This window comes from Lichenostomus cassidix, chromosome 2 (assembly GCF_008360975.1).
Source record: "Lichenostomus cassidix isolate B80296 chromosome 2, HeHo_3.0, whole genome shotgun sequence".
Lineage (NCBI taxonomy): Eukaryota > Metazoa > Chordata > Aves > Passeriformes > Meliphagidae > Lichenostomus > Lichenostomus cassidix.
In genome coordinates this window covers 140,549,397-140,613,794 of record NC_139482.1, presented here as the reverse complement: position 1 = coordinate 140,613,794, position 64,398 = coordinate 140,549,397, and the positions used below count along the sequence as shown (strand labels likewise).

The window sequence follows — 64,398 nt, the reverse complement described above, 5'->3', positions numbered from 1 at the left end:
GCAGAAATTACCAGAGAAAATTTCAAACCACATTGTCCTTTTTTTTGGGAGAGATAAAATAGAAAGCAGCTAAGTTGGCCCAATAAATGCAAGTTGTATATGCTGCTTTTCTCTGACATTCCTTACCCTCTTTTGGAATATTTCTCTTCTTTCATACATCCCTCCTGACACATTTTAATGCAGTTCACTAGCTGAAACAGTTCAGCCCTCTCACCTTACCCAATTTATTAACACAATCATTTTTTTTATCACAAAGGATGTACTGATCTTTATCTTTTTTAAGCAGAACACAAATACTGGAGAACAAAGGGCAAAATCTTCCATCATGTTTAGTGTGAAAAGGTGCAGGACTCATTTGAAGAAATGTTGTGAACCATATATTATAACTGTGGGAGGAATTACAGTAAACACTTATATTTGGCTCTTCAAAGTCAAAAGAAGAACTAAGAGCTTGTCTAAGCATAACAAAGAGCTTGACCAAGATAAGACTTCACTTAATAATTATATTAAGCAGATCCCATCTTCTGGAAAATTAACCTTTTGAAAGTTGTTCCAGTTGTTATTATTTTCACTGCTAAAATAAAACTCTAATTCTGCCTTGTTTTGGCTTCAAGATTTGCCATACATCAATATACATTGAAGGCTGTGACTGTCCTGTATAATTTTATTGTGTGTTGAAAATGTTGTTTTATAAACCAAGTGCCTTAGAGATTATGTTTGTGTTAAACTCACAAACTTCCAGTTAATAAAATGAATAAATTGATTTTTGTAGTCTCTTATTAACAAGCATTTTTCAAAACCTTTAATAATTCTCCCAACATTTTTTTTTAACTATGTGCAATTTATTTTACACTAAGGACACTGTAGCTGGATACAATATTCTGAAACCATTTACCCTGAAAGACATAATATGTGTAACTTCATTTCTTGTATTTGATAACCCCATGTTTACAATTCTAAAAAACTTGCTATCCCTTTCAGGCATAGTGTTCCAGAGGGAGCTTATTTCAGTGATTGTCTACCATGATCTTCAGGTTTGTTCAAACCTCAAAATGTGCCTTCTGCTTCCTGAATGCTAAAAGCATGAAATAATTTACATGAGCAAGATGAGGAGCAGAAAAGGCTTTGACACTGTGTAAGCACTGCACAGCAGTACCTGAAACATCCCTGTGTTATCAACACTGTTTTCAGCACAAATCCCAAACACAGCCCCATACCAGCTACTGTAAAGAACTTTAACTCTGTCCCCAACAAAGCCAGTAGAGTCTAAGCCAAAAATTGTCTTGAAATAATTTACAAATGTTTATCAATATTATAATGCATATACAAGATTGTAGAAAGCTCTACAAGGAGGGAAACGGTGACGGTCAGAAAGATCCTCTGGTTGCACTTGATCTCCTACAAGTTCTTAAGCTGAGAGTGCAACTTTTTACACAGGCAGATCATGATAGGAAAAGGAGCAACGATTTTAAACTTTTAAAAGAGGAGAGATTTAGATTAGACGTCAGGAAGAAGTTCTTTACTCAGAGGGTGGTGGGGCACTGGAACAGGTTGCCCAGTGATATCATGGATGCCCCATCCCTGGAAGTGTTCAGTGCCAGATTGGATGGAGCTTTGAGCAACCTGGTCTGGTGAATGACATTCCTGCCCGTGGCAGAAGAGCTGGAATGAGATGTCTTTCAGGTCCCTTCAACCCAAGATATTCTGTGATTCTATGATTCTATTATTATTCTAAGATTACTATAAATTCTTCTTTTATTCCTAAATGGTAAGATCTTACTCATTTTTTGCACTGTGGCAATAAATAACGGTAATTTAACCTCCTAATCTTGTCTTACATTCATATTTTAGATTGCTGATGGAATTTTAAATTTTAGTGAGTGGACAATATATTTCAGGGCTCCTTTTTTGAGTAAGCATTTGTGTTTCATACTCTGTGGATTCCTCCACCTGCCAGCACACAAAGGATTGTAGGATCAGTCCCTAGCCAGGCTAGCAGGACCAGAAGAGCCACTTCCTTTCCAGAAATGTGAGACAAAATAAAAGTAGCTTGTCCTCTCTAGGGCTATGTATCTCCAAGTTTCCTAGAAATTTTGACCTGCATAGGTCAAAATATAATACCTTATATAAAAATTTAGTGCTTAACTGGTAAAAGACAAACTGTGCGTAGTTACAATTTATGTTATCAATTATCAACTTTGGTCTCAGCTAACAATACTCACCTTTACAGTGAGTATTCACTGAAAGGCAGAGAAATCATCCTTAACAGAAAGTTCCTTCATTAATATTCTATTACTCAACCACATAAGAGCAAAATTATTAAATGTGCAGCCATTATTTATATAGGATAAGGGCTGCAAAGTATTTCCTGCCAATATCCATGAAAAGACTTTTCTCTCAGCTCTGCAGTCCCTAGAAGGCCTTGCAAAAGTTCTCTTAAAATGATTGGCATTTTTCTGCTGATTTCTACATAAACTTCCTTCCAGCTTTTAAGGCTGAACATTACCTAATTTTCTGTGTAGTATTTTTAACAATTTCCTGCTAGTTCTGTCAGTGTATAAGCCATCTCTATCAGTTTGGTCACTCATAATCTAAATCATATTAGGAGAAAATTAGTCTATCAGCAAAAGACCTTAGAAAATACAGGGAAACTTCTGCATTTTTCAGAACACTGTGAGAAATATGTATTTCAGCTGGTTCTCAAGCTCTGCTGGAGTGTCAGGGACTAATGAAAGTTACTTTACACCACCTGCTGAACAGAGTTAAATAGACAGTCTGATTAATTAAAGTGTCAGTCAGCCAATGGTTTCAATTTCCCTTTTTCACAGAATAAAAGTTCCAACCAAAAATTATGGAAAAAGCCTATTAGGTTATTTAGGTAATTTCCTGTCCTTGCAGAATAGTCTCTCCATTGACATTTTTATTCCAATTTGCTCAATGCAGTTTAAAGGCTTGGAAAGATGTAAGTCACAGCTAATGGCCACAGAAGAATTTATTGTCTGCTAAACCCTGATCTCTATCTTGACACACAAGTAATGACTTTTATTCTTATAACATAATTGTATATTGTCTACTTAAATAATGTCTTTACACCTCTCTATACAGTGGATATTCCTATACAGCAAATACCTAAAGGTTACACTTCCTGCTCATTGTCCTTCAGTGCCTGAAAAGACCTGCACTGTTATGAGTCATGTCAAAACACCCAAAAAACAATCCAGACACAACCACCTTTTGTAATATCTGTACAGTGTGGCTGGCACAGGCTGTGCTGGCGGCAAAGAGAGAAAATCTCCCTTTTTGCCAGATACCAGTGTTCCTCCTTTGCTCTGTCTCTGTAGTCTGGTGCAATCCAGCTGTGTGAATGTAAAATCAAATATAATATATAACACAAACAGAAATATGTCAAATTGAAGTATCAAAGGTTTGGCCTCCGGAAAGTTTGGGTACTTTTTTTTTATGTGGCATTTTTTTCATGTGTTCGTAGCCTCATCACATGTCCTGCCCTTCCATGTGGAAGCATGCATTTTTATTGCAAAAGTGATCCAATTACCAAAATTTTAACAGCGTTTTGTAATAGATTTATGAATGTCGTCGTTGCAGTTCTCTGGGGTTGAAAACTATTACTGCTTTCCACATTTCCCCCAAAGAGTAGCAGAAGATTCCACTTTTTCAATAAAACAACTGGGAATATAAGCACAGTTCTGAACAACATCAAAGGCTTAGTGGCTCTGGATCAGGAGTATGCAGAAAGACAACACTGAAAAAAAAAATCTCTCAGAGACAGGCTCTATTAGATGCATGAAAAAAAAGCATTTAAATGCAAATAGTAGCCTATACTCACCTATCTCTGCTATTTCACTAACAGGGTGAGAATTAAAATATATATCCGGGCCTTTATGACTTACTTTCTGCATTTCTGCACTCACTTTCTGCACCATCTCTACCATACAAGTACTATATGTAATATATACATATATATAATTTTAATTGTAATTCAAATAATTTTTAATGCATAGTCTAGGTAAGGCACCTCTGTTTATCATGAGATCTTTGTCTTTATATCATATGTTAACTCTGCAACAGAGGAACTGGAAAGAAAATGCCACTTTTTCATGCCAAGTCAAAACTTTGTTTGCCTTCCTCCAAGAAGGCAGCTGATCTCCCTGGTTGAAAAAAACACCTGAAAAAACATCAGTATTTCTGCTACCTTTGGTGTTACAGAGCTAGAGTAGGAAATTTTAAGTGCCTTCTGAAGTCACTTACCTTAGCATTAAACGAGGTAGGCATATAATACGTGAGTCCTTTACGGTTATTTAGGTTCCTTGCAGTCTAATTACAGTATCTAATACAATTTGAATACAGTGTTTTGACAAAATACGGAACAATTGTGGATTAACCCACATGGATGGTATTTGTAGTAGCGAAGCTAAGTGAGGTTTAAAACCAAGCCTGATTTTAAAGCATCCTCTGTTCCCTCAAGACATAAATTCTGCCCTGAATGTGCTTGGTCGGTTTGTTTGTTTTCCTTTCTTAAATAAGTGTTCCGGGTGTGTCAAGAATAACTGCCAATTAATTAAAAAGAACGCAAACGCTATATGCAGACAAAGTGTACTAAACCTGAAACTGGATGATGCAACCTCACAACACTCCGAGGCAAGGGCCTGGAAAACGGGAAAGACAAGCAAAACCTCCTTTCTGTTGCCCTGCTAAGCTGCTGGAGCACCGTGGGCTCTCAGGCACCGTGACAGCGGGTGTACCGTGACGGCTTTGGGACAAAGCGCTGCCGACACCCGAGACGCCGATCCCGCCGGGCGCTGCCGCCCCGCTGCCCTCAGCGCTGCCGGGCTGGCGCCTGCGCGGTGCCGCCCCTCGAGCCCCCGCGCCCCGCCCTGCGGCCGAGCTCCCCGAGCGGAGCGGAGCGGAGCCGGGCTGGGGCGGGGCGGCGCCGCTGCTGGCGGGAGCTCGGCGGGGCGGTGCCTGGCGCGGACCGCCCGGCCCCACCGGCGGAGCAGCCGCGGGAGCGCGGCCCGGGCGACTCGGCCGCGGGCGGTTCTGGCGGCCCGAGCGCCGCGCCCTTCCTCGGCTCCATGTCGGCGTGGCTCGGCCGGGCGGCTCTGCTGCTGGGGCGGCCGGGGGGCCCCGCCGGCGTCCCCTCGTCCTGCCTGGGCTCGCTGCGGGGCCCGCGGTGCTGCTGCCGCCGCCGCCTGGGCAGCCTGCGGGGCGGCGCCGAGGGGCTGCTCCTCCCGCGGGGGTCGCGGGCGCTCGGCACCCACCCCAAGAAGGAGCCGATGGAGGCGCTGAACACGGCGCAGGGGGCCCGCGACTTCATCTACAGCCTGCACTCCACCGAGCGGAGCTGCCTGCTGCGGGAGCTGCACCGCTTCGAGTCCATCGCCATCGCCCAAGGTGAGCCGCGAGCCGCCCCGAGCCCGGCTGGGGTGGAGGGCCGGGCAGGAGCGGGGCTGAGCCTCCCAACTTTGGGGTCGTGGCGCCCTCGCCCTCGCGACTGCTCTGGGCGAGTGGGAAACTCCAGCCGGACGAGGCATCAGGAGGCGCTCGCCCCTGTGCTCGCGATCGGGGGTAAATGAGACACACGACCTGAAATTTAGTTTCCAGAAGCATCCGCAGCTCCTTCAGAACTTAAATCGACCCAGTGTACCAAACCCTCGGTGGGTCTGTCATCTCACCGGGCGTTTCGGAGAGCCACGGGTGGCCATTTTTCGGAATGGGGATGGGAAAGTGTGTGTCATAAAATCCTGCTGACACTAGGGCAGCAGTAAATTGATTTCAGACTTCTTAAGAGACGCTGGGCTGCTGCTGCTCTGGAGCTCATTCATGAGTTTCACTTCTTGCACGGAGAGCTGCCGGCGCTGCTGCTTGGAAGTGTCGGTTCTCATTGGGGAAGGTGTGTGTGTGCTGGGGAGATCTACAGATGCATTCTGAATGTAGTGCTGTGCGACGCCAATTAAAGTAATTCACAGTGATTTTATTCGTCCGATCCAACTGTTCTTGCCAACTTGACACTGTTCCTTAAACAAATCAAAACCTGACGAAGCCAAATCCTCTCAATTACAACCGCCTTACTTCTGGTTCTGATCCTCCGCTGTAATTTACAATCCCTATTGCAGCGAAGATGATAGCGGGTACTTAAGAGATCAGTGTGCATTTGATCTAGGCCTCTTTGTGACTTTGATAGTAGCGTGCCCTTGGAAAGGGCATTTCTGTGCCTTGTGGCTCCTCTGTAGATGTCTGGAAAAAATTTTGGGAGGGCAGAGAACAGGTCTGGGGGTCAGCTGTAGACGTGCTGCTTTTGTGTCGAGACAGAGCCCTTTCAGGTATCTATTTGGTTTTGTTTGTAGCACACTTGCATAGAAACACCAGTGTTTCTGCTCAGAGTGAGAGTAGTTCACATAAATTGCTCTTTTCGATTCTGTTTTGCGGAGAGTGAATCAGTTGTATTTGTTTTACAACGTAAAGGGTTGCATGCTTTAAGCTCTAAGTTGACACTAACTTTTGAATGCTAACAACTAATACTCTTCCCAAATAAATCCTTCCCAGCTTCTGAAGGGTTCTTGCCATGAGGTTTTTGTGAGTTCCTGTCTCATCAGTTGCTGCTCAAGTTAAACAAAACGGTGCTATGTACCTGGAGGATCGTGTGGTACATATCAAAATAAGACTTTAAAATTTCAGTATAGTGCCTCAACATTTATAGAGATAAATCAACAGATGGTCCTGTTTAATATCTTGTTGCTGTTAGTTATATTATAAAAGTCTATTGTGTAAAATACAGTGACTTTCTGATGATTCAGGACTTAGAAGCAAAGTAACAAAAACATTTGTTTTAATTTAGACACTTTACTGCGTGGGAGATTATTAGTTAGTTTTAAATTTATTCCACTAGTGGAAATTGCAATTTACTTGTGCCTGAAACTGTAATAATTAATCTTTATGGAAAGATTGTTTCAGCAAAATCTCAGCTGTGGACTTAATAGTCGCACAGGTGAGGGCTGCATAAAGTGTTGTAGTGCCATCAGACCTCATCCTTGGAGTCAGATCCTTGATTTGCCCATCTAGTAGCTTAATAAGACTTTTTTTGTAGATAACCTTTTCCTTCAGGCAGCTCTATTCATGGAATATTTTTACCAGACTGCAGCACGATAACACCTTTCAGCTTTTACCTATAAGAAATTATTTCTTTTCAAGTGTTGTGAAAAAAGAAAAATCATAACCAAAAAGGGTTTCTAATAAGTTTGTTAAACAGAAATTGGAGAAAAACCCTATCTTGACTCTATTGCCCATAGCTGTTTTCTGTAGAGGATTGAAAGATTTCAGATTTTGCGTGAAGAAAGGCAGTGAACAAAGAGCCAGGCTATCGAGGGATGTGGGAATATGTATCATCACTGTAAACAGTGTGGCGTGCCAGAAGAAGACAAAGTGGATAGAAGGGCTTCACTGGAAAGAAAATTAAAGACTTTTCTGAGCTAGATGTTCATATTCTGTACTTAAAATGCCTTATTATGTTTAGAAAATATTTTGTATGGTTGCTCTTTCCTGCTGTTGAAATGCTGATTGTGTAAGAATGACCTGAATAGGTACGCAAGTTGTTGTGAGTGAGTAGCAGATGAGGGGAGAGATATTTGTGCCTTGCTTTCTAAGTACTTAATCAGATCGACTAGTGTCACTTCTGATTTTTACAACTCAAGTATTCAGTCAAGACAAAGCTGTTCTAGAGATGTTGGGTTTCTTATCTATCTTCTCATTCATTGGCAGCATGCTGTACCTCCCAGAAACTGATTCTTTAGCTGAGGTTGCTAGTTGTGCTTTTGTGGTGATTTCTAGTGAAAGTGATCCAAATGCAGCCTTCAAATTTTCTTCTTTACCAAGTAAATTCCCGTGTTCTGTTTGATCTGAAAAATCAGTCTCTCCTCAATCACGCAATGCTTATGCAGTTTTGCCATCGTGCTTAAGCTTGTTTTGTGCCTGTGATCTTTTCATAATTCTTTATGGAAAGGGAGGTGTTAGTCCATACCCTTCTTAACACAGTCCTTATTGGGTTAAGTTTTGACCTTCTTCCTTCACTACCTCTTCTGTGCCCTAACAGACCCCTTATCAGCTAGGGGAGACTGTCAGCAATATGGGGAGACCTGGGCACATCAACAACCAAATGGGGCAAGTTCCTCAGCCCATTCCCAGGCCTACCAGCAGAAGGATGCAGTTCCACCAACTAATTGCCCTAGCGCGAAATATGACAGGACACACTATCTGTGGCCTCCGCTAATGGCAGAGGCTGCGGGGAAACCCATCCTTTGCTGCGGCTGCTACGCTCAAGGACGGTCCTCAGGTAGGTGAGTTGTAGCTGTTGCCTGTAAGTTAGGTGAGTCTCTGAAGCATTTTTGAAAATTAAAACATCTGTTTGTGCTGTAGTCACAAAAACTGTAGGTGGGGAATGGTTTGTGAATATGTTCCTGCCATCACCTTGTTACCTGTCTTACCTGGAGGTTTATAGAGCCTCCAGATGCTGGGCACTAGCAGTCGGTTAAGCAGTGTAGGTTATGAATAAACACTGACTGAAATTCTGCTGTTTGTTTAAGTGCTTCAGTAGACAGAGCTGTATCTGTGAGCATGTGATGGCTGAGAGCTAAAAACCTGAGTTTAAATTTGTAGATGTGTTTTGCATAGTAGAAGCTGGGGGAAGACTGTGAAATTGAATCTTGATAGAATAGTTCTCAGAAAATGTTTTGAAAACTGTCCTAATTTAGACTGCAATCTCTGTCTTACTATCTTAAAATTTAGTCAAAACATCGCTGAGCTGTTCTTTTTCAAGACAGCTGCAAATCCTTCTCATCTGGATTTAGTTTTCCTTCAGCTTTGAAGTCTTTAAGTATTTTTTTTCCCTGTTTTGAACCCTGGAAAGGTAAATATGGTCTTGTATTTTCAAAGCAGGAAGAGCTTTGAAACAGTTTTAGCTTGTGTTTTTTGTAAGCATGTCAGCCACACCCAACAACACTAGATGGAGATGATATGTGTGGACTTGAGTGCAAGTATGTGTATATTTCTATTTTCATAGTCACAGGAACACTGAAGCAACAAGTAAGCCCATTCATTTTAAATACAATAGTCCTGCCTTCTGTTCATAGAAGTGGTGCCCCATAATCAAGGCTTAGTTTTGTTGGCTTCAGATAGTCAGGTCTTCCTGTCTGTTGTTTCTTTCTTGTATGGTGGAGGTGAAAGTGTAAAATCTTTCAGGCAATATGGAGAATGATTTAATGCTTCTGACCTTCTACAGCAATATTCCATTGACAAAAGTGGTGTTAGGAAGAAGATGGAACTTCTTTCTTAAGTAGCTTATATTTGGGGCTTCCAACCTTTAGTTTGCAGTGTATGATATGAGATGATTAATGAAAGATGCACCTTTCAGCAGTGCAGCAAGCCTGGTTATGAGGAGGAAAAATATTAAAGGGTTTGATTTGTTTAGGTAAGAAATACTAAACTTGGCAAGTTTGCAGTGTCTTTATTGCTTCATAGGGTACTGTTGGTCTTTTAAGTTCTGCTTTACAATATTCTTGAGCCCAGATCTAACCATTTTTCATTAATATTACTAACACAGTGATTATCTAGGGCCTCTATGAAATCTCAGGTCTTGATAATGAGGGAATATTTTCCCATCTTTTGTCACAAAGATGCGAAAATGATTCCTGTTTTCCCGTCTTTGTGTTCATATACATAAAATACAGGTACCATATGTATGTGTGTATGTAAGACATAAAATAGATGTTTGTAGCTTATAATGTATGTACATTCAACACAATTACTTGAAAGCACCCAGTTGCATTTTATATTTTTAGTGGAAGACTTGTGATGTGATCTCTAAATAAAAGATCTTGAAGTGGAATTTCTTCTTCCTCTGCCTGTTGGGGTTGTGTATTACCTGGAAGACATGCCAAAAAACATAGCAATGAGTCTTGACAGCTGGTTTTGTAATTTAATTTGCAGGTTTTGGAGAATGTAGGCTCTAGCTAGATTCTCTCTGAAGGCACTGGGACGTCATGCCATACATAATAATCTGAGATACATAAATAATCTGACCAAAACGGCACATTCTGATAGAAGACTTTCATAACTTCAAGTTACTGCATCCTGTCCTTGTTAACAACAAAAATGAAATAGTGTGCAGATAAAGAGCTCCACCTCCATGCCTGCAGTTGGGCTGACAGCTGATGCAGAATCTCTGCAAGGTTTTAGCCATTGTTGAGTGAAATCTTAATTTGGTGTCAGAAGAAACCTTGCTGGCTTATGTTTTGGTGTTAAATTTATGAGCTCCCCAGTTCACTGGAATATCTTAGGGAGGGTTTTAGCCTATGTGCCTCTACTTCCACAGCTTTACAAAGAAGAGGTAATTCAAAAGACTGCAATGTCATCAAAGACAACTGGATTTCACTGAGGTTTTTAGACACTCTAAACAATCTCTTGTGAAAAAGATTCCCTCTGTTGCACGAGTCAGATGCTTCTTGCTAACATGAACAAACTGGTTCATCTGCCATGGTGGTTTAGAACCACCCAGATTTTAGTACCTCTTTTTGTTAGAACTGAATCTGTGTTAAAACAACAAAGCATAATTCCGTCCTTCTGAAAGTACTTGTCTTGTTTGAAGAGTGATTTCACAGTGCAAGTGTGAGGTTTGTGGTGAGGACTGCCCTCAGCCCACTGAGGAACTGTTCTTGCTGTTGTGTTCACCATGGTACCTGGTGGGGACAGTTCTCTCTTCCTCTCTCCTTTACAGACCCAGCATATGCAGGTGAATGCCACACTCTGGAGCCATGTCATCTACTTCTCTCTCCCGTGCTGTGACCTAGGTCAATAAAATTTTTTAACTCTAGTGTTTGATTGCTATTCTAGGAAAAGGTCTTCTGGCAGACTGCTGGCAAGCATCTTATTCACAAGTTTGAAGTGCTCTGTCAAGCTGGTAAAATGACGAACTCTTGCCAGCTTGCCTGTGTGAGTCCTTGTGTGTTCTTAGACCATTGCAGCCTATACCAGCACTGTTGCTAACCTCACTGCTGAGTCAAAAATAGTAGATGGTGAAAGGAGTATTGTGTTTCAGATGGAAAAATGTGCTACTTTTTGCTTTTGAAACCTTTTGTTTTAATATTCCCCCACCTCCTGCCCTGAGTCTTGGAGCCCTCTCATGAAGGTAAGAGTGCAGAAGAAAAAGTGCTACTTAGCCTCTACTGATCATTTTCATTAATATCTGAACCTCGTGAATCTCAGAATCATAGAATATCGTGAGTTTAAAGGGGCCCACAAGAGGGAATGTTAAGGGCTTTAAACTGGAGGAGGTAGGTTTAGATTAGCTATTAGGAAGAAATTCTTTACTGTGAGGATGGTGAAGCACTGCCATCAGTTGCCCAGAGGAGTGTGAATGCCCCTTTCCTACAAGTCCAGGTTGGATGGGACTTTAAACAACCAGGTCTAGTGGAAGGTATTCTGTGGGGTTGGAACCAGATAATCATTAAGATCCCTTCAAACCCAAACTATTAGGTAATTTAGAGGCTGAGGTTTAATGTCATAAACATTAAAATTAGTACATGGTCACTCCTGGTAAAATTATTCTGAAACTGCTCTCTGAAAGTGTCCCATGTAATTGTCTACCTTTGAACCACCTGCAGCAAGGCACTGTTTTCTGAAGTGTGTGTTGTTTTTGCCATTGTGGTTTGGTTTGCTTCTATTTTACTTGCTCATGTAACTGAAAGGAGGTTCTAGTCTGCTTAAATGCTGAAACTTTATCTTATGTTTTTGCAGAGAAACCCTGCAAACATTCAAGTGCAATTGGTGTAAAACCCACAGAAATCCAGTCTTAATATTTATGAAGGGTCTTTTCTTGCTGGAGGATGCTCCAGTATTGATTGGAAGATTTTAAATAATGACTGATTGCTGTTCTGCTTTTGAAAACTCATTGTAGCATTGAGGTATCCTAAACCACTGGTACCACTTGGGAAGCCAGCGGAGGAGGTAGAGTCACCAGAGACGACCAGTGATTTTGGTACAGTAAAAAAGCCTGAAGAGGAAAGTGTGATTGCTGAGATGTGCATTGCATAAGGCCAGCAGGCTGCTGGTTTGACAGACTTCCTGCATGCTTGTTTTGATGCATTTGGCATGTATTGCTGCAAGAAATAAAAGTATGCAGTTTTTGTTCATGTTAATATAAAGCCTTCAGGTTCAAGAGTTGCAGTGATCCACATCTTCAGGTACTTACTCTTAATTTGACCAGAGTGTTTCAAGTGTAGGTCTTGTGGAAACTGGTGCACTATACCGTAGTTTCTAGTTAATACTTGACCAGAGATTTCAGACTATGATCAACTTCATTTTTTTTGAAGCAGCTCAGTTATAGCTTATTCTTTTTCCTCAGAAGGTGATGTGCATCGAATTACATTGTCCAAATATAATGCAGAAATAATACTATTGTTAAAAAAAATTTAGTTAGCTGTCTGCCATTTCCAGCAAAAGATGAAAGATTGGTCCAATTAAAATTTGTTTTATCTTTTGCATGTGTTAAACATGTGATGAGTACAAAATAGGTGTCACACATAAATATCTTTTAAACCACAAATCAGAAAAGATATTAGGTCATTGTTCTTCAACTGTGTCTTTGTAAAATAATACATTTTATATCTAAAAGGAAAATCTGTCTCCCAATAACTGTCTTGTCCAGTTGCTTTTGATTTAGGTCTTTTTAGGGAAGATCACTAGAAATGCAAGTTTTACTTAGAGTGCAGCTTAAACCTTTGAGAAAGAGAGAGAGATTCAAAACATTTAGATGTCCTTGCAAGAGGCATGAATGAAATAGATCATGTTTATTCCATGAACACAGAGGTACTATTCCAGTGTGTAACCTCGATTAAAAGAAAAGGAAGTCTTCCAGTTTCTGTAAGAAAGAAATTATTTAAAGCTGACTCATTCAACTGAAAACTCTTAGCTTTATTCAGCCTTATTTGGATTGATTAAATAATAAATATGAAACTACAGAGGCATCTGGTGTCTCCAGAAGAAAATGCTTTTTAAAAACAAGAAGTAAATGGAAAAATTATATAAGTGTATCATGCAAGCAGAGTACTTAAAGAAGCTGTCTTGGGTCCCTGTGCTGTTGTTTGGGTTTTTTTTACAAAAACTGCTCATTTTGGGGAAAGCTGGACATGAATATGTGAGCTGCCTTGTGTCCCCCTCCTACTTTATCCTTAAACTAGCACAGTGATATTTCAAATACCTGAAAGCATGCCTTCTTGTTTCTGTTTTGTTGCTGTGTGTGAGAGCTTTGTTTAACATTGAATGAGCCCCTTGGAATTTTTGGGATGTGACTAACCCGTGTGTGAAACATGCTTCCTCTGAGATCTGGGGAGCGTTTTAAGGCAAAGCCCACAAAATACTTTTTTTCAACCCACTAGAGTAAATGTTTTATTCAAAACTATGGGATGTTAAAACTATAGCTGTTTTTTTCCAGTGTTCATTTACTTTGGATTCTTAGATATTTCTATGTTAATTTTTAATAAAATATCCACCCTAGCAGCCATGATACATAGTGATACTTGCTACTTGCTATACTTTTTTCCTGCGTCAGTTGCCAGTTTCATTTTGTATGTGATGGGCTCATTGTGTTCATTCATTTTTGGGTATCTTTTGAATTTTTATTAAATTTTATTTAGACGTACATACTTTTAGCAAAAATCAACAGGTCATTTTTTAAAACTCACCTTATTTTCTCTAGATAAGAAAAAGGGCAAATAGGGACATACTTAAGATTATGTATTTTGAGATGGTTCATATTCTGTATCAACTCTCCTATTGGCTTAAAGCAGTCATAAGAAGCAGGTGGTTTGTTTTATTCTCTCCTACTGCTTGTATCTAGGGATAAAACCTTTCCTCAGTGCTCTTAAATACTTCATGGCTTTTAGGCATTTCCAGAATTAAAACATGTCTTACTGTTTGGCAGTGATCCTGGTGAAAGGCTCCTGTATGACCTGGGGGAAGGACACAGCTTTGAGAAATCTTTCTGATTTCAGGAAGAATTGAAAAGTTTGAGACAAAAAGGCTTCTACAGTGAGACCAACTTCAACTGAGAGGAGCCAGATACAGTGTCTGCAGTGGCCCAGTCTTAGGTTCCCAAAGCTCACTTCTTGCAGATAGCTTGGGACCTGTTGTCTGGGCACCAGCATTTCTTTCAAAACATTCTGGGAAGCCTTGAGGTGGGGTTAGGAGGAGACATAGGTCCTAGTCCCTGATGTGTGATTCTTGTCCATGCCATGGACTGAGGTCTGTGCTTTGGGTTGTATTGTTGTATGTAAAGTTGTATTGCCACAAAACTCAGGTCCAAATGCTTACCAGGAACTAACAAGTGATTGCTGCACTTTGACCTGCTACATTTTTCTTTTAGGCATTATCAGTTTCTGGTTATTGTACTGTTAGAGTAACTTTTTTTCCATGCCTTTTAATTATTTGCACTTGATAGCATTTGACTTTGTGCAGTGATCTATCCCTTACTGCTGGTCAGTTTGCTGTAACTTACCTTACACTAAGAGTGTGAATCGTTGATCTCCATGAGGATATTATCCCTTCTTTCATAACAATCTGAATTGGTAAAAATTGTGTTTTATTTGCTTTATTTAATTTTGTGGAACACCGGAGAAAACTGTGCATGGAACAAACCAATTTCTTTAGCTAGCTGCTCTTTCAAAAACGGTCAGTTTGTATTTTCAGATTAAAGATAACCTTTTGATCCAGTTGTTTCTTTGCTTCAGTTCTGGCAACAGGCTGATTTTCACAGAGTGCAAGTAAAGCTGTGATATTACAAATGTAAAATTAACTGCTTCACTGAAGATTAAGAGATGTAAGAATTTCCAGCTAGATTGCCTAATAAAGATTTTTGCCATAAAGAAGAGATGGGAGAACAGCTTGAAATTCACCGCTCTTTCCCCAATTTTATTACCTATTTATGTTATTTTATTGAGAAAGTAAATAAAGTGAGTAGGTAGCTGCAAAAGTGACAGTGCTGTTATAAATAATTAGTTTGGTGACCTTTTCCTCTTGCAAATACCAGACTACTTCTGATTCAGTGTCCCTCTCCCTGAACAGAAGAAATGTACCAAAGGTGCATTTGAGTTCTGGTAAATCACAAATGGCCCAGGTTGCAAATGACTGTTCTCAGTGGGAATTTTATGTGACCTGTTTTTTACTCATTTATTGGATATGGTTTATGAAAACAAACAAAAAAGGTCTTGGGATTTGTAAAGTTTTCACTGTTGGATTACATCCCAGGATTGGATGCTCAGTCAGAACCTATCATATCTACCTTGTTTACATGCTTACATCAGTTCTTGCAGTTGCACACGAATATGGCTGAGTTTTACTATGATTTATGTCTGACCCTGTGTTAAAAGCGCAGTTAGAAAAAAAAAAGCTCACTTCAATTACTTTTTCCCAGCCACAGAGGAAAACCTTTTCCCTGGGTTTCCCAAAGTGGGTGAGAGCAGGCCTGGATGAGCTGTGGGTGAGGTGATGTGTAGGAGATGTGACTTGGCCATATAGGTGGATTTACTTCTGGCTTCATCTGTGTTGTTGTGAAGAGTGTTCTGTTGTTCCCCTGTCCCAAAAACCACTGGATATTAAAATCTCAATTCTGCCTCCCATATTCTGCTGTTCTCTGGGCTTGGCTGTGTAGCTGACTAAGAACAAGTGCCAGAATAAAGGAGGAGTCCCAAATACATGACCAGGAGGGAATTTAGGAGCAGGAGGAAAAGTATCTAGTCACCTCTTGTGGCAACAGCGTGACTTTAGATCCCTTCAAGGTGCAGTTTTGTATTTGACCTAAGGGTCTGTCTTTCTGTTTTCCCACAGGAAGTGCCAGGAGGGTTTTTGTGCCTCAGGCAGGAGTCTGTTCTGGGATCTCTGTCACTAACAGCACGCAGTGACTTGCACTAGTGAGCAATGCTGGTTTGATCTCTCAGGTTATCTTTGTAGTTTTGTCAACTACTTGCAGTTACATTTTTTACTTCAACATTTGACTTGTGACTAGGAAGGGAGCTGTCTATCCTTTCCCTTCCTTTGGCTCTCTATTCAGGATTATTCATTGTGGTCTGAGTGGCTGCCCCACCTCCCACCATACAGTACTTTGTTTCAGCACTGTAAAAGGCAACCTCAGCCTGAGTCCGTCCCCTTCCCTGCTGCTGGAAAAGGGGGTATGTAAACATTGCACAGATTTTGGAGAAACAGAGGGAGGAGAGAATGAGGGAGGAAAGGATGCTGGAGGCACAGTGTGATCAGCCTCCGTCGCGCAGCATGAAAAACTCTAGGGGTGCATATTTCATTAAGGTCTCCAGTTAATAGTGGCATTGCAGGTACGTCACTGGTGCAGGCAGTACAGTAGTGCCACAGCATACTTTCCATTCCCCAGGGGAAGTGTTAAATACATTAGATTCCATATTTCCTCCCCTGTGGAATACAAAGCAGGTTTATGCCTACAAAAATTTTTTAGCCAGGGATTTGCATTTGTATTTCACTAATTCTCAAGCTGATTAGCAAAACTGGAGGTGAAGGGTGTAATTTCAGCACTCACAGGAGTCTGCTGCCTGCTTACAGTGGAGCTGTGACAAAAGAACAGGTTAATAAAATGCAGTTAGTGGAAAAGGGAAAACGCATAAAGTTGAAAACCGAAAACTGTCCTAAGTGGCAGAACTGTGTCTTTCGTAAACTGGCATTGTGTAGTTTCCTGGGAAGGCCTTGGGATTAAATAGATGGACCAGATGTGCAGCTCTTCATAGAGCAGAGGTCCTAAAGCAGCTTTAGAGGGACTGTGTGCACAGCTGGCACTTGCAGGGGTGTGACAGAAGCTGGAGCTTGCGCTGGCTCTGTAGCTGGAAGCTGCAGGGATGCACTTGCAGCTGAATCCTCCTGAGAGAGGCCTCGTGCTTGCCAAAGGCTGGAGAAATACTGACCAGGAGAAGGATGTTCCTTTTTTTGTTTTGCAGAATAAAGACAATTGGTTGAATTAAAAGTGTGCTTCATCAGAACTGTTCACTTTTAGGAAGAGTAAAGCACAGCAGCCTTCGTCTTCTGCTTCTCCTCATTTGGTATGACTTTATTTACAAAACCAGCAATCTTAATATTTCAGATAATTTTTGTGCACAGAGTGACTTTTTTATTAGCACTTAAAAGTCACATGCAGAATAAGTCATTACATAATGCAGCTGCATAACAACCCAGCAGATATTCCATATTCTTACAAGAGCCAAAAGGAAATATTTTAAGGTGAAATTCCACGTGAAGTGATTTTATCTGGTTTTGTATTATAATCATTCCTTCATCTGTTTGCCAGAGAAAGCTGTCATTACAGCATGAATTTGACAATGCAGGGAGTCAGATGGAGGAGTCAGACTGGTTTCACAAATGAAGCTTTGCTACGTTACATGGGAAATGGAAAGGGGTATCAAAGTGATGAATCTACTGCACTACCTCTAGCAGCAGGTAAAGAGTTAAGAATAGCTTCATTGCTACTGCTTTCTGTATTCATTAGGCATTTATAGAGAGAGGTACAAATTACTTGAGTGTATTTTATGGCTGGAACTTAAATTGTCAGTGGTTTCTTATGGTGTTCCTTTTGCTGACAGGATTGAGTAGATTCTTAAGGACTTCAAGGCAGCTTATACTTTTGTCTTTAATGCCCCAATGCAATGAAAAATTAGGAGGAATGTCATTACACTTAGTATGAGTCTGTAACAAAGTGACAATCATTCAGTTTATCTGCCCTCGCTATCTGTCTTATCTTTGGTAGCTGTATTAAGTCTGAGACAGATGAAAAGCAATAAACTGTACATGCATTTAAAATTATTTCAGACAGAAGCTTATTTCTGCAGCTGTACTTGCTTCCAAGGTCATCCTCAGGCAGGGAGTGGAACTTTCTGCTTACAAGAAGGCTGGTACTTAGTGGCATATGATTTAATAGCAGTTTGTCTTCAGCTCTCTGTAGAGACTGTAGTTGAGTTCTCTTAAAGGAAAAAATAATCCCACCAAACACATTTAATGTCCCAGCCCCTCGCCTGGTGCTCCTGCACTGCTGCAGCTGCCTGCGGGTGCTGGTGGCTGTGGGAAGGGTTGTTCTCTCAGTACAGGTGCTGCTGGTACCAGGGACTGTGGGAAGCTTGGCTGTTGCTGTTGCCCGAGGCACAAGCCCCTCGTGTTGTTAAATACTCTCGGTTTTGTGCCAGGGCGGTGGAGGAGGGAGTGTCCTGGTTCCCCTGGGTTCTGCACAGGCTGTTGTCAGTGAGCTTTCTCCTCCAAGGAGTTCTGCTGCTGGCTGCAGGTGCCAGAGCTGGGCTTAAAAGCCAGTGCTGCTCCCTCTTCTTAAAGCCATTTTCCCACTTGCTTTCTTTCCTGGGGAAACAAGTACAGTTTTGTGCAGGTGGGGAAAGGGCATAAGGGAGAAGGAGGGCAGGAATAAAAAAGCTTGTTTCTTGCCAGCCTCTCAGATTTCTTGTTAAAAAAGGGCCTGGGGGGAACATAAATGAATAAAGTATATTATAATTGTACATATAACTCCCTAGATATTTCCTGAGCACTCATGTTTGGACATCAGTGATGCCTATCATAGCTCTATTTAAAGGTGATGAAAGTCGTCTCATAGATCAGATCTCTGATTGTGCACAGAGTGCTGATAATTTTTGTTAACAAATCTTCTGTGGTGTCCCACAGAATTGCTTTGCTTCTTGTCTTGCAGGAAGGTATCACACCATGATAATACCATGGTCTTATTTCCAGTTCAGCCCTGTTGCTGTGCTGCTGCTCTGCTCAGCTGCAGACCCATGAAATAATGGATAGATCCCTGCCTCGAATGAAAGAGGCACAAGAAAAATCAATAGGGATAGAGAAATGCCAAAACCTCACCTTACTGAAAACAGTTAAATGAGTATATTTGGATGAAATTAATTCCACTCTAATGTTAGTCAGCAGGACTCATCCGGTCTTTTTCCAAATCTAGTAGAGAGGTTATTAATAATCCCAAGGGAAGAGTCATTCATCTGAAGATGGAAGAGATTGCTATGCCATTGGGAGGTGTCCCTCCTCTAGCTCCCAGGAACTCCCCGCAGTCCTCACGCATTTAAATGGAGAGGGTGAGGAGAGAAGGCAGAGCCAACCTCCTCTTGGGAGGACAAAAGTATTTGGTTTTTTGAGGCAAAGAATTTTAACTCTGAAGAGAAGGGAATTGGTATAGCAAGTTTATTTCTTGGCAGAGCTCAAGTTAGGGAATTGATATAGCAAGTTTATTTCTTGGCAGAGCTCAAGTACCTTCTTACTTTTTATTTGTTAATTAAATAATAATATTTATATAAATAAATAAATACTTCTGGAACACAGATCAGAATGCCACGATTGTTCCCATTTGCTCCTCTATCAGTGTTACCATGTTGCTGCCACTTTTACACAAACATTTCAGCTATTTTTATGACATTTTCTATTACTCTCTGGAGGAGGCAGCTAAAACTCTGTATTTCTATCCTTATGCTGCATCTCTCTTACAAGCTGCAAGTCCTTTCTGTGTTGTCACCATTTTAGCTGATTAACCCCCTTGAATCCCAAGGCAAGCATCTTACATCTAATTTTCTTTTCCAGCTGTGGTTTGAGATCTTTTTAAGCAAACCACTGCAAATACTATTTCGGGATGAACCTGCTTGAGTGGAAATGCTGACCTTTATATTTATAAGGCACTGGTAGAGATCAGGATTAGGTCAGGGATAAAACCCTCTCCATGATGAGGACAGTGATTTGAGCCTCTGGATAACTGTTTGCATTTTATGCTTTCCCCTGCATTTCCTGTCGAGGTTTCCACCTAAGGTGTCTCTGTTTTGTCAACCATGTTTAAAAGAGTATGAATGCCGTGTCGCATTTTGGAAGAGGTAATAGGATAAGTGTATTGTATACTCGCTGCAGGGGATCACAGGAGTGAACTAAGCCTGAAGTGACTTCTGGTGTTTGTTCTGCAGGGAATTGACTGGCCCGGGAGCAAACTGCACTCCAGCAAAGCTTGTTCAGCTCTTTGTCCAGTACATGGAACAAAAGTTTCAAAGAAAGGTGATAATGTTCTGCTACTTCAAGGTTTGTCAGGGAGGATGATGTGGCATGATCACTGTGTAATTCTCTGTGGTGTTACAGGCAATATTAAAAAAATACTATCCTTTTAGTATTTATGCAGAATATTTGTTTTGACATAGTTACCTTTTCCAGAGTAGTAGAGAAGTTTTCTATCACCTCCTCTATCTGTTTGTACCAGAGCTTCTCCCAGCTTTCCCTCTGCTGGGCATGTGACTGAAGGAGCTGACAGCCAGGTTTATATTTAGCACTGCACGAGTCAGCATCCTTTCATGCCTTAATTGCTGTAGTAACAGGAAACCATTTGTGAGTTATAACAAATGATGCAGAATTTTTCGTTACTGTAAACTCATAATTGTTGTTTCCCCATCTGGAATATTAAGGGAACCCAACTGAAGATGAATGGGGCCAGGTTTTTCAATTTTGCTAGACTGCCGTTCTGGTGAAAACATTGAGGAAGAGCAGAGGAGAAAAATAGGATGATGAGGAGGTGCCTTATGAGCTTATTCCATGAATGAACTCATACATCAGAGTCACAATTTGCTTTTGAGGATCTGCCTCTGAACAAAGCAATAACACATCTCATTTTCAGGCTCCAGTCCAAAATTTTTGGGAATAAAGATCCTCTTATGAACTCATGTGCAAAAGGGCTACCTCTTTTTAGTAGACATAACAATTGCTCTAATTTCTTGTTCTGTGTAAGTGACGCTTTTGCTGTTTCAGTGATGTGTATTTGAATGATTTGCCGAAATGATCTGGATAGGCTTTTTGGAGGAAACAGATTGGTGAATTCCAGACAAAACCCTCTGTAACTTCCAGATTAGATGCCTTTGGAGCCTAAAATGATGTTATAATGGATCTAGATTATTACTACTTTTTATATTCCTCTTCCTTCTTGATATTCATTGTTAAATAATAAATTTTAACAATTCTCAGCAGTAGCAGGAATTTTCCTAGGGCAGCTCTAGCAGTAGTACCTGTATTCAGTGTGTTTCCTGCCTCTGGGTGACAGTAACAGATTTAGCTATAAAATTTTATGGTGGTGTTAGCTGCAACTCGAATAAAACATGATAGATGCCTTTAGGCTTGCAACTTCTCTTGTATGCCATTTCTTAAATAACTGATAATTCAGAAACTGGTGATGACAACTTGCTGGGTTTTGGTTGGGTTTTTATTAATAAATGCACGCCATTACCTGTTAGTCAGTTGTGGGGGTTTTTTGTCAGTTAAGAGTAATAATCCTAAAACTAAATTGCAAGCACTTGGTTAGAATTGGCAGAGTGAATTTAACTTGCTGGGTTTGGGCCAAGTTGTGGATTATGGTATTATTTATGTTGATGGTTTTATATTTCGTTCCTCCACCCCCTGTGCCCCCCTCGGGTTCAGACTATTTTAAAAAAATAGTTAAAAAAAATACTATAAACTAAAAAAATATCAAGAACCAGATTTAAGAAGCAGTAAATTTATTTCTGCTTCCCAGACTTTGCTAATTCAGGGCTAGCGACATGTATTGCACTTGAACCTTGGTTTATAACCTCATTTGTGGTAATGAATGTCAGCTAGAAAATAGCAATAGTCCTCCCTCCACCATTTCACTTTATTCCTTCTGCAATAAGATGAAATCTGGTGTCTTACTGAGCGTTGTGTCACAGGATGAGCTGGTGAATGGCCATCGTGAAATGCAATTCTGGAGTACTTTAGAGCTGTTTTATTTTCCCTCCAGACATTTAAACTCTGAATTGTTCAATTGTGACTGAATTGAGCTCTTGAAAGACTTTTGTAATTCAGAGTTTTGTTTTCCCTCTGGTAAAACAAATAAACAAAGGGTACATTTCCTTTGCTGTACTGAATATTTTTATTCTTGTTTTTTGCTGAGTCTTGAAAATTCAAATAGTCAGAACAACTTCCTATGAATAAAATACCCTATTCTGAAATATTTTTGGTATCTAGAGTTTTAAAAAATTGGTTTAAAGAATTTTCTTGTCTCTCAGTGCTTTAATATCTTCCCGAGTTTTAAAGTATGTTATGCTTTAAAGAGGTGATATTTGAAGTGATTCTATAAAAAGGTTTTCAGCTTTTATGGCACAGTAGCTGAGGGTTTTTTTCTGCTTTAATTTTTTTTTCTTCCTTATATCCCAGCTTTAAACTAATCTTGGCCTCTGCAAGTAGAGCTGAGCTGGAGCAGCCCTTCCCTGCAGCAGGCAGTGCTCTGTGCCTGGCAGAGGCAGAGCTTCAGTTCTTAGCGAAGTTGCCTTTGTCCTTCAAAGCCTGGTTTTGGTGCTCCATAAGGGACAGCTTTTCCTGTGAGCCTGGTCCTGCAGGTGCCATGTGACAAGGTCCTGAGCACCCTGGTCTGACCTGGCCCTGCTTTGTGCTGGGCTGGGATGAGATGAGATGCTTTCTCAGGCTCTGTCCTGGCTCAGGCAGAGAGGGAGCTTCCCTGTCCAGAGAGTGTGCAGGGTTCACCAGCACCAGTTATCTGAACTTCATCTGGCAGACTTCTCCTCTCCCTGTCTCATTAATAGGTGTAATCACAGATTTTTTTCACAGATTAATTTTTGTCTTAATGATGCGGGAAGCTGTAAGCCAGGCATGCTTCCAGATGAGTTTATAAGACTCCCTTTAAAATAAATTATTGCATGTGCAGCAGGAAGACACCATTACTGACACGAGCTCCCTGAGGTTGATCAGAAGCAGTCTGTTCTCCAGGGCTTGGTGCCACCATGCTGTCCCTAGTGACCTCTCTTGCAACTTTTGTCCTGATAGTGTTGAGGCACTGTTTCATAAAATGCCTATTAGCAGGAATCCCACACTACTGAAACAGATTATGTCAATGATAAAGTAATTTTTGCTTATATTTGGTCCCCTGGTATTTCCCTCTATCTTGCACTAACTTGTCTTTCCTCTAAACTTGAAGTAGTGCCCCCCAGCCTTCCCTCTTTTAGAAACGTCCCAAGGTAGTCCTTGATGTATGTTCTGAAGGAGGAATTTATGTTCTTTTTAGTTATTGGGACTTGGAACTCCCATTATTCCTAAATGTAAGACATTTTTATTTCTTTCTCCTTCTACCAAACACCCTTAATTCTTCCTTTTGATTCTAAGTTTCTAAAACCAACTGTGTGCTGGGGTTTTTTTAGCTTTTTTTAAAAGGTGTCTAGCTACACTGAGTAGAATGTGATTGTGTAGACTGACAGGTGCTATCAAACTCAGTTGTAGTTAACTCCAGAGAACTGATGTTCTAGAGCTTTGTAGTATCTTGTGACAAGCTGAATAGTTAATTTTGTGTTCTGTATTGGTACCCAAAATAGATGGAAATATTGTCTAACCTAACTGGCTGTCATAATCAGGGAAAACTATGATAAGATGTCTTCCTCAACAATAGAGTGTTTCCTGGAAATTTGTTTATGTTGTTAGAGTTTCTTACCACAAAATCCTTGTGTATGGAGACTTAGATCTAAAGACTAGACTGACTGCAGCAGGGCTGGTTTCAGTGGCAGTGCCACAGGAAGCCCAGGAACCACAGTGGTTGGCATGATAGCTTCCCGTCAGAGCAGAAAGCCGTGGAGGGCAGCGCTCTGTGACCTCCTCTGCTTGTATTCTCTATTTTGGGGCTTTATTCTCTCCCTGGCATTCAATAGGGTGGAGCAAATGAGTTTAGGGAAGCTTCAGGAATGTGAGGGTGTTGACTTAGGTTGCCTGGCCACCCCCAGGACATCTGGAGCTTTTGGAAACAGTGGTCTCAGCTAATCTCTTGTTTCAACGTGGCTCTGATTTTCCCCAGTGTTGTGGGAATTTACTGTCTCTGAGAAAAGCTGCCCAAAGGGCAGTGCTGGTGTATATAGCATCTTTGTCCATGCTTCTGTAAAAGATTTGCTTAGCCTGTGAGGATAGAGGGAGATGATATGAAAATGGGTCCCATCCCCAATCCCATCCTTGCTGAACACAAGCTGAAAATTTTGGTCTGACATTTTCTGGCTGTCAGTGCCTGAGATTTCAGGAGATTGATGCTCACAGGGCTCCCCTCTGTTTATCATGGCACATTCTTTTGTTCCTCTTCCAGCCTGAGTGAATTTCTTCTCTAGGGGAAAGCAAAATACTCGTTATTTCTGTAGTATTTGGGCTATACTTGTCCCTCTTGCATAATGAGTACAACTGGTGTTTGTAGAGCTTAGGTAGTGTACATATTAGGCAGAGGGAAGAAGCACCTCTTCAGTAACTGCTATAGCTTGAAAGTTGTTTAAGACCTTCAATTAATGAAATTATTTTGTAAGTTTTTCCTGGTTGGCTGAATACTGGTATTGTGATCTAACTTCTTTTCCTCCAAGTTACTTGAAGAGAATATTTTAGTTTCTTCTTTACAATAGCTTTGGCTACAAGAGTGACTTGGATGTAGGAATACTCACTCTAGTCTGTGCTGCTCAGACATATGTTCTCATGAATCACTGTTTTTCTTTTGTTCTTATATTGCTATGAAAATATGCCTTCTGTGAGAATATAAATAATAGAGGGGATTTTTTTTTCAGACTCTCTCTGGGTAAAGAAGGTTGCTGCATGTTTAGAGGACCTCTAAAAAAAAACATACAATTGTCTCTAGAAGATTTGATTTTTCTAATTTTAGTGTGTTTTTGTAATTTTCGAATGAAGATGGCTGTTGGGCTGCTTCTGAAGTATGTTGTTACTTTGCATAATCACTTATACTGGTTTAAGCTTGTAATATTCTAAGAATTTTTGGCTTTTATTACTGTGTTATCTTTTGTAAAAATAATAAAAATGTAGGTGTGAAGTATTTTTCTTTCCCATTTGAAAGTTGTTAAATAACATAACTGCTTTTTTTGCCTGCTAGTAATTTGGTAAAGACTTTTTAATAAACCAAATTTGTGATGAAGCAGCTAACTTTCTCATTTCATTTTGACTTCTCTAGAGAAGTTGGAGGTTGCACCACCATCTCCAGGACAACTGAGACATGGTAAAAGAAGAATGCTTATTGAATGTGGTTCAGTGTTTGTGCAGTCTCTCTTTGAATTTGCTTCATCTTTGTTCTACAAGTGCTGGTTTGTCCTCATCCTTGTTGTATGGAGTCCGAGAAACCCAAAGCAAACACCAACACTCACCCTGCTGCCTTTGTTTCATAACACCTCAGCTGGAGAATGTGCAGCACTTAGTGAAAGTAGGACAGAAAGCCCAAATGAGAGCACTCTGTTCAAAGCCAGCAGCAAACATTGTTTTTCTAAGCCAAGCAGTGTTGGTGCTGCAGTACCTTGTGGAGGTTTTGTGTTTTAAAAGGACTGAAAAGTGGTATAAAATTGCAGAGAAATTGGAAACAGATTGTGTATCTATAATACCTTGATGGTTCAAATTCTGAGTTAGTTTCTAAATTAGTGTATTTTTGTGATTTTACACTCTCCAGTGAGCAAATTTATTTAGGGAAACATTTTCCTTTTTCTAAGTATCTACATTTATTGTATTTTGTTGGGGTTTTTTTTTTCGCCTTTGTCCCTGGGGTTCTGTTTGCTCCATGAATTCCAAAATTCTATCCATTTCACTAAGAATTTGAGCTCCCTTTGTAGCCCCAGCATTTGGTATACACATTTGAATATACTGGGCTTATCTGTGTGCTTTTTTTGTTATTTATGTTTTGGTGGATTTGTCCTGTGATGGTTAAAAACAAAATCGGAAATTTTCATATGTTTTGTGCTGTAGTCTTTTACCTGTGCAGTTTAGAAGACAGGTGTGTTCTTACAAAGTAGTTATAGATGTCCATTCATGTTCTGGTACTAAGCATGAAAGATCTTGAGTGTGGCTTTGGGTTTTTGTGTGGTCATGAAATCATACTGTCTGCAGGAAGAAAACCCAAAAGGTACTGGTACCAGTTTCTTTTCGCATGACTGAGGTTCATGCACTCTGCTTTCTTCCCTCTTCCTAGGTTTGCATCTCTTTAAGTTTATAAAGTGTAGGAATTATATTCCAATCTGAAGTGGAAAAAAACCCCTAAACTCCAGCCAAATCCAAACTGAATATCTGCTGCATTTTAAATATTAAAAAAATGAAAATTTTCAACTAAGCTGTATTTTTGTCATATATTTTGTCCTCATGCTATATTTAGTCTTACGAAGTGAGCACCTTGAAACTCAGCCAGGGGCAACGCTGTGCAAATTCAGTCCCATCCCCATCAAAAGCTTACAGTCTAAAACCTGAGAGAGAAAATGAAGCAAGACAAAAAGGAATGATACAGTAGCACTGTGCTCATTCTTGGAAATTACTCAGACCAGCATGTTCCAAGCTTCTGCAATAGAAAATATTTTCAAAAAGGATTTAATGGGTTTAAGAAGTAAAAAAGAAGAAAATGCATGAAACAAAAGATGGAACTTGATTTCTTAAGCAGTGTATTAAGGAGCCAACTACAAGTTTAATTTGCTCTGAGGATAGTGCACAAACACAACCAAGATACACAAGTTTTGGTTGAAATAGTGAGATAATTGCACTGCATGACACACTAGTGAAAATCACCTTAGCATTTGCAAATTTGGCTGAAGAAATTTTGATAAGAATTGTCTAGCACCAGACAATGCTTTTAAAATACTACTTTTTAGGAATGTGTGAGGAAGATGGAGCTCTTGCACAGAAGTAGCAAGGGACTTGCAGAGAAAGGGCCTTTATTGCAAGGCAGAGAATGCAGGGAGTCTGGTGAGACAGTTTGGTGATCTTCAGTGATTCTGCAACATTGTTGGAAAGTCTGTAAATAATACCAGAGTTTGTGTAGTTTTAAATATTTCTCTTATGTACTGGTGGGCATGCATGGCTTCCATCTGAAATTGTGCAAGTGTTTTCAGTATAAGTTGCTTTAGCTGGTTCTTCACAAGCCATTTATAACATTTTTGTGTAGCAAAGGGTTTTACCACACCTGCCAGTGACAAAAAGGTCACCAGTAGAATTAGTAGGGAAGGAATTTTGTGTATGTTGCCTTTGTTTCTCTTAAAGCCAGTATTAGACATTTCAGTTGTTCCTGTGCACTAGTGAATGCTCATCAGTATTTATTTTCTCTTTGTTACTTATTTCTTTTAGTGTTCTTCCACAATGCATTACCTTTTGTAGGGTTTGGATTTTTGGATAACGCAATTATGATTGCTGCGGTAAGTTCATTGTTTCATTCCTTGACCAAGTCTGTAAGATTCATATTTTTTCAAAATAGCCGAATAGACTGGCCTGTGAGGTCTAGTCTAGAATGTCGCCCTGCTCAGGACCTTCTCAGGTCTGACCTCTTGCTCAAAGCAGAACCAGCTGTAAGATGAGACCAAGTAGTTTATGGTTTTATCCCATGGGACTTGAGAAATCCAAGGGAAGCCTGTCTGAGCAACCTGTTCCAATGCTCAGCTGTCCTCACAGTGGAAAATGTTTTGCTCTATCCAACTGGAGCATGTCTTGTTTTAGTTCATGCACATTGTCTCTCATCTTTGGACCGTGTACTGCTGTTTCATGGTGCAGTCCGTGTGATTTTGTTTCTTCAGCTGAAAACATAAGGAGCTGTGTGATACTATGTTTTATTTGTTTGCTTAGTATTTGTAGAAGTTCTTATTCAGAGCTGTATATTCAGCTAAGAATTGCAGTGGGGAAGATTGGATGCAGGGATAGGGGTTGCAGTTTTGTCCACCAGCCACTTGCTATGAGAGTATGAAATACTGAAAGAATTTCAGAAGTAGGCTCTTGTCTTAGGGGGAAATATATACGCCAGGAAGATAGGATCTATGTGATCTAATAGAATAAATGTCCTTTTATACTTTCACTTTTAACATAGAAAAGCAGTAAGCAATACTTCTGTCAGTTGTGTCACTATAATTTATTTTAACTTCAGATCCCTCAAATAATGAGAAAACTGTTTATTTTTCAGGGAACCCAAATAGAATTGTCAATTGGAGTTGTCTTAGGAATTTCAACTATGGCAGGCAAGTATTAAAAATGCAGCACATTCAGGCTAATATGGCACATTCCTGTATTTTAGGCTGAAAGTAGCACATAGGGCTGGAAATGGCTCTTCCTCGGTCTTGCAGCTGCCTTTCCTAATAAAGAAACAACCTCTGGGTGAAGCAAGGACATATTCCATTTGCAGAAATGGAATTTCAGCTCAAATAGCTTTTTGAAATGCTTGTTGGTTTCAACCAAATAATTCAAATCCTGGGTCAGTTGGAAAAGTGTATTTGCATTTCTGTAATGGAGCTGCTCTAAGTTCCTGAGGGCCCAGTATTGATGTTAGTATTTGTATGTATTTGTACGTTGCTGTTTGCTTGCAGTGCAAAGTGGAGATCAGTGTTGGTGTCTTTTTACTGCAGTTCTTGGTGGCTCCTCTGCCTTGGTGAGATACCACAGGGAGGCCAAGCAGCCACCCTGCTCCTGCACTGGGCCAAAACTGATAAGCTCTGCTCGACAGCTTTGGTGCCTCTGCAGTGTCAGAGAGCACAAAGCTGCTCATGGATCCACCAGCTGCAGGTGCAGCGTTGCTCAAAAGCGTGAGGAGGGAGAGCTTAACTGAAAATGTTACAGCTGAGCGAGTTAAAGATTTGGAAATTTGCAGTCCTTGGTTCAATGTGAGACAGTCGCAGGCAAGCTTATCTCAGTAAGGTCTGCTGTGAAATCATGTATTTCGTGTGTAACTTTGTTCACTCATGTACAGTATTTACTCTTAAATTGACACAGTTCACAGATATGTTGACATATTTATCAAAGCTGCATACCAGAGTGACAGCTCCTTCCATTTCCAGTGCTCCTGTGCCTCTCCAGGCACTGGAAGACCTTGCTTGGTGTCCAGCATTAGCTGCATGCAGCTGGCAACCATGCACAGCTGTTCTTAACTCTTATCTCAAAAGTTACATTGATTTCCAGTTGTTAGTGTTGTCTTTTTGTATTTGTCAAGTTTTCTCCATATAAATTGAGAAAAATAGTTGCACCTCCTATTAATTTTGGTCTGTCGCTGTTACTAAACTGTAATAAGGTCAGAATAAAAATACTAAAATAAAAGGAACTTAGTTCTAGTCTTTAATTCTGTATTAATTGAGAATAAGTGAGGGTCACTACAGGGTGGGAGCTGGTTGGTTTTGTTCATAACTAAAATAATTCCTTTTTCTCTTCCCTCTTTCTCCCTCCAGCTGCAGCTTTGGGAAACCTTGTTTCAGATTTAGCTGGACTGGGGTATGTATGATCTTGTGTTAAGAATATTAAGTGCATTCATTGAGATGCAAAGTGGAAAAATAATTTTTTTTTGTAATGTAATATAGCTCTATGTAGTATACCTCCTTAGATTGTTATCCCCAGATCTGAAGACATTTCATTCTCCTCAGCTTAAACGATCTCTCTGCAATGTCTTCAGGTCTAGGCATAGCTATTTCTGATAAAAACAGATCCAGCTTATTTTAGTTTTTAAAGGAAATTTCTGTATAACTGCTGAAAGTAAAGCTGTTTGTTATGCCTGTTTTTCCCCTGTTTTTCTCTGTGTTGTTTTCTGCAAATGACAAGGCTTACCACTAACTAGTCTGTATGTGACCTTTCCTTCAGTAAAGGTTACTTAAAAAGCTCTGCAAAAATGCATTAACATTCACACCAGTTGTGTTGTACTGCATAAAGTTTTTCTGGAAATACTGTATATTAAATCAGTGAGATAATTAACTTACATTGCAAAATGTGACATTTAGAAGTCTGAACTCTTTCCCATAGTTTTCTCTCAATCAGTTTATCAGTATGGTGAAGGAAAAGCTATTGTTTTTAAGTGCAAGTATTTCAAAACCCTCACTAGAAGGTACTGTGAAATTTAAAATCGTTTGTTCTTGTTTTCTTGTTCTTCCAGTCTTGCAGGTTATGTAGAAGCTTTGGCTTCACGACTGGGTCTGTCAATCCCTGACCTGACACCCAAACAAGCTGACATGTGGCAGACACGTCTCAGTGCACACTTGGTGAGTATGCTGTGGGCAGCACTGCTGGCATGGGGCTTTTTCTGTTTCAGCTAGCTGATAAATGCTTTTTATCACTTTTCCCATTGAATCCGTGATGACCACCAACATTGTGCATGTTGCCCAGAAGGTTTAGTCATGAGCCCATGTCAGGGAGAGTCATGAGACTAGATTTTTTTGGACTTGAGTGGTTTTTTGTAGGCAGCAAGCTGCAAATGACTAATGTTGTGGATAGTCTCTGCAGTGACTTTGTGTATGCTTTGCACATACCTGGGTTGAGCTCTGGCTGTGGTGATAATTTCCTTGGAAGTTATGACCCCTTAGTAGTTTGCTCCTGTACATTCTTTGTCAAGTGCTTGCTGTTCATAAGCCTGTGCTGTTATGTACTGGTGTCTAATATTCTATAATTAGCTTTGATATGAAATTAGCTTTCCCCTGGCCAAACTTTTAGCATTTGAGTAATATTCACTGGCTATGTTTAAAGTTACAGGACACTCATCTTGCAGATTAATTTTCAGGGTGATTACTTACCTAACATTTAAACATTTGAAGTGGTCCCACTTCAGCAGTGAGAGTGTTAGATTAATTATCAGAAACTGAGTAAAGAAACAGATATTTATTTCACTTTGCTAGAGTGAGCCTTCATTGGGAAAATACTTTTGCAGATTTAAGGGAAGAGAAATAACACTTACTGAGGAAAAGTTATGGGAGAAGAAGGTTTTAGCAGTGATAGATCAAAGCACTGAGCAGAGAAGAGCTGGCATATTGTCAGGAGGCTGCCCCACAGTCTCTCCAATATAAGAGTCTTCTCAGTGAAAGCTGAGCCTGTGGCAAAATCCTGTCATTGCACTCCAGTTTGCTCACATCACTTTTCTGTGAAAAGACTTCTGTGCACCTTTGCCTGTATGGTAGCATTTTTTCTTTTTTACCTGCTGTCTTAAGTTTTTCTACACTATCCACCTACTGCGGGTGATGTGGTTTGGACGCTGCTTGTCTTACTTTATTTCTTCTCGTCCTGTACATTCAGGTCAATTCTGAAATGTTTTCCAGTTTTTATTGGTTTTGCCTTGTGCCTTTGAATGCCATCATGTTTGTAAGGAGCCACTCATTCCTGACTTTGATTTGCAGTACTAGATACCAGCAAATGCATTTATAATTGCACCTAAAATGTGTGTAGGTGTTGTTTGGTCGTTTGTTCTTTTGTTGTTTTTTTTTCTTTCCTGTCTTCCTGGCCATTCTGCTAATCCTTTGGATGTCTGTTTCCTCCCTTAACACTTTCGCAGCTCTTCATGAGCATTGCTCCCCTCCTTCTCCAGAATTGTCTTTTATCACAGCAAACACTGGTTCTAACCTTGTCATATCTGTCTCTCTCTCTTAGACTGTGTTTCTAGTCTGCATGCTAAGAAAAACGTGACTCCCAACTGAAAACTAGAACAAAGGGTGTGTGTTCCTGGTTGTGTTGGTACATGGGAAATGAGTAACAACTGATCAGTGAAAAACTTAATTTTTTCCCCCCTTTCTTTAGGGTAAAGCTATTGGAGTGACCATTGGCTGCATTTTAGGAATGTTTCCTTTGTTGTTCTTTGGCGAGGAGGAAGAAAAACTGGAAGAAAAATAATGACCTTTTTACAAGACATATACAAATGTAAACTACTGTACCTCAATTATTCAATTATGCTGTCAATATTTAGGAATTAACAGACAGTAAAAAATGTATAGACTTGGGAACAAAACCTTCAGCATGTCATTTTATGGAAACACTAATTTATTGTGGCCTTGTTGTGTTCAGTATTTCTTTTTATAGGATATCATCTAACTTTTTATTTAATTGTAAATTTTTGAAGTGTTTTCACTTATGGCAAGATGTTTACCACTTTCCCCTTTGAATTTATTCTTTAATGGATTGTTACTTCAATAATCCACCATGGATGACAACATCACTCTTGAGTTGCATATTGGTTGCTTAACAGTTGTAATTGCATGACAGAAATATCACTGGTGTTCATCAGGTCCTTCAGTGCAGATTATTAAGAAGGTCAGTGATGAGTAATTTGAAGTCCCTCACTTTGCAAGATGACTGGTTGCCCCTCACCAGCCATTATTTTGCACTGCCCTAGATTAGATATTCCGTGATCTTTGACAGTATAGTTTCATTTTTTTCACAATGACTTAAGTATCTCTGAATTGTCTTCTGAGATGATGATGTTGATGCTTTGACAAGGTAAGTGTTTCCAGTGTAGGCTCTCTACCAAGTCCATTTTTAAAGTGGTGTTTTAACACCTTCTGTAGTTCCATATTCATGCCTGTTTTTTTCCTTTCTAAACAGTGTTTTGAGAATTGAGTTGAAAAACCCTTAAATTTGTCTTCCTGTGTCTTGAGTGTGGTATTAAAGAACTCAGACCAACTGTTTCAAAACCACAAACAACTTTTTGAATTGTTCTGCTTAAAATAAGGTGTGAATAGTTGATTGGGTGGATGAGGGCAGGGAACAGTTCAGGGTATAGATGAGTGCTGGCATTGCAAGTTTGTAATGAGTGATTCAGTTGAAATGGTAAGTGTACCATCAGTCTGGATTAGAGGACCTGATGTGATGATGATACCTTTGTATTTAAGATTAAGCTGTTGCTACTTTTTTTTTTCTCTGAGACAATTAGTAAGAAAAACAAGCAACAGAAATAGGAGAATTGAGGCCTTTTTACTTTTCTGACTTTTATTTTTGCAGTCTTACTCGGCATATTAGAGACCTGACAGTGCAGTATCATGTAACTGTGCTTTTTTTAATATGGTTATGAATAAAATGATAACTACTGAATATTCATAATGTTTCAGGATCTGAATTGCCAACAGCATAATGCTAAAGTGCTAATTGTCCCTTAGAGGAGAAGGTTTCTTAACCTGTTTAAATACCATTTGGAAAAACCACTAAAAAGTGGCACAGCCAGGGCACTTTGGAAGTTTTGTTGCTGAAATTGCCAGCACTTCTGAAACATAGAAAGAAATGTTAAAAAAAAAAGTTAAATCCCCTGATGATTTTTATTTGCTATAGGAAAAGTCTTACTGTAACTTGTGTGTTTTACGAAGCTCATTGCTTATCTCATTGTCAAAAATCTGACTTCTGTGTTCTTGTTTCTAGAAGCCCTTTAACAGCAATACTGAGACTTTGACTTTAATGAACGTGAAACTGATGTATCTGTTTTTGAAAAGCAGGTGTTGAAAGCTTGGAGTGAGCAGTCCTAGTAGTATGTGCTGTACTTTGCACACTAAACCATCAAAATCTGGACCAAGCTCTAAAACTGAATGAAAACTCAGCCAAGCTGCAAACACAAATGCACAGGAGTTTTGGCTTGCACTTCAAAGGTGGAAGCTTTATTAAAATAAAATTACATAAAACAGAAAACAACAACAAAAACCACAGCTCTAACAAAAAACCCCCAAAAACCAAAAAAACAACCCCAACCCACAAAAACAACCCAGAAAGGCAATTATGCACTCCTGGTTTACAGTACTTCAGTAACCTTCAGAGGTTTTTTTTCTCATCCACACATTTGTCTTGCCTTAAACTTTTCACTTTTCTGCCTCTCCATGCACTTTCGTTTCTATACAAAGCTGTATGTATTTCCCAGGTGTTTCTTAAACTGAAGTACAAGTCAAAGCAATTTTGCATAGCTTCTTTTGTAGCTGTTTTTACAATTATTTCAACACAGTTTCCCGTTATGATACTGGCATCTTGATTGGAATCTTGTAGCAGTGGCCAAATCTCTGTTGTTTGGCATTGTACCATCGGAACACTGTTTTCATCACTCTTTTACAGCTCTTGAGAACAATTAGAAGGCTGTGCCAGCTGTCACAGTAGTGTTTGTTTTATAATGGCAATAGGAAAGACTGTGTACTATTGTTAAATAGCTTGTGCATGTAAATTGAGTACCTTTTGTTGCTGTATGTCAAAACTATTGTACTGCAACCAGTGCTTTTATTGAGACTCAATGAACTAAAATATCTTGAAAGAAGTTAATCATGTGTCGTCTTGTTAAACTGTTTAACTGACCACAAAAATGTGGAGGGCAAGTGACACATGGTAAGAAACCTTGGGTATTTCAGTCTGATACCATAATGAAGAAGGTGAATTCTGGGGTTTCAGTATTTGACAAAGGTGAAGAATAACTTGTGATTTGAGAGGATTAGTGGTGCTGCTGGAGACTGAGAGAAGGTGATTGTTGGAGCCAAGCTGCCCCCCTGAGAACCATGGGGTAGCTTGCTTTGGCTGCAGGATCCACACTTGTGTGGACATGGTACTGCGTGTGGAAGGGAAGACCTGTCCCTGACCTGTGCCCTGGTGCTCCAACAGGAGGGTGGGTTTTTTTGGGGTATATGGATGAAAGTAATCCCTGATGCTCTGATCACACTTTCTAAAAACTAAACTGAGAAGACAGAGTCCCCTTTGTTTTCTGGTATCTTCTCCCTCCTTGATAAAAGGAAAAAAAACCACTGCAGGCTTGTTCAGAGACTTCAGTATTGCTCTATTTTTTTATTCTATCAGTTTGTCCTGTGTTAACAGGAATTTTTTTGCGTTGAAGGGCTGGTAGACCCGAAATTGTATTTGAAATACTGTCTTCTATTGTAACTTAAATTATAAATGTATTTTTACCTGTATGTTATCTCTAGGAGCAAAGAACATGCATCTGATAATAGGGTTACCCAAATCTTCTTGCCAGTATTTTCTCATGCATGTCCTTTTGCATAAATTATTTGAATTCAGACAACATATTTTGTATTGTCTTTAATTAAATTGTTGAACTTTCTGTAAACTTTTGTACTGCAGCAAAGCTGTTCTGTGTTTCTTTATTAGACCAGATGCTGGAGGGGAAATGTTAATAATATCCTGTGGGTATTCAGCCTCAGTTATACAAATCAGGAATTTATTATATTTAAGGTATAAGTAAATGGTCCTTTGTCACTGTCATAGGAAATACCACCATGGAGTGGTACTTCTGTCTCTTCATGCTTAGAAGAGAGCAATTTAAATAATTAAAATGTTTGCATGGTAAAATGGTGGTGTTTGTGATTAATATTAATCGGAAGTCGAACTTTTGGAATTGACAGGGGTTTTTGTATGTAAACTAAACCATTTTGAACTTTTCTGGACTTGGGAGCTCCTCAGTTTTTATTTGTTTTTTAATCCTTGGTCAGTCCCTTTTGTGGATGTCTGTGCAAGAAGTGCTGTGAGTAAAACGTGTACTAGAATGATGGTCTCATCTCATTTTGACAACCTGTGGACTGTAGAGATTGGCTCTTATTTTACTCTATTCTGGTTGCATTATGTAGTTGCACTCTTCATTAATGCTGTTCACAGAGTCTGTCACACTTCCACCCAACATTTCCCTCTTCTTGGTCTGATTTTTTTACAGGGTCTTGTGACAAGCTGACAGAGCAGCAGTACATAAACTGAAGACCTTAATAAAGTATGGAAGAATTATCAGCCTGCTCTGAGAGTCTTATGCCTCTGGAATTTTTCAACCTAAAACATTAAGAAAATAGCTAGACTTCATAACACAAATTCAAGCTCCCATTTTAAAGTCTTTATTAAATGTTTGTTAAGGCTTTTTCCTTGTCTCAATGTTCAGCACCCTTGGCATCCAGAGTGTTGCTTCAAAATAGTGATGGGGCAGGGTGGGGAAATGTGGACAGAAGGGTTTGGGCAAACCTGGAATTTTAAAGCCAGGCAAGAAAAATGCAGAAGTATTTTTAAATTTTGTTTTGGAAGGCAGGGGTGTGGGTGTGTGTGTGTGTGTGTGTGTGTGTGTGTGTGTGTGTTGGAGTGCTGATGTAGTACTTCCGTCATTATGAAAAGGGCTTTATGCTTTTGCCTGGAGAGCTTAAGCAGTTCCAAACATGTGAGTATCGATTTATCTGTTTGAAAATAGATTATCTTGTTGTGGAATATGAAGTGTCCTCAATGGAACCATTCAGTGCGTAGAAAACATGGATCCAAAGGGTAAGATTTGCCGTATGGGAGCTACTGCTGCTATTCCTGTTGAGAAGAGGTTTCCACTGAGCAGGTTTCTACCATGTATTGATAGAACAATAACAGGGAATGCTGGCTTGTCTTTGCACAGCGCTGCTGCTTGGGTTTGGCAGGGTGATCTGTTTGCAGTGTGGTGATTCTTTATAGTTTTGCTGAATATGATTTGTCTGTTACTTCCAGCTAGTAACAAGGAGGAAAGCGAGGTGAGTGAGTTTCTTTGCAGACCTTTTACCCGCATAGAGGTGTATAGGGCTCTTATTAAAAGAGAAAAAAACCCTATGAATTGCATTCATGGTACTTTCCTGCTGTTCTCTGTGCCCCAAGAGTGCTTTTGGCATGCTGGAACATTGGAAGATTCTAAAGAGCTGATGAGGCTTCTGTCCCCTAGAGTGTCTTTTCAGCACCTCTCAGCTATTGAATCAGAAGGAATCATCAAAGGAAAAATGATAGAAAAGGACAGGGGTCCTTGAACAGGAAGCGGAGAATGTTTAAAGATGATTTAGCTTTGTAATACAAGTGCCAAGTTACCAAAGACCACACCAAAAGCCAGTTGGATATTAAAAGGAGAACAACCTCTTTTGGTGAAGTTTCAGGTAGGCTTTGATGCAGACCTATGATGGATTTTTTTCTTTGAATGGTTTCTCTTATTAGTTACTTGCCCCTTTTTTGCAGGAACACTGAAGGGTATCATTTTCCTTTTACCCACTTTCCTCTCTGAGAGCCCCACAACCTCTAAGGAATGTCAGGACTGAGGAAGAATCTGTAACCAGAGCCATGTTGTAGAAAAACATCCCAAGAAGAGTCCATGCTGTGATAGGTGGTCTGATCTTCATTTGTAGTCCTCATTTGCCTTGTAAAGGCAGGCAGGCAGTGGGATAGTTTCTCTGGGAAAATAAACGTTTTTCTTGGATTGTATTCATTTATGGCAAGGGTTATTGTGCCGACATGCTGAGGAACAGGGCTGTCCTTCATACGGATATTTAAAAAAGAGGTTCTGCCTAACCTCCATTGGAAACCTTAATGTCTCATAGGATAGACATCTCCCTATCTCTGCAGTAGATGAATGGCCTGGCTGTATGTTTTGGCAGATTATAAAGTTCTAGGAAAGCCAAAAGGCAGCTGAATGTAATTTTTCTTCAGATCACTGAGACGAGGTATGAGGAGTTTTGGTGCTTGTGAACTCAGTCACATGTGGATATCCTTCAGGCCTCAAGGCTCAGTTTTCATATGTCTGGGGGATCCTTGAAATGGGATTTCCTTGCCTAAATGTAGACTTTCCATGTTGCAACTGGGCCTCTCCATGTGTAACATACCTCATGACCCGTTTGTGTATGGCAGAACCAGTCCTGCAGACTGCATTTTGTCTGGTGCAGGTGTTGAAGTTCAGGGTTGGATTGCTCTCGTGCTGCAGGCAGGAGGGTACTGGCTTACAGCCTCTGCACCAAAAATGCAGTGCTGATATTAATTCTTACAGTCTTCTAGTATTCTCTAAGCCGTGGTGAGTATTTGGAGTGTAGTGGAGTTTCAGCCCTGCCTTTTGCCCAGAGTTTGCACAGGTTTTGATTGACCTGGCCTGTGCCATGTTGCTTTTGGTCAGTGAAATTATGAATTGTGGAAGTTAGCTTGTTCCATGCAATGGAAGAGTTTATTTTCCCATTAAATAAACTGGCTCATTGGGTGGAAACTGCTGACTGTTTTAAAGCAAACCAACCTTGTGAGTGGAGGTAGCAAATAGGTTGACAGGAAAACAAATGACTTCTTTAAAACTTTCCAGCAGGGAAGAGCTGCTCCTTTCTTGATGACTGTTCTCTCTGACACTCCATGTCGGCAGCAAGTTACAATTTTTTTTTTTTGTTTTGTTTTCATTTCAGCTGCTGTGACAAATTATACCAATGTTCTGTGTTGCACAGCAGTGGGGATCTCTGTTGTAAATTACTTTGCTTGAAAAATGCAGTCTGCTTAAATAAACAGATTGTCCAACAAAAAGGAACTGAAAGCATACTTCGATTAACCTGCTGCTGAAATCTGTCAGCTTGGTGTTGCTGAAAGTTGTTCTAATGCAAGGTAGGCCAATGGTGTGATATATCAAAAAGTGTTTCTGATGAATCATTAAGAGAATTGTGTCCTACAGAAAGTTAGGGTGATTTTCATTAGCGTTCTGCAGCTGCTCCTTCTCTGAGCTAGGTTTACTTTGTTGTCCTTTAGTCACTTGTGGTTTTGATGCCATTGGGCAGGGCACATAATGAAACATTGAAAAATATAATTGCAAAAAAAGAGAACACAGAAAGGAAATAAACTCTCCCTTCAAAGAAATGCAAACAAATTATTAATTTCATTAAAATACCTTAAAAAGCAACACTAGCAGTATTTCAGTCTAAACCACCTACTACTGATGGTTGCAAAAAATTCTATATGATGAAAACCCCTTGGGTGCAGGTCCAGTATTAACTTGAATCTGATTTAAATTGAGTTCTAGTAAAGATAAATTGTGGATTTTGCATGATTTATTTCTTAATCATTCTGTTTTCCCATTATGTAAGTTTAAGTGCTTCTCATATGTGCAAGCAGCCTGTGGAAGTACAAGAGATGCTCCTTGTTCTTTGTGCTTGTTATTGTAAATGATTATTGAGAAGAATAGAGGGTAGGGTTTTTCCCCTATATGACAACATAAAACCCAGTGTACTTTAAAACTATTATTGTATGGTTCCTAGTTGGATGAATGCTGTTAAGATGGTGTCACACATAAACCACTCATTCTAAAATGGGAATCTAAAATGGGAATAGTTAGGATGCAGTTTCTTTTCTCAATTAAAGGCAGCCTGTGCTTACCTTTGATTAGGTAGGTTATGGCAATTACTGGAGCACTTTATGGTTTGACTTTTTTCCTTAAAAGACTTTTCCAGCCATGACAGCAGATACAATGGCAGCAACTTGTTAACTGTGTGGTTTCATGCTGGTTTCATAAATTTTATTTCCTCCTTGCTTTCTGACCTAAACATACAGACTCCTGTGGCTTTCTGTTAGGACATTGATCTTTTGTACATCCTGGTGAGGTGGCCCTGAATGTTGTGGAAGAAACATTTTTGGTATCTTCCACTACCAGAATAATCTGGCTTGTGCCTTCAATTCATACAAATCAAGTTAAAAATGTTCTGGTGAAAGTCCTTTAAGTCTCTGTGACTCACATGGGCTGATCTGGGCTAGTCAAGTCATGAATCTCTATTTCAGCTCCTGTAGTTTTTGTAGGAAATATTTAGGAAATGATCCTAAATCATCATTTAGGATTCAGCTCTGTGAGTGGATGGGCTGGGAGTCTGTTACACACCTGCAGTCTGTAAGCTTGGGCACAGCAGCACAGGAGATGTGATGACCACATTGCAGCAGTGCCATTGCAGGCTCTGAGATTTGCCATGTAAGATCATGGAATATCCTGAGTTGGAAGGGACCAACCACAAAGATCATTGAGCCTGACTCATGGACACATTGATGGCCCCAACAAGCTCAAGTGTAGTTGACATAATTTCTGTGGTGAGCAAGTCCCTCGTGGGGCAGCCCATACTTTGCACATGTAAAAACAGACACCAGAGAGCAAGGACAGCAACTCAGAGGCTGCAAAGCTCCTGCTGCCAGAAGCACCTGTTGAAGAAAGAAACAGTCTGACGCAGGACGAGTCACAGGTGTTGTCCAGCATACTGGGGTTTGTATCCTCTGATAAACTCTCAGCATGCACTGTGGTTTTGGCAGATTTTATCTCACATCCTCATCTAATCTTCTGGCTGAAGTTTGCAGGTAGCTTCCCTTTGCTGTGTTGGTGGTGTGGTGATTGCTCTTATTTCCTTCATGTTGTAGGAAAGTGCAGAGGCAATGGTGGTGCCACAGATAGTTTGAACAAAAGGTGACAGAGTTTCTGCTTTTCCTCAACGTGCTTTTTTCTTTGCATGGATGCTCTGGAGATGGGAGAATGTTAGAAAAAAATTTAAAAGCATCCATAGCTGTTGCTGTCCATGAATGACAGAATGACAGAATACACCTGGCAGAATTGTGTCTGAGATGTTGCAGGCAGGGTGACACTAGCTTTTTTACAAACTGGTCTACAGCTTTGATCTATCTTGCTTTCAGTTGTGTGGGGCTTTTTTCCTAACCTTCATTTTTAACTGTTCTCCAGTTTGCTGCTTTGAATTAGTACTCCTCAGTGTGTCATACTGAGTTATTCCTCCCCATGGTAAGTGTATATGCATATTGAAAAATACTCATCTGTTGGAAAGATATCCATTCTTTTAACTACACTTAGTCACTGTTGGAACATAACCACTCTTCCCTGTATATCCCATTAATCCCCTGTAGCACTATTCTTTCTGCAAGTAAATATGCTTCATTTTTCTGTGCTTTAAAACACAAGGTGAAATACTTCAGGGATTGCCACAAGATAGCTATAACAAATAGGAAAATCTACTGCAGTTGCTTTCCCTACCTCCTGCTACTCTTCTCTGTGTAGTCAAAACTGTGTCAGCCTTTATGACTGCACAGAGGAAATGTCCTTCTTTTTCACTCACCTTTAAATTTCCAACCCTGGTGACTCCTAACACTCACTGGTTGTTCCCATTTTTTTTTCTGCTCATGCAATTAAATTTATTTCGTATTTTAAATGTTTGAATTTCCTCTTAACCTCTTTGAATCCTTCTCACAGTACCCAGACTGGATGCAGAGTGTAAGCAGCAGTTGAGGGGAAAGTGTATTTATTTATTAACATTAATGTTTTGCTTCCTGTCTTCTAAATGCCAGTTATGTCAAACTGTCCTTATTCTTGGCATTACTGACCACCCATGCAAAACCAATATTTTTTTGCTGGTTTTCTCCACAATCTGTGTTTCTTCCCCCCCCCCAATAATTTTTAAGAGCTATTAAGTGTTCAACCCACAGGAGCAAACTCTGGGTTTGCTGATCTTAGTGAATCAATTTATAGAAACTGGCAGTTTTGTCACTTAATAACATTGCTGAAGGGATCTGCAGCATGTCAGCGTGTCATTCTGTTTGCAGGGTAGGATTTGTCTCACTTAACTGTGGCTGTCTGTAAGTTACACATCCCTCTGAGCCATGCAGGGAGTCAGAGAGACACCTCTGGGGGGTGTTGCATCCCCCTGCTTTCAAAGAGGGAGAATAGCTGACTAACTGTAAGTTATGCCCCAAACTTTAGACTTCTGGGTGAGGTGAGGTAAATCCAGTGTCAGCACTTTATGGCTTTTGAACTATGTGCAGTTTCTAGCTCCTCAGGAGCAGATTCTGTGCTCATGGCATATCAGACTGTGGAGGCTGAGTTTGAAGATTTGTTGCTCAGTCTGAATCCTGGGAGAAGGTGAGCCAGTGAAGTCTGTTGCACATCTGAATCGTGGGAGTTACCCAGCGTAGTGAAATGGGCATTTGCAGATGTGATGGATACCTCCTGTGGCTGTCCCACATTCATTTCCCTGACTCCTGGGACTCTTGACTGTGGTGATTTTGATAGGTGGCTTGTAGGATCTGGAAGATGAGTGACTTTTGCAATCCATGTAAGTGAAGAGAAGAATAATAGTGGTGGATGAGAATTTATTTTAACATGACTGTGCTCCAGACTTGGTGTAAACTCAAAGCTACAATAAAGTCTTTCACCTTCAGGACTAAACAGTACTAAATTGAAAATAAAGGCATTATTTTTGGTTGTGGTGTGGGATTGGCAGAGTTGCGTTTCTGTTGGCAGACAATAAAAGGGCTGCTGTCCTTCGCTGGAAAAAGAGGGAGGCTGTTAGGTTCTTGGCCTGAAAGAAATGTAGTGCCTCATCCATACTGGAGATTTGCCTCAATGTCTTAAGAGACTTTTGGAAAAGCAGCTCAGATTCTTTGCTAAACTGCTTTCACAGCCTCTAGTTCCCTGTTCAGCTTCAGAAACTTGGCAGAGCAGATTCTGGCAGTGGTGTACCAGGTCTTCTTCTAGGCAGTTTGAAGCACATTTGACAGGGCTGTATCCAGATCACAACAGTAAATGGAAAATATGCAAAGGCTTCTGTGAAGTTCAGTGAACAGAGAGCAGAGCTCAGTCCAGTGCCTGCTGGTCTAATTCTCCACCAGGTGAGATGTGCAGATCGCTGTGGGCATTGTCTGTGTAAGGTGCACGATGGGTGTCTGGGAAACTGGGGAGGCTACTTAGCATACACTCCTGGAGCATAAACTCCGATTAAACTTGAGCAGCTGCCACAGGATGAGCACCCATTGTGTGCACACAACCTGGGGTGAACTCCTGTGCTGAGGCCACTCCAGTTTATTTCTTGTGAAGAACCCTTCAGTTAAAGTCTGATTGGGCCTGTAAGATCTGTACATAGGTGCAGAGCATCTAACCATAGATACTCTGCATTTCTGCCCTCTGCAATGCTGTAGGTGTAATATTTGTCAGTTCACTTGGGCTTTTGACATCAAAGTGCAAATGTAACTGCTCAGGATCCAGTCTGGTGAAGCTGGAATCACTCAGGTGTGAAAAGATGCAGTTCAATGTCTCCCTGCAGGAGTGTTGTGGGTAAAGGCTTCATGGTATCTGAGGTACAACACCAACTGGAAGTAAGGTGTCAATGCCCCTTCAATCTAGAAGATGAGCATTTACTGTGGGCATGAGATTATTTTGACCAAATAAAGATTTCTCCTTATGATGGGGGGGGGGGGAAATGGGTTGTTTTAGGTCACAAGTGTGGCAGATTCTGTCACAAAACTTGAGAGAGGTTTTCCATCCCTGTTGCCTCAGTGTGTCCTCTGCCTGATACAGTCACTCATCCTCTGGTGGCTGCAGCCCTGTCTTGCATGGGAGACAGAAGCTTTATGAGTTTCTGCAGTTTGCCAGGCTTTAGAGTAGCTAACTCCCCAAGACTCAATCCCGTTCGCAAGGATCTTTGATATTTGGCCAATTAGTCTAAAAATACCATTTATTAGACACAGAAAATAAACATACAAACATAGAACAGATTGACACACATAGACACACAATGAATGCATAACTGCAACACTATAATAGCTAAAATGCAATTATGGGGTAAAAGCTTGCTTGAACTATAAAAATAGCTCAAAAAATGCAAGTTAAGAAATGCTTGCTTGAACTATAATGCAAGTTAAGAAAGGTACTTATAAATTAGCCGGAATAATACAATTTAGGAAACCAATGATCTTACCAAATCCAGTTTTGGAGCTGGAATACATTAGACTTCCTCACCCAATCCTGCGAGAAGTAACCACAGGGCTGCGTCCAGACACCTGGGGAGAAAACTTTCCCTCACACTCCAATGTCCATGTAGAAAAGCTTCTACCTTTCTGAGATTTCGTAATGTTTTTATAGGGAAAAGGGTGTGGATTTGCGGTCACTTAAAAATTTTTCACATTCTCTGTGTCTCACCTTGACTTCCAGGTGCCAGGTGCTACTAGATAGCCAGGATTAAGCTATCAATCTGAGCCATTCAACTCCAGCCAGGGATCAGGGAGAGAGAGAAGGGGGAGGGGGAAACATCCTGCCACAAGCCCCCCTTGCTGACCTGATGTTTGGCCTCTAGTCATGTGGGTGAGGAAATCTGCTGAAGAAGCTCATTCATTGAGGAGCTCCTGGCAGACAGCGTCAGTGACAGCAAAGGGCTCCAGCCAAGTCTGGCACCAGCAGAGATTGGGTTCATACCAGCAACAGGGAGATGTTGATGCATTTAAAAGACAATTTGGCACTGGACACAAACCCAATTGTCATAGCAGCACAGTGCTAAGTCCAGCTACTCATACGAGATGCTTGGTGCTGTGGAAGAGAGGCCTAAATAATCATTAGAAGCTCACAACTAGGAAAAAAAACCCATGGAGTCAGTGAGGAAGGAGAGGCAGGACGGAAAGAGGAAAATCAGCGCTGAAAGTCGTGGTGGTTGAAATAGGATGTAGGCTTCTTTCAGCAGGAATGTGACATATATGGGAGGGATGCCTGCTGCTGTGGGGCTTTATTCAGAGTGCACGGAATGGATGGGTAAAACAGGGAGGTGTGAGAGAAAATGGTGTTAAAAACTGGGCTGACGGGGAGGGGGAGGTGATGAATGAGCAGGGCAGAGGGCAGACAAATGAAAGAGGGATTAGAATTCACTTCTAAGAAATTGATAGAAATAAGGAAAAAGTGCTTCAAAATGTTATCAAATTAGCCAACATATTAAAACCTTGTGGAGATGTGTGGACTGTTGTGGGTATTAAGGCAGGCAGCAGGAATGCACCTTGCCAGTACTCTTTGGGCTCTGATAGTGGGTGTTGCTGTGAAAATCAGAGATGCTTTGATTGAAGAGCTTGAGAGACTGCATTTTATTGCTCGGATTAACCTGCTTGAACGGTTTGGACTGCATGGTTTTCCTTGTGATCTCAAGGTTGTTTTTTAAATGTTTGGCATTTTGTTGCAATTTGGCAGAGATGTGCAGGTTTTTTGCATTTCAAAATGGAAATGTAATAAACAGGGTGGAGGGTAATCTTTGTAGCTCAGTAGCAGATAGAAGTCAAGAAATTTTCCTCTCAACTGGCTTCAGACGAAGCCATCTTCATTAACATGCATATTTCAGAACACATACTTAGTCTTTATCATTAATCTTAATATAGATCATGCATTTAAGTCAAGAGGCAACAAGAATAAGCATATGAATGGCTGTGGCATATTCTTTTCCCTCAAGAACACATTTATCTTGATGACATCTCTGCTGGAGCTCCAGCAAATGTGATTTTCCAGGGGTGATAGGGGAAGGAATTGCTACTTACCTGACTGTGTAATACAAACCTTTCTCTGATAGTAAATTGGTTATTCTTAAACAAAGCAGGAATGTATGTTGTTCTAGATGAGCATAAAACAGAAACACAATTCAAGGATCATCATTATTTAAACTTTAAAATAATGTGATTTGTCCTGCAGTACATGTGTGCCACTTCTCTCTAATTCCATCTGAATTTTCGGCTACCCTTCCACAGAGATCATGGGCTCAGTGGTCAGGTGGAGAGTGATGGATGTTGTTTATCCTGCCTTTGGCAAGTGGACAGTGAAGTGGACTGAAAACTGCCTGAATAGCTGCCAGAGCCAAGTCCAGCCAGAGGACAGTCACTACTTGTGGCCCAGGGGTGATACTGGGGCCAGAACTGTTAATCTCATTGTTAACAAACCTGGTTGATTGTGCTGCTGTGTCAGCACCTTTGCAGATGATATGAAACTGGGAGGAGTGGCTGATGCACCAGAGTTGTGCTGCCATTCAAAGGAACTGGGAATGTCTGGAGAAATGTGACAGGGTCCTCATGATGTCCAATGGATGTGGCAAATGCTGGCCACAGGCAGGAGCCCCAGGCACTGGTCCAGGCTGGGGCTGACCCTAGAAAAGGCCCTTGGGGTCCTGGTGGAGCCCAAGATGACCATAAATCATCAATTGCCCTTGTGGCAGAGGTGACCACCCACGTCTGGGACCTGTGGCATTGGTGGGCTCCTTGTTGCAGGAGAGACATGGACATACTGGAACAAATCCAGTAAAAGGCCACAAAGATGGTTAAGGAATGGAGCATGTGTCATATGAGAAGGCTTCAGAGAGCTGGGATTAGTTAGTGTGGAGAAGGGAAGGTTCAAGGGGACCTTACCCATCTGTGAATACTTGACTGGGGGGAGGGTAAAGAAGACAGATCCAGTCCTCAGTGGTTCCCAGTGTTGGGACAGGAAATTATATTAAAGTATAACAAAACACCCAATATTTTAGTGTGAGAGTGGTGGAACAGTGGATCAGGTTGTCCAGAGAGAGTGTGGAGTCTCCCTCCTTGGAGATACTGAAAACTTGATGACAGCACTGAGCAACATGCTCAGGTGACCCTGTTTTGAGAAAGAGGTTGGACTAAGCCATTTTATAGAGGTCTCTTCCCACCCCAGTCATGATGTGATTCTGTGGGTAGGATATACTTTTGTTAAGAAGTGAAAAAAAAAAATCTTCACTGGCATGAAACTGCAATTGTTCAGATGGTTTCAGCAAAAAATAGGAGTAAAAAGCACTGTGTAGCTAAAAGTTCATTCATGGTTAAAACTGGAAAACACTGCTTTGTTCAAGTCCATGTTTTACCTTTTACAGGATTGTCAGTTCTTGTCAGAGGATCACAGAATCACAGAATGGTTTGGGTTGGAAGGAACATTAAAGATTATCTAATACCACCATTATCTAATTCTATCCCTGCCAACATTGCCAGAAGATGCCACCCACTAAATCAGGTTGCTCAGGAACCCATCCAGCCTGGCCTTGGAAGAGAACGGGAGGCACTTGTTTTGAGTTACGCTAAGGGAGTTTTGGTGGTGGAAGCCTGGCTTGGAAAAAGTGACTTTCAATTTCTTAGCAGGATGAGCTCCTGCAAGCAGCATATCATGTATATGGTGTTACCTTTGTGTGTGATGTGCCACAGCTGGGGGGAATTCCTAGAAGAGATTGGCTGCTTCTGTGCCTCCCTGCCAGCAGTAAACAGGACCAGGATCTCTATTGCTTTTTAAATGCATCTGATTTGTTGCTCACCTCTCTTTTTGTGTGTTTATTCCCAAAGGTGTTGGCTTTTTAAGTTGGTTGGCTCTGAGAAAGCTGGGAGTATGACAGCTGCAGGGTCTGATCTCTCTGGAACGAGTTCCTTGGAACACACAAGAGAGTGAGAAATGCAGTCTGAACCTTCAGTAGCTTGCAGGGCTTGGCATGAAATAGCTCTTGTGGGTCCCTTCCAACCCGAGGTATTCTGTGATTCTCCTGTGGGCCAAGTTCATCTCAGTGCAACCACTGAGCATTTTCCATACTCTCTGGGCCATTCTCCTCCTGAAAGCTGTTATTTTGCAATCAAGCCTGGAGAGTATTGATCACTGGAAGAGAATAACTTGGCAGGTTTTGAGGGCTCTGTTTGAACTGGAGGTGGCAGCAGTGGGAGTGGGCATTCCTTTCTATCAGGAGGGGAGAGAAGAAAACTGAAGAATTTTATTCTAAACCATCTTTGGTATTAATGTGTGGTTTGAACAGTGGCTGGGGAGGGGATATAATCTGGTGGTGGGCATAAGGAAAAGACTGGTTGTAGTGTAGGTGAAAAAGATGTGGCAACAGGAGCTTCTGAAGCACCATTTGCTGAATAGTAATCCTCATTACAGGCACCCCCAGTGTACTTAGTGTGCGAGTGGGCTGTGGGACCACAGCTGAAAAAGAGAATTTTCTTCTAAATGTATTTATCATTGTGAATAAAGAAAGTGGAGAGGAGGTGGGGTTTTTTTAATAAAAATTGTTGCACACCATCAGCTTTATGCAGCTATTAAGTAAGAGACATGTCTTGTGCACAGTGAGGTGTAAAAGCTGCTGGAATAAAACTTGGAAAACATAAAGGCTGTTATTTAAATGCAAATCAACCCTTGTTTTCTCTGTTTCATTCCTTTTCTGTTTTACGTTTTTGTCCAGTGTGGGGAAGGCCATCAGACAGCTGTGCTGACAAATTCTGGTTAAACTGTTGCACCCTGAGCCACAGGGTGACCTCGGACAATGCATGAGCCTGACATGATGAAAACATGTTTTTTCCAGCTGTCTGTGTTAGACTCCTGGATCTCAGGTTTCTTTTACAGTTAAGACTTTTGAGCCCATCTGGAAGTAGTCTAAATTCACTATACCAAAGCTTGCATCCAGGCAGAGATCCTGCAGTAACCCTGTGCCTTGCGAGTATATAAAGTGATGCTTGTTCTGCAGGATTTTCTGCTTAAGCCATAGAAACTTCATGCTGATCCCTGTCTCTGGGGATGCAGGGTTGGATTTCTCTATCAAGAAAGAAATCCTGCTACTCCTGCGTTGACAAGAAGGAGGTAGACCCTTTCTTCTTCACCCTTTCTTCCCTGACTTTCACAGCACTCATGGCAGTCAGGCCCTTATCCTTTCCCTGACCAGCAGTCTTAGGGGTTAGTGATGAAGAGTCATTTCCAGTGGGACAGAAAACAGTTCAAGATGGGCTAATTTCCTTGTGTTTCGTCAAACTGTGCTGATGCTCAACCCTATGGCACCATCTCAGCACTCAGATAACATTCAGGCTGGTGCAGAGCTGGTGGGACTTGTTTTCTCTGGACTCAGACTGGACACTGGAGGAGGCTTTTACCAAGCACTGGGGCAGGAGGTAGGGAAGAGTTGGTCCAAAATACACAAGAGAGGATGACAAGACAGTGATTGCTATGAATCATAGTTGGCCTGGTGGAAGGTTAGTGTGGGTCAGGCTTGGATCCTGCATACTTATGAATACCTGTGAGGACCTAAACTGGAAATGTAGAGGAAAACTGAAGATTTCCAGAAATTCGGAAACTCAGAGGAACTGCAGCTAATAAATCCTTTTGTGTTTATCCTCAGCATTTCCCAGGACTCATCTACATCAGTGTGAGCCTCCTTCAGCAGCCACAGCAAAAGCTGATATTTGCTGTTGGTGAGTTTGATGCCATCTTATGGGAGCTGAACTGCTGGAGAAAGCTCCTTTCCCTTGGTGTCTGAGGGTGCTTTGGGCTCTGAACACTTAAAATTCAGCCTGAAATGAGGTTGGTCTTTTTAAATGCAGGAAGGTTGTTGCTGACAAGCATTTGCGCCAATGTGTAAACAAATGAGAGATGATAGGAAGCAAGGAATGTGTCTGTGATTATAAAAGAAAATGTAAATGCTGGGCTTAGAGAGAATCAGAATTGTGTTGCAATCAGTTCTCCAGGCGGTTGGTGCCTACCATTCCATCAGGCTTTCCTATCTGGGGTAATCATCTGCTGTGCCTTTGTACAGAGGCGTTTCAGGTTGTCATTGAACCTGACCCTAGTGCTGGCCAAGACCAAGAAAACACAAAGACCAGAGATGAGCAGATCACCAGAATTGAGCCTGTGAGACCAGCAGCGTTACAGAGAACCACAAGCAGGAATTCACTCATTCAGAGCCTCTCTCTCTAATAAGGATGCTGATAGAAAAAGTATTTAGCTCTCTGGGGTAATTAGAAAAGAGAATGGTGAGACTTAGTTGCTGTTTGAGAGAAGACTGGCAGTGAGGGTAGAGAAGTGTGCTGGGGCTTGGGGACAGCCTGGGCTTGAAAGCTGGGAGGAGGAAAAGCAGCCAGGTGAAGGGAGACTTTCAGAGATTGCTTCAGAGCAGCCCATCTTTGGCAGAGAGAATGTCTTTGGTGAACTCTAAGACCAAACACGGACATGTTGCTGAGTTGAACCTGCAACAGAGATGCCCATGATGTCACTTAACTTTTACATAAGGTGGACTTGAGAAAAAATATAACTTGGAGTCAGAATGAGGACTATGCGTCTCAGTGAGCAATTAAATTTTATTTCTATTTTTCGAAACCTCTGTAAGGACTGCCAGAAAATCTTGGGCATCACCTTGGAATTTTTGGTATAAACATGAATTAATGAATAGCAAACAAGAGGGCAAAATGAGAGTCTGTGAACCATTAGTTATAGCTCTGGAAGAGAGAGCTGTCTCCTGGGTCCCACTAGCAGGTTCTCCTGGAGTATGAGGCTATTTGCACCAGGGCTGCTCAGCAGTTGAGCCCTCAGGACAGACTCACAGACACCACAGTGCACCTGCAAATCTCATGTGGAGAGTCTCTTCCATGTTTTTGAGAATGGGTTGCATGGGTATGATCCAGGTGTTTCCTGCATTTGTGCTGCAAGACAGTCATCCCTTACAGATGAAGGACCAGAACTAAATGGTCATCACCTGTATGTGGGCATTTTAAATGTTTTGTATTTTCCAGTATTTCACATTAGCTAGAACAAATTCAATCCTCAAGTGGAATATTTTCCCAGCAAAGAGCATAGTTTCATCAAAATGGAAATGTTTGCCTGATACCTGCTGATTTTTATGGGTCTATAACTGGAAGATTTCTTTTCTGCCATTGAAATGCCTAAGTGCTTCCTTTAGACTTAGGTCTGCGAAGAGGTTATTGTATTCCCTTTGGTGTAATACAATATTCAAACCTGAGTGAGTGGAAAAGATGCAAATGAAAAGTACCAGAAGGAGCAGAGACAGACTTTGTTCTGTAAGAAAGGTGTTGAAGTTTCTTGTCAGAGGCATTACTGGCAATGTTTGTGCTGATTAGTAATACATTTTCTTAGGAGAGTTTATTATAAATAAAATGTACCTTAGCTGTGATGATGTTTGATCCTAAGGTGTAGGTGTATTTAGGAGCTCTAGCAATAAGGATTTGGAGCAATTGTGAGATTGCTCCAAAGTCTGATCTCACAGACTCCTGGAATTTTACTTTATCACTCTCTTCTAAATTCTGTGTCTTATTCCCTTAAACTGACACTTGATGCATTGTGTTGGAGCTTGAACAGCTAGAGGTGGACTATAATGCGAGATAAACCCTGGGCACAGAGGAAGAGAATGAATGAATGCAAGAGGTGAGCAAGCTGATGTGTTTGAAGGCTGGTGCTTTACTAAGGCATGGAGGAGGAGCTTGGCAGGCATCCCAGAGCTCCATCTACCTCCCCCTTCCTTTCCATAGTGTGGAGAGGATGAGTGGAGGTCCCCAGACTGTGTGCCCTGGAGGTTTGGTGCAGAAGGTGCTGTTTCTGGTGACTGTCTTTCCACAGCCTCCAGCCCTCAGAGCAGCATTTCTCTGGACCACCAGGAAGCAGGCATGGTCTGGGTGCTTGGGACCTGACATGACAAAGGGACAATGTTCTGCAATCAGCCCCATGCAATTAGTTTTGAAGAGACACTGTTGTTTTGTAAAGATGCCAGGCTCTGGCTGGAGTCAGAATGTGGATTTATTTATCCAAATTAACTCACTTGCTGGCAAGCAGGATAATTCCCTTTCCAGGCGCTGCTGCAGGCACTGACTGTGGTGCCACTGCTCAGCACTAAAGTAAAGCAAACCCCTGCAGGGGGACCCTCTGTAAGGCCCCAAAAATCTCACTCAGTGAGATACTTAAAAAGGTTTAGTTGTTCATGTACTCTGAGTTTGACACACGGGAGAAATGCCTATGATATTCTCAAGAGGTCAAAACACCAAAAAGAACTTTACTGGCTACTTTAGAAAATCAAAGAACTTTGACAAAAGATTCAGAGCAGCATTCAATCAACATAAAGCACTCCTCTAAGCATTAACTTAGCCCATTCAACTAGGAAATTCTAAGCCTCTCTGATTTTAAGTTTCTCAAAATCCCAAGAAGAGAGAATTAGAAGAAGAGAGAAAGACAGAAAAGATATAGAAAAGAATGAACATTACTATCAATCCTGATTCCAGCTGTCTTCAGCTGACAGAAATTCTAAGAGGAGGTAGGGTCAAGATGTGCTTGCCTCATGTCTCAGGTTAAATACCCTTTGGGTCCCTGGCCCATCCTCCAGCTGGGACTTCGGTCATTTGGCCTCTCAGGAGCTTGGCTAGGGGCTCCAGTGCTGTGCCAAGGATTGGTGGCCACTGCAGAGCTGTGATACAGGCTGGGGGTGTGGGGTTTGGGGTTTGGGGCAGAGCATCACCTCACCAGAGCCAAGCCTGACCTGCCCTTCCCTCTGACAGTGCTGAAATGTTTTGAGCCAGCAATGCTTCCAGCCTCTCACACCTGAGGTGTTGCCCTCTCCTTGGCAGGCACATGTGAGCACAACAAGGGTTACATGTGGGATGTGTCCAGCCCCAGCTGCTTCCCAGATGGACAGTGTAAGGCTGGGACAAAAGCTGCCTCCTTTCCCAGCTGTATATATTTGCGTGCAAACTTCTTTCTGCTCATAATTTTTCTTCACCTTGACTTAGCAATTTCTGTCTTTCATCTTTCTCCAAAATTCAGTTTTTTGACTGGAATGGAGCAGAGGAATGAATAACATGAGGAAGGATGGAATGATTTTATGGCTAAGGCAGCTGAATGCTTTGTTCAATATATTCATAACAGACTTAAAAGGGGAATGAACAATGGCAGTAAGCTTTAGGGGGCAGTAAAAAAAATCAGACCGTGTGTGAAGAATTCAAGAAAGACTTTTTGAGGCAGAGTGACTGGGCAGAAAACCATGAGATTCCAATATTTATAATTGTACAGGGATATACGTGGTGAAAACCAGTCCATACTGTGCATATCATGTACAAAATATTTCGCTCTGAGCTGACCATTATCCTGCAGGAGTGATGTATCTGAGCTGTGATAGCTTGTGTTGTGAAGACATTGTCTCGGTTGCTCAGCAGTGGTCAAAAAAAAAAGTAAAGGTGCCCAGGAATTAGTAGGAAGAGGACAGAACAGCAGCTTCTGGGACTCCTCAGCAGTCTCAGTCAATCAGGCTAACATCCAACTCAGGATATGGGAAACTCCAGTCAAATATGTCATGTGAGCATTTAAGTAACGGTAAGCAGATGTTATTCATATGGACATATTGGAGTACAGGCAAAGCACATTTATACCCTAAACCCACTAGACATTTATCTGTAAGCATCACTGCTGGGGTTGTGCACAGCAGAAAATTCAGTGATGCAATGTAAGCTTTTACTGGCTCAAATTCAAGACTGAATACATTATTCAAAAGAAGCAAAGGTACCTCTGAATTATTCAGGACTTGCTGAACAAGTGTTGAAGACCCAGCAACACCACACTAACATAAGTGTTTTTTTTTTTAATTACACTACAGCCTGCAAAGCCATGGCCATCTAGGTATTGCAGCTCTTTCTCTACAGGTTTGGTAGGGGAAACCAAATATTTGATGCATAAAAATACACATATAATGAGATATCAGTGGCTTTTCTTGATCAATGGCTTCATGATAATTTATTGCAACTTGTTTGCACATTTCCATTAGCTTTTGGAGGATGTCTAAAAGTGGTGTGGCAAGTGCTGGTAGCTGAGATGGCAGCAGGACCGTCCTGCTCTGGCTAGTCTGTGTGTTTTTGCAGGAAAAAATGTCTCAATCCTCTCCTTTTGAGAAGGCTAAGACACCAAGACAATCTCCCTGCTCACACACACAGTGCTCCCTCCTCTTTGCATCCAGGGCAGAGTGAGCCCAGTGGGTGCTGCTAGCAGATGCAGATGTTGCTGCAGAGCAGTAAGAAACTCTCATTTCCAGAGACTGTAATATATATCTGGTGTTCGTTAAAGGCTGAGCATTATTTACTCTGCTAATGAGATTTATAGAATTTTAAAGAGAAACGGTATGCCTTTGGGGGAAAAAAAGATTTTAGGTGTTATTTTCAGGGTTACTGAAATTTTAAAGCTTTACTTAGAGAGTGGATCACATTTTCATCTGGCATAAATATTGTGCAATTAATGTGAAACATGTAGTGGCCTTTTGCCAGGAAAACATCTGACTTTTTATGTAATTTCCTAAAATCTGTTGTAAAAATGTTTTCTTGTTTTTCTCTATGCAAGGATTTTCTTGCAAGGGGGGAAGGTAACTGGCCACTTATGCACACAACATTGACTAAAAGACAACATAAATAATGAAAACAGGTTAAAATGTGTATCTGTTTTCTCAGAAGCCTTGTTATGTTCTCTAACTGCATAAATACACAACTTTGGATCTGGTTTCTGGCTGTTGGAACTGGTGGTTGATGTAGAAGGTATTCCCTTTCCCAATATTTAGAGGCATTAGAGTGCAAGCTGTCAAACTTGGAAACAGAGCGAGTGGGAAGAGAGCTGATGAGATGGTCAGACATAAATGGTATCTTTGGGAAAATTACTGCTGGCTGAGGAAATGTCATTTGTAGAACAAGACAAAACATTGTGTCTTAATAATTTAACTGAACAGGGAAATAAAAGTGCCCTTTTGATGCTTTTTTGTTTTTCCTGTCTGTGTGATACAGACTTGTGGCTCTACTAGTTCTGCTTCCCAGAGTGAAGGAAGCCCCCCTGCTATTAATGGGTGTCATCCAGCTTGCTGAAAAAAGCCACAGCAAAAGTCTGATTAAATTCTGTTGATTTCATTGAAGATCTTTCTGACCTGCCTGTCCTATGCCTGATAGGTGATGAGCTTCAGGTGGGAAGGGGAAGATTCCTGCACCTGCAGAAGCCCCCAGGGACTTCTGTCACAGAAATGTTCAGCAGGGCTGAGGTCAGCACAGGTAATTGGCCTTTCTCATGCTGATAAGGTGCTGCACTTATCTCTGGCATGGTCTGAATGAACAGTGCTAAGTCTGTACTTTTTAACTGAATCTCCAATGACTCAACAGGACTCCATCATTCAGGACTCCTCAGCATATTGCTTACATCCACCTGACAGCTCTTAGACATCCACTCTAAGATCTCATTGCTCAGCTCTTCAGGGGCCTCTTGCCCAGCAGGACCTTGGTCATTTTGGGAAGACTTTCTCAAAAGGATCTGCAATTTTGTAATTTTATTTTCTCTCTGGTGAAGGTGACCTTAAATGCCCTTATATTCATGGACTGAAATCATCAACTCTGAGCTAAGTGCATTATACCCTAAAACCATTCCAAATATCCAAAATAATTTTCTCTATTTCTTTATAAGTTTCCCTGGCTGGCTTGGTCATGTGAATCCTAAACTGGTTGTTAAATAGTCAAACAAAACCTGTTTTTATGCCTGTAGGTTAAATATATGTTAAATTTATGCCACAAATTAAATTTCCAAGTTAAGTATGGATATACCTAATCCATTCTAATCTGGCTTTTCTGTAGTTACCTGTACAGATAAGAATTCTTATTAAGTAGTCTGATTTATCTCTCTTTCCAACTCCTTTCAGATAAAATAATAATAATTTTTTTCTATTATGACTTACTATTATGCCATTAAAAATTATGAGCAAGCATTAGATTTAATTTTCTTAATGTTTCAAAGGCAAAGTTTGATTGATGGACTCCAGAATAGCTTCTCAAGATACTAAGTTCTTCATCTACCTTAACACAATATATTGTTATGACACATTTTTATTAGGCAGGTAGCAGTTACTTGGAAAAAAAAAAGTGCTCTTGAACTTCTCTTCAGTTTTAATTTCTAGGTCTGAGTCTGGATGTCCAGCATGTCACTTATCAAAGCAATTAAGTCTATCACCCTGAAAGGTCACATTTGGTTTGGTTCAGCCTTGTGCTTTTGGTAGTTCAATCTGTGTGACTTCTATAAGTAGAAACCATCCTTCTTGCTGGTGATCTAATCAACTGATTTAATGCTTGAACCATGTATGTTATAAATTATTTCCTTAAAATCCACTTTTTAATTCCCTAGCCTGTTAAATAAAAGTCATCTGGTTGGTTGAGGTGAACTGTAGTGAGTCAGGATGTCTTTTGGGCATGAATCATCATTACATCAATAGCAATGACAGAAAGGTAATCCTGCCTATAATTTAAAACTTGAGAACAATTGTAATTTGTGCTATTTTACAATGGACAGCAAGCTGACCTATTAAATTTGTCAAACAAAGCTACAGGACTGGCAGAGGCAGACAAAAAATGAGCCAATAACACCTTCGATCAATGGTTTGTGCTTTTTCAAAGAACATACTTTTCAAGCTCATTTTGCTGTTACTAAAAAACGTTTGCCTGTCTTTCTGTTCTTAGTATTTTAAAAATTCGGGGTAGAATTAGACTCATGGTGTCTAGCCACATAAAGCCCTTCTGCCCCCCATAGTGAGTGGAAGAAGGGAGACCTCTCTGGAGATGAGCTATTGCACTCACAGAAATCCCTGTGTAAGGATGAGCAACATCTGCTTTTGGAGGAACCCCAACAATTGCTGGACTTGTGCTTGTCTTTTGGAGCAGCTAAATTTCAGTGAGATAAACTCTGCCTCTAAGCAAGTCTATCTATCAAAATGAAACAAAATTTCATTGAGAATCACATAGAAAAGCATTTAACTGGTACCCACTTCAAATTGATTCAGTTATCATTTGAATTCTGTTAAATTAAGAAATTTAGATTATCTCTTTCAGATATGTATTTGGCATAAATATTTTATTGACATCAATCAGATGGGTTGCCATAACAAAATGTCTTCATTTCTGTCAGACTTTCACAGGAAGATAGATGGACTTTAAAATTTCATACCGGTACTTTCTGTTGTATATTTCTCGTGCAAAGTTAGTTTGCTGAGTAACATAAATCCAGTTGCTCAGATTGGGAAATATGTAGGGTGAGTTCTTCTAGGAGCTCTAAAAATATAAAAGCTAATACTTAACTCTCTAATGATCTGCTTTAGGATCTGATATGCTAGGCAAGGATGTATACCCTGTATCTCTTTGTGAAAGTTGGAAATTCTTACCCTGGGTGGAGGAAAGAGCCTTTGCCTTTTCATAAACAGTTCAGCAGCAGAAACCAGCCACTAGCACAAGTGGGACAGGTGGAAGAGACTAATTAATGCATGGCTCACCTGATTGCTCACTTGAGGAAAGATCATCAATTAGCGTTATTAATATGATGGCTGCAACTCAGATCTGTAACCTAAATGGGTTTGTGCCCTTGTCAGTGCTGGGGCAGCAGAGGGATGTGTGATGAGGCACAGCTGCCCTGCTTGAAAAAGGAGTAGCAGAAGGCTGGAATTGTCATCTGTACAGAAGGGATGTGACACAATGAGGGGGCACAAGCACAACACAGATATGAACAAGCACCTGGTGCCTCTGCTGCTGTCCTTGCTGTGGGAGCTCTTCTGCTCTCTCCTCGTGCAGAGAATTAACATCATAATGCAGGTGGTGAAGCATCACAGCAGGAAGAGGTTTAGGAAGGAGCTGAGCTGAGGTATCTGTAAAGATAGGTGAGTATTTTTCCTTGGGCAGATGGACTGCAGTTAGTGACAGTCCAGGTCCTTTCATGAACAAAAGCATTTATATCTGAAAATGAAATGGCAAAAAAAGTGGAAGTGACTGTAGAAATCTTGCACTGGTGTTTAGTGCTGGAAAGTTGTTTTCACCACACATCCTGTGGTGGCAGAGGGAAGCCAGCTGTTTGCTGCAGGAGTAACAAGTACTGGCTACTTTCAATAACCCAAATGCCTGTTAAGTGTTCTGATGTGCTGTGCTACAAGCCAGAAGGAGCAGTGCACTGGGGAAATGAATAGAGCAATGGGTTTCTGATGGGGCAGTCAACAAGTGTTGTGGGGCATCATTTCATCCTAGTATAAGAAAGAAGTATTTTACAGTGAGAACAATCAATCAGTGGAACAACCTCCCCAGGGATGTGGCAAAGTCCCCATCAATGGAGGCATTCAAGGTGTGATAGGATATGGTGCTAGGTATTTTCATCCAGGCTCACCTTTCCACAAAAGGTTGTCCCAAGTGACCTTTCAAGGTCCCTGCCTGACTTGGTTTATGATCCTAAAAGCTCTGGGTGACATGGGCCTGGATGTGGGTATGTAAGAGCCATGAATTTGTTCTTGGGATCCAACTACATGTTATTCTGATAAAACTTTTCTGCAGAATTGCCACTAAACTTTCTTAGGGCCCAGGTGCTGCTGAAAGATGCCAGCAAGAGACATTCATTCTGCTTCAACCTTTGATTGCCCATACCAGAATGTGCCAGAGCAACTCTGGTATCAGAGTCAAAAGGAAATACATTGCTGTTGTTCCTGTGCAGGAGTAATTTCTACCTTATTTGATAGAAAGCCAACCAGCACAAATCTGCTTCCATCATTTTCCACACTGCAGTTCTGCACGCTTGAAATTCAATTTTTCTTTGGTTGCTTCACAACACCAGATTAACACATCATTAATGAAATCAGAAGCAATTTTTCCTTTTGAAGCCTCATGCTTCAAAAGTTGGGAGGTGGCAGAAGAAGAAACAAATGTTTGTATATCCCATTCCAAGCAGCGAAAGCACTGTGCAAGTTGCTGATTCTCATTCCAAGCACATCCTGGTGATGCATCCCACACCAGACATAGCACAGCGTGAAGGAGAGGTGTTCAGGATAAAGATCAGCAGTGCTATTTATCAGTCTTGTATTTGTGAGTTAGTGAGACTACAGAGTCTCTACAAAACTACAAAACTGCATTCCCACTTAGTGCACCAGTATCATTGAGCAAGTGTTACTTCAACCTAGGTAGGTAACTGGAAAACAGCAGGAGAGGCTTGAACCAGTCCCAGGGTGTTGTGATTCTCCTTGCTGAGCCCTTCCTCACTGGGTCTCACAGCAGCCACTGTAAGTACAGATTCTCTGCAGCACCAAGGCACTGCAAGGAAAGGGCCAGGGGAAGCTCAGGAGCTCACTGGAGACCTGAAGAGTAAAGTAATTTCCTGAGTTCACCCAGACCAAGGGGTGCTTCTGAGCACACCCAGGCCCAGGAATTATTCCCATAAACACTTGTACAGGATTTAACACTTCACCTGATGTCAAAGTTGCATCCTACAAATCCCTCATGATTTTCCACCATTATGGCTCCTTTCTTCCTTCGCTTTATATTTTCTATTCCTTGCAGTGAACTCAGATCCTTTTGATAGCCCACTATCTTCTAACTTATAAATATTTTGATAACAAAACCAAACCTGGAACACAAGCTAGGATGCAGATATTTTTCCTTTTGTTAATAAAGACCCAGACAATCCCAAACCATTTTGGGGCCGACTAATTTGTTAACCTTGCAGCATTTGATTGACTGCCAGGTATCCATAACATCCAACTTCTAATTGATGAGTTTGTAAGCATGTTTAATATGGAAAATCTGCCAGCTCCAGACTGCTAACAGACCTCAAGGGCACATGGGCCGTAGTTTGAAAACTACTGCAATGCAAAATAGGACCAATAACTGCATGACACTGTTTAGCAGATGGTGACAGTGTCATTCAGTGGTTGCAGAAATGGAGCTTGCTATGTTCATCAGCAGGTTGTCTGTGATAGGGAAAGAAGTGGACTTGCCTATGCAACTGATGTAGAAGTGCTGCATCTCTGTGTACTGGGACAGTGTAGTTATCTCCTTTGAACCCCAACAGTGTGTCCTACTGACCCCAGCACTGTGCTTCATCAAAAAAAATGGAGATACCTGCTCTGAAAGCAGGGAAAGCTTTCCCAAGGCAGACCCATCTCTCTTTATCCCACTGAAACCTCCTGTGACTCTAGGAGGAGGCTGGGCAAGGATGCTCACTTTCCCCAAAATGGAAGAACTTGAACAAGTCTAGGAGAGGGGAAAACATGTCCTCCATTCCTTGGTCAGGCTTTGTAGGTGACCTCCAACAGCCATTTCAACTTTGTGCCTCAAGTGCCCGCTTCTACAAAGAGGTAATGGCACCAAATCCCTTGTCTCACATGGACACTCAGAAATATCCAGAGAGGCCAAATGAGCACCAGCAGTGGATGGGAAAGTTGCCAGTCACTGGTTTCTGGTGGCCTCCATGCCAAATTCAGTAGCAGAGAGACAGGTCTTGTGTGTGACTGATGGAGAATTGAGATTCTGTCTAACGGAGAGTAATGGCAACTTCAGACAGTTGTGTTCAAAATCGTGCTGAGAGCAAATGGTCTGGTTTATGATTACTTTTATGGGTTTAGAGATAAGGAGAGCTACAGCTTCCTCTCCTCCTGAACAGAGCAATGACAAAGCTTCAAATGACTGTGAGAAATGTCAGTGCAGGCTGGAAGTAATGAGCTGCATCCGCAGGATGCAATTGGAAGGGGCAGAGGCCAAGAAACCTTTGCAAGGTGAGCAGATGAATAGCAGTTTTCTCCATATAGATGTTGCTGTTTTTCTCACAAAAATGCCTAAGATGCTTAGGAGGTTAATCAGAAATTTGTGAAGGGAGGCATGGCAGCTGGCCAATGCTTTATGAAAGACAGCAGCTTCCTTAAAATAAATGAGGCTGTTAACTAATCACTGGGTTCTTGGCATATAGTTCTCAACATGCATAGGCAAATGAACAAATGAATAATTTTGTTAGCTTATTCACAGTGGTTTATGCCCACTGAATGTTAATTTAAGTGTCAGTAAAAACGTGAGGTTAATTCTGGCGTATCTAATTATAATATAAGTAGGTTTTACTTCTCACTACTATTTTGAGATACTCAGTCAAAATCTAAAGTGAGTGAAATGACTGTAAAAGCCTCCAGTCCCCTCCAGAGTCCGCTTCTGCCCCCTGCACCCCAGCCCAGTATCTCACAAGTTGGGTCCTGCCTCTCAACTTGCTGCCTCTGGTTTGCTCCTCTTTCCTCTTTTTTCCCTTTCTTTATATGGGCATATTTTTATATGGCATATTTCCCCATTTTATTGCATTCAAAAATAGTAGTTGGTTGCTGGGTGTTTTCTCTTTCCCTGTGGTTACTCGTGAATAAAGAGCTGCAGAAAACTAATTACAGTATATAAATGCTGATTACAGTATCAGAGTGAAGTGGTGAATTATGAGGGTAACAGTTGACTCCCTGATTCATCTGCTTTATTTTTGCTTTGTGAACACTTTTAAAAATCCATACCTCATCCCTGGGAATCTGTGAGTCAGGATGCAAGGCTTTTCCACAGAACATGATACAGGGAAGAAGCTACAGGCAGAGATCAATGGGTGAAACTCTTCATCTTCTCTAGTCCCATGGGGATCCTGGAAGGCTACTGCTGGGTGGGATCTGTGCCACATGTGTGCAACGCTGCAAACCTACAGCCTGGTATTAGAAATAAGTCTGCAGCTGGAGTTCAAGAATTTTTTAGCAATAGTTCTCCTTTGGGTTCATATGAGAGACAACATGAGCATAAGCACACAGCGGCTGTCCTTAAGGAGCAGCCTGTTGAGAAACTTGGTTTGTAGATGCTTTCACTGAAATCCCCCTCTGCCTTTCCCATACAAATCAGGATTTCAGCCTTCCTGTATTGACTTCAGCTCCTAAATGTGTGTTAGTATTGTAAGAGCACCATGAAGAGTTTAGCCCTAATCAGCAAATCTCACAAATTAAATGCCCACTTCTATGCCAAAAAGTATTATCTCTATAAATGGAGAAATTTTCCAGGATTGACTGGAAATAAATAAAAGCAGCAAATACTAGAACACTAAATGGTCTCCAACAGCAAATAGTAAAATACTGCAGCAGCCAAGATATTGTTGAAAAAAAGATAAGTAGAAAACAATAGATGATTATACTGTGTATTCTTTTACCGTTACAGGTGTGAGTGAGGAAGGGATGGAAAGAAAATGCTTTTTACAAACCTACTATCTGCAGCATCACATCAATCAGTGTTGTTAAGAGTAAAAATCGATGTGAATGTTAGGAAGGCAGCAAATGTCTGAGTATGAAAAGGACAGAGGCAGCTGGTCTGTTTATCTGAATCTCTTTGGCAACTGATTTTACTGTTGGATATTTCTTTTGATTTGTATTTGTTCTGTCTCAGATGAGTCGTATCATAGCTATCCATCCTTTTTGCTGTGTTTTATGGTGATAGCTGCGCCTTAACTCTGAGATTCAGATTTACTGAATGTTCTACGAGTAATGCCTCCTAAATCTGTAAGAGGATGAGCAAAATCTGTCAGATAGAGATTGGAAAAATAATTGAATTTTACCAAGTTGAAATGAGCCTTTCTGGAGCAGATCTTTGGTCTGTATTGAGCTAACTCTGATCTCTTTGAACTCCGTAGGAGTACAAAGCCTATGTTGGGCACTTTTGAGAGTCTCACTGACTTTATTTTCATAGTTATCCTGAGAATACTGCTGTAGTCAGATGCATCTGGCCTGAATTGTTTTCTCAGTGCTTTTTCTGTGGCTCAAGGTAAGGTGTCTGACATTGTCTGTTGGAGAGGTGTGAGTTGGCAGATGCCATTTCTTTGCGGACTGTGGTGCCAGAGTCCTTGGGGTGGGGAACAGCTCACCCAGAACCTAGCAGAGAGCAAGGGAAAAGCAGCCATCAGCAGAAAACTTGAAGCAACAAAAGTATTTCAGAGTTGTTAGATGTCCTGTGGCATTCGCCCAGCCATTAATCAGCACCACAGAAATGCACACTTCTCCTTACGTGCTTGCTGGCAAAACTGAATTTGCTTAATATGATTCAGCCTCTTCTTAGGACATAGAAGACACTTGCAAACCAAGTGAAAAGATCTTGTTTGCACCATAGTTCTATAAATACTATACTCATACATAAACTGTCCCCATGTTTTGCTGCCTACACTTCACTGGCATGTATAGCTCCATCCTCTATTTTCTGCTCCCTATAAATAGCTCCATAGGATCCCAAAAGGTAGATTTTTTTTTTCTATACATTCACTCAACACATCACTGGAAACCCTCTCAGTGACTGTGGTGTGTTTTGATTTGGGTTGTAGGCAAGTGATAGAGAAGATACAAAATCAGGATGTTAGACAAAAACAGGATTTCTTGTTGTGTCTTTGCTACTGTGCAGTTGTATGGGATTGTTTCAAGTTAGCAGTGAATGTCACCAGTTTTCAGAACAGTTTCAGGGAAGAGTGATCTTTCACAGCTGACCTGTTGCTCCTTGTTTCAGAACAGTAAAGTAGCCAAATTCCTCAAAGGACACTTGCATATAAATTCTAATTTACCACAGGTTTTTGATCTCTTAAAAATGAAATATATGCAGTGTCTGCCTCTACCAAGAGGGGAAAAATATGTGTGATATTTGCAGTAAATCAGTAATCTTCTTTCTGTCTCTCTGTACTTCTGTTTATTCAACTGTAAAACAGAATTGAAAAATTCTTGCCCAGTGAGCTTATTTTAAACATTAATATTTGCAGAAATATGTATTTTGAACTCTGAGCAGAAAGTATTTCTTGTGGTAATTGAAGAGGAACACTAAATTTCAACTTCAGGTTTTATTTTTTTCAGCAGTTCACCACAGTAGCAAAATTTGACAGTCTTACGTAAACAAATTTTCTTTTAAGATTTAAATGGCCTGGTGACACAGGGAGGCCAATATGTATTTGATAAACTGAGGTGAAAGAAAATTGTATTCTAAAGACTTTCCGTCCATTCTCACCATGGATTCATGGATGTGTGATACAGCAGCTAGCAAAGACAGAAAGTTGTGAAGTCCAATGACTTATTCAGAAAGGGCATATGCTTCCTTGAAACATAGATTTTAACATACTGTGTGGAATAGTTTGGGTTTTTCGTAGTCATTTACCTACAAGATAAATATTCATGATGATTTCATTGCATGTCACTGACAATGTCATTTGCTGATGTGGGTTACATTATCAGTCTCGGGAAACTTATTTTCCATTAGGAAAAGACAGAGTAAATAGATCAAATCATGATTAGGTTAATAATGTTGCTGGTTTAAGATCTTTCTTGTCAGTTTAATGTCATTCCTTTGAGACCTTTGCAAATCAAAATATTGATATTCTGAATAGTCAGAATATATTTTCTGACCAGCATGTACACTTTTGCTTTTCTGACATCTCTTACTCTCTTAATTCTCCTCATCAATCATGTCTGTCAAAAACTCACCACAAATCTTTTGGTGTGGTGTGTGTCCAAAGCCATGTATTTCCTTGGTGATGTTGGGGATATTACAGTGGTGAGAGCTAAGACAGGCAGCTGCTCTCTGCTCCTTCCATGTGTGTTGGGAATGTCAAAGAGGACTCTTCAGTGGAATGTGTTGCCTCTGCAGATCTTACCCTTCAGACTAAAGTTTACAACATGCTGAGGAGTATTTCTAAGAGCTGTAACTTTTGTTCTCTGGTACCCAACAGATGTCAGCACATTTCAATGTTTTGCTGTCAAAGAACCATTGATCTCACTATGCTGTGCTTAGAAATGTGCTTTATTTATCCAGTGTAAAGAAACTGCTCCTTTAATACAATTTCCCTTATTCAAATGTATTCTTTTAAATTCTGGCCATTTTACCAAGTAGTCCAGATGACTTTGCAAAGTAAGAAATTCTCTTGCTTGCTAGTTTCCTGTTGTTATCTGCTGCATATTTTCCCAGCAAAAAGCATGTGTCACAGTCAAAGCATTTATTTAATGCTGGCTCAGAGTCTGATCTCTGCATGAGCCTGCACTAAACAAGTCCCTGTGGCACTGTTGGAGCCTGGGCACACTTGAAGGCCTATATGTGACCCAGCATTTAATGCATCTAATCACAGAATCATAGAATGTGCTGAGTTGGAAAAGACCCATGAGGATCATCAACTGCAGGCCCTGCTCAGGACACCCCAAGGATCACACCATGAGAGCATTGTCCAAACTCTTCTTGAACTCAGACAGGCTTGGTGCTGTGACCACTTCCCTGATGTGTACACATCTGTCATGCAAGTTGACTGATGAACACACTTGTGGTTTAGCCCCAGCCAGCAACTCAGCCCCACACAGCTACTCACTCACTCCCCCAGTGAGGAGGGGGAGAGAACAAGAACAGTAAAAATGAGGAAACTGTGGGTCTCAGGTAAAGACAGTTTAATAGGTAAAGCAAAACCCCATGCTCAAGCAAAGCAGACCAAGAAATTTATTCACC

General features: G+C 40.9%; 1 protein-coding gene and 1 long non-coding RNA gene across 6 annotated transcripts; both read left to right on the top strand.

The window, feature by feature from the left end:
• Positions 1-4,925: 4,925 nt before the first annotated feature.
• Positions 4,926-35,115, top strand: TMEM65 (transmembrane protein 65). Of its 5 annotated transcripts, none has more exons than XM_085053528.1 (8): positions 4,926-5,409; positions 11,963-12,043; positions 25,055-25,099; positions 27,196-27,263; positions 28,019-28,073; positions 29,271-29,313; positions 29,966-30,071; positions 31,096-31,686. In XM_085053528.1, the coding sequence occupies exons 1-8, from the start codon at positions 5,091-5,093 to the stop codon at positions 31,222-31,224; spliced, it is 846 nt and encodes a 281-aa protein (XP_084909654.1). In that variant the 5' UTR covers positions 4,926-5,090; the 3' UTR covers positions 31,225-31,686. The 5 variants fall into 5 exon arrangements, with proteins under 5 accessions (XP_084909654.1, XP_084909656.1, XP_084909653.1 ...); XM_085053527.1 differs by lacking the exon at positions 11,963-12,043 and adding an exon at positions 8,105-8,344 and having other exon boundaries at positions 4,934-5,409; positions 31,594-35,115; XM_085053529.1 differs by having other exon boundaries at positions 4,942-5,409; positions 31,594-35,115.
• A 756-nt stretch (positions 35,116-35,871) lies between these two features.
• LOC146442400 (uncharacterized) lies at positions 35,872-38,076 on the top strand. The gene is made up of 2 exons (XR_014850245.1): positions 35,872-36,072; positions 36,108-38,076. It is a non-coding gene; the product is annotated as an uncharacterized LOC146442400 (long non-coding RNA).
• The last annotated feature ends 26,322 nt before the right edge of the window (positions 38,077-64,398 follow it).

What these genes read in the sequence shown, in the direction of transcription:
- TMEM65 (XM_085053527.1), top strand. Translation starts at nt 5,091, where the DNA reads ATGTCGGCGTGGCTCGGCCGGGCGGCTCTGCTGCTGGGGCGGCCGGGG. An exon ending in ACGCAATTATGATTGCTGCG is followed by an intron (nt 27,264 to 28,018) that starts GTAAGTTCATTG and finishes TTTATTTTTCAG; the next exon opens with GGAACCCAAATAGAATTGTC. An exon ending in TCAGATTTAGCTGGACTGGG is followed by an intron (nt 29,314 to 29,965) that starts GTATGTATGATC and finishes TTGTTCTTCCAG; the next exon opens with TCTTGCAGGTTATGTAGAAG.